The sequence below is a fragment of the Sparus aurata genome, chromosome 21 (genome assembly GCF_900880675.1).
Source record: "Sparus aurata chromosome 21, fSpaAur1.1, whole genome shotgun sequence".
Taxonomy (NCBI): Eukaryota; Metazoa; Chordata; class Actinopteri; order Spariformes; family Sparidae; genus Sparus; species Sparus aurata.
The window spans coordinates 30479697-30551785 of record NC_044207.1 but is presented as its reverse complement, the minus strand read 5'-3'; the positions used below and the strand labels follow the sequence as shown (position 1 = coordinate 30551785).

The 72089-nt window shown below is 42.0% G+C and overlaps 3 protein-coding genes across 4 annotated transcripts in view; 2 read left to right on the top strand and 1 right to left on the bottom strand.

The window, feature by feature from the left end:
* Positions 1-1705, top strand: part of mplkip (M-phase specific PLK1 interacting protein) — a 1927-nt gene extending 222 nt beyond the window's left edge. Inside the window, exons 1-2 of the mRNA XM_030403161.1 lie at positions 1-224; positions 1377-1705. The exon at positions 1-224 is cut by the window's left edge and continues 222 nt beyond it. Of these exons, the coding sequence (XP_030259021.1) occupies positions 1-224; positions 1377-1490 (338 nt within the window). The 3' untranslated portion in view covers positions 1491-1705. The remainder of the gene's footprint in view (positions 225-1376) is intronic.
* A 10221-nt stretch (positions 1706-11926) lies between these two features.
* On the bottom strand, positions 11927-18625 carry inhbab (inhibin subunit beta Ab). Of its 2 annotated transcripts, XM_030403140.1 has the most exons (3): positions 18205-18625; positions 17581-18026; positions 11927-14926 (listed from the first exon to the last, which is right to left on the bottom strand). In XM_030403140.1, the coding sequence occupies exons 2-3, from the start codon at positions 17996-17998 to the stop codon at positions 14142-14144; spliced, it is 1203 nt and encodes a 400-aa protein (XP_030259000.1). In that variant the 5' UTR covers positions 17999-18026; positions 18205-18625; the 3' UTR covers positions 11927-14141. The 2 variants fall into 2 exon arrangements, with proteins under 2 accessions (XP_030259000.1, XP_030258999.1); XM_030403139.1 differs by having other exon boundaries at positions 17581-18625.
* Positions 18626-27443: 8818 nt separating this feature from the next.
* amph (amphiphysin) lies at positions 27444-66184 on the top strand. The gene is made up of 22 exons (XM_030402450.1): positions 27444-27617; positions 29987-30067; positions 35442-35496; positions 35799-35893; positions 36876-36971; positions 37055-37162; positions 37268-37353; positions 41287-41362; positions 44199-44281; positions 51397-51535; positions 54389-54508; positions 54594-54677; positions 55147-55173; positions 56070-56093; positions 56677-56991; positions 59151-59180; positions 59458-59499; positions 59876-60199; positions 61350-61397; positions 64502-64690; positions 64834-64935; positions 65058-66184. Exons 1-22 carry the CDS (start codon positions 27549-27551, stop codon positions 65160-65162), a joined length of 2298 nt encoding a protein of 765 aa, XP_030258310.1. The 5' UTR covers positions 27444-27548; the 3' UTR covers positions 65163-66184.
* The last annotated feature ends 5905 nt before the right edge of the window (positions 66185-72089 follow it).

Below are 72089 nucleotides of genomic sequence, written 5' to 3'. Positions count from 1 at the left end.
GCTCCCCCTACGGCGGCTCCGTGCACCATGGAGGGTCTCCCCGTGGCGGTCCCGCGTACTCTTCGGGTTCTCCCGTCTTTTCCCCGAATTCTAACCGAGGATACAGGGATGGTTCTCCCGCCAGGATTGGCAGCGGGTCCCGGGGCTTCGGAGGGCAAATGTGGCGGCGGAGCGGCGGCTTCCGGCGGCCTCAGTCCTTCAGTCCTTCCCCTCAGAACCTCCAGGTAAGATTCTCCTGAGCCTGGTGGACCGAGCCACGTGTGTATGAACAATACAGCGACCCTCCGCGCGCTTCTTCATTTGATTTACACAACTGTTGAATTTACCTTGAAAACTTTTGTTGACATCAGAGAGTCTCAAAGCAGGAAGACTATTACTGCAGTATTACTGCAGGAGGAAGAGTATTACTGCAGTATTACTGCAAGAGGAAGAGTATTACTGCAGTATTACTGCAGGAGGAAGAGTATTACTGCAGTATTACTGCAGGAGGAAGAGTATTACTGCAGTATTACTGCAAGAGGAAGAGTATTACTGCAGGAGGAAGAGTATTACTGCAGTAATACTCTTCCTCCTGCAGTAATACTGCAGTAATACTCTTCCTCTTGCAGTAATACTGCAGTAATACTCTTGCAGTAATACTGCAGTAATACTCTTCCTCTTGCAGTAATACTGCAGTAATACTCTTGCAGTAATACTGCAGTAATACTCTTCCTCTTGCAGTAATACTGCAGTAATACTCTTGCAGTAATACTGCAGTAATACTCTTCCTCTTGCAGTAATACTGCAGTAATACTCTTCCTCCTGCAGGAGGAGGATAACCCGGTTATTACAATCGAATTTTCCTATTGGCTGAGATGGAGGCAGATGACGTTGTGGAGGCAGCTTTCGTCACGGTCCACCACGGTTAGCTCCGCCCCCTCCTATAAAAACTAGCACCTGCCGATCTGGAATCTGTGGCGAGTAGGTTGGATTGAGAGAATTGCGAATAGAGAGGCATAGTGATTATTGAGTAGGTAGTTAGCATAGCATAGATTGTTTTTGGGAGATTTTAGTTATTACGTGTGTTAGTTTATAGTATTTAGTACTTATTTAGCAATTTTAGATTAGTTAGCTTGTTTAGTTTTTTGTATTCTAGTAGTTACCGTGGTCCAGAGCCGTATCAGCCGTATCAGAGTCTCCGGTGTGAGTGTGGTGACGGGGAGGGGGGAGGGGGGGAATCGGAGAGTACTCCTGGAGCCCCGCCCATAATCAAGGCATTTTTTGAATTTCCAGCTGAGAGCACGTCATCCAAAACTGAGGGGTTTAGTTGCTCTTTAACGTATATACGTTTTGACAAGTGTGTGTGTGTGTGTGTGTGTGTGTGTGTGTGTGTTCAGTGTGGCTCTTCAGACTCTTCGGTGGAGAAGTATTTCAGCCCCTCGATGCTGCAGGATCCCTGGGCCGCTCTGCAGCCGGTCGCAGCCTCGGACAGGCGGACGGCTTCATCCTGACGTCCTGACAGGAAACAGCAGCATGAACAACATCAGCAGTGAACAACCCTTCTGAGCGCGCTCAGTCACCAGCAGGCCCTGTTTCTTGGCAGCTCCACAATTTAAACAATATCAGGGATCAAACTGTGACAATAAAGTTTTCTAGGATGTTTTCTAACAGCTTTTAAATCAATTGGTGTTTTTTATTTAGATTCTTCTTCATGTGTTTCCTTCAGATTCTTCTTCATGTGTTTTCTTCAGTAAAATAATAAAAAAAATGAATCTTTAGTGTTGCGTGTTAATTTATGATAGCTGGATAGCTTTATTAATCCCAGAGAGGAACATTCAAGTACAAATACAATCAAAATATAAGGACAAATATAGAAACGATAAGAAACATAAAAGTACTACGTAGATAAAATGCTGAGGCATCGAGGAGTACAGTAAGTGGAACATAAGACACAGTTTTATTTACAGTTATAATAACGTAATGTGCAAATATCTGTTTAGGAAAGATGACAGACAGTGATCATAGTCATAATTGTGCAGCAGTTGTCAGTTGAGATTCCTAGACTGGCAGGAAAGTGAAGCCCCTCCCTCGTCACCACTGCTCTGGTGGTGAGTAAGGCTCTCTCTGACCGACCTGAGAGCAGGGCAACTGCTCTTCTAGTTTAGCCTTTGGTACCGTCAGTATCCGTTTAAGATGATTTTATGACCTTTCAGTTGGACAGCTGATGTTGTTTTGCTTCTGTAGCATCACGTAGGCTGACGTGGCATGTTAAATGTTAATTCTGGATCTCATGGGATGCCTGTGATTGTGATTGATTGCAGGTTTGCAGTCACGCTTCCTTTCAGACAGCTTCTCCTCAGAGGATTTGCCTGATAAAGGAGCTGAAACATCACCAATAAATGGTCCTTTGCAAGTGACACACTGCAGGATTCCGCTTGAAACTCAGGGACACATATACAAACATTCCCAGCAACCACTATTTTAACCACAGATTAATTTTTCAATGTAATTAGTTTCTTTTGTATTAAAGATATAAACTGGTTTCCAGAGGATTTCCACACCACATAAGTCTCTCACACCTATTCATATTTAAATTAAATAATGTGGTCCACTTTACACAATTGTTGCAAGTGCGTGTGTGCACATGCGTGTGCATGTGAGAAAGTAATGGACTTGGACCACGTAACAAAGTGAAGTCACGAGTAGCCGCAATATCACCAGACTCCCTTAACAAATCCTGTGATTTGAAGTGTTGTTGGGTGAAAGGGGCCTTTAGAAACTTGTAGAAATGCTGTTCACGCGTCATCTTCATTATTTGGGCCAACTTGTTAATTCGGCAAATGTTGTACATGCAGAGTGTGGGTTAGTGTGGGTCAGAGTTTGTGTTGTATCTCTTTGTTTCAGTGATGTAGGTCTAAGAGGTAAACTCATCTCCAGACGCGTCAGGTGTGAAGTAAGGGGCTGGAAGCGGTCCACCTCTGATCGGATCAGTCTGGTCCGGTTCGGTTAATAACCGCAGTCTCTGTCAGAGATCATCTGATCCCCTGATCTTAGCGGCGGTTAGTTTTTTTAGGGACCCACAAAACTCAGATTAGAAGTCAAACCCAGTCTGTACAGTTGACTCTCCTTACACGGCTGGACCAAGACAAACACACAAACAGTTCAGGAGATTTGATGGAGTTTGGACCAAATGTTGAACTGTTGTCAGTTTGTGTTCAGAGTTTCATAAAGCGTGTAGAAATGATTTGAAAAGTTATTGTTTGATGTTTGATTTGTAATGACGCAGTTTGTCCTGAGGGAGATGCTGCTGCTGTTTAATGGCACAATGACTGTGATATATGATATGACAGTATGATATATACTGATATACTTAACTTATATAATATATAGACAGGACAATGTATAATATACAGACATGGATCATTTTACATCAATTCTCATCTTAATCAGCTGCCGTTTATAAATAATCTTGGGTGACATGTTCCGCTCAAACCACACAAATACATTAAAAACATTAATAGTCAAAAACAGAGAAAAGAAATACATCATTATTGATCTGTCAAGGTTTTACATCTGTACAGATGTTAGAAAGAATCCTCACATGACCAGTTGTTTCTGTGTAGCTAAATACTTCAACAGGCCGAATTTAATTATTCACTAATTATAATGTTAATATAGACAACAACCAAAATAAATTGTGTGCAGTTTATATTAATATATTTAGTCTCCTCGACATGTCATCATCAGCCATACAGCACATCTTCTGATACCAGAATAAACCAGATCACGATCTCCCCGAGTCAGCAAAGATAAAATGTTTTTAATGATGTCATATTGTGGATTCAACATCGAAACCTCTCAGCTGTTGTTTCAGCTAACAGCATGACTTACGTTAAACATGTATACATTACTTCAGATCAAGTCGGACTAAAATCTTACTGGCGTGTATTAAGATTTCTGCTGATTGATTCTGTGCAGGACTGGCTGATCTGGAACGGGCTCGAAGTCATCTTGTTGTGACAGCATCTTCTGCATTGATTAATGGCACTGGCTGGAGAATTACCTCCACCAGCTGTTTATCTCTATCGACCAATCCCCTCACATTATCTCTACCGTCACATATACGTATTAACTTACATATTAATTACATTAAACATATATGATTAACTTACATATACATATGAAACATATTCTTATTAAAATGAACCTCCACAGCTTTAAATATGACAGACAGTAACACACACACACACACACACACAGTTTGAGCACTAAAGGCACATTCTGCTGAATTTAAAAACATTAACTGAGTACATTCTGCTGTTGAAGTCAGACTGTTTCTCTCTTCCTCCTGACCAACATGAGTCATTTGTCACTCTGCTCTGTGGGCGTTTGAACAAACTGACTCGCTGATGAAGCCAAAAGAAAGTGAGAAAAGATTCTGACCATTTGAATGAAACCAGAGTCAGTCAATGAAAGAGAATAGACCTCCCAACTAGTCCTCAGACCTCTTCAACTGGTGCTCAGACCTCTGTACCTAGTCTTCAGACCTCTAACTAGTCGCCAGCCTCTTTAACCAGTCGTCAGACCTCTGTAACTAGTTGCCAGCTTCCATAACTAGTCTTCAGACCTCTGTAATCTGAGCCATGGGTGTAGGAGCATTAAAAATGGTGGTACAAAGTAAATGAAGTTCTTCCAGATGTGGTTTTCTGTATTTTGGTGCATTGGAACAGGTGGTTTGAGTCTTTTGTCTTGATATACTAGCATCAGAAAAATAATGAGCACATTTTGTAATTTCATCTGACATTTTACATTTTAGGCAAACAATTCAGGCAGGGATCAGGCAGAGGCGAGGAGATGAAAACACAGGCTGGAGTCAAAACCAGAAAACATTAGTAGATGCTTGGAACAAAAGGCTCAGACGCTATGCACGGGGGGCAAGTAGACAAACTGGCAACAAGCAGAGGAAACACTGGGCTATATATACACACACACACACACAACAGGTGAAAGTAATCAGGGCGGGGACAGACAATCAGGGAGGAGGACGACACCACACGAGCAGGGAAGGGGGCTCTGAGACGAAAGGAGAGGTAAATACACCAAAATACAACAGGGACATATCCATTAATTGAAATAGAAAGATAAGTTGCTGCTCACATGTAATATTTCACCTGTTGTAATTATAATACCTTTTTAAACATTTCTCATAATTTGAGAGCTTTGGTTCAGCCAGCGTCTTGTTATCGGAAGGTCGCTGGTTCGATTCCCCATGTCTGCACATTGAAGTGTCCTTGGACAAGATACTGAACCCCAAACTGCTCCTGATGTGCTGGTCGGCACCTTGCATGGCAGCCGCCACCATCAGTGTATGAATGTATGAATTAATGTCAGTCACTTGGGACTAAAGAGTATGATAAATGCACCAAATGTAAATGTACATTTTGATATAATTGAATTATTTGAAATATCTTGATAGATGTTGAGGAGTATCTCTCCACACAGTCAATCTGATTTTTAGATCTGAATAAAAATGAAAATGCCTCATTGATTCTGTTTCTTATGGTGTCACATCAACGCAGTTTTTATAGACACAGCTGAGTGTCTTGACGACTTAACTCTGGTCTAATTTAGCAGCAGCAGATATGAGTGGAGCTGTGGGGGTGAATGTCTTTGAATAGCAGCAGTGAGTCTGTGCTCAGTGATGGAGTAGCAGTTTGTAGTGGAGGTGGTGTCGAGGTTATCAGGCCTTCCCTCAGCTAACAGCACTGACGTGTCCCGCAGCCTGCCTACACACAAAAAAATAGTTCCTTCAGTTTGACTCACATGACGATCCTCCACCTCTCATCACGTTTCTCTGGATGTCCGTCTGCACGTTCACACCATCACTGCCTCCGTCAGACCACAGAAGAACACCTCACCAGTAAAAATAAACCTGGTCTTCACAGTGATGTCACAGGAAATGTAAGCCGTCTGATCGGTTCTTTGTATGAAATACTTTAAAGGACAGATCTTAGGCAGGAGACTAAAAAGCACTTTAAAACACCAAATGTCAAGAGGCAAAGAGAGAATAAAATAAGACTAAAATTGAAAATGAGATGATAACAGGGGCATTGGTGATGGGTTAGGGTTAGTTTATTTTTTATATTGAAGCAGATCTGAAAATTAGATTTACATAGAGGAAATATGTTATCTGTCTTTTAATCAACATCAAGTTGTGCTCTGACCAATGTGTCATCTTGCATTATTATATGGAATATAACCAGTGTAGTGACACATATCTCTCCCAGTTAAATCAGTGCCGAGACCCCTCTCTCTCCTACAACTGAACCAGTGCAGTGACTAGGGGTGTCACGATTCTCCAAATCCTCGATTCGATTACATTTTTCGATTCTAAGGTCATGGTTTTATTCAATTCTCGATTTTTACATATATTTTTTTTAAAGCACAGGCTGCTATGCCAACCTAGACTAGACTTTTATGCAAGATAATATGTACCACACTACATTGTCAAATGTAAAACATTTATTAACAACATAATGTAATGATAACTTACATATTCAGTCAACTGGAAACTTAAACAAAATAACCTGCCATCTACTTTCTGCAGAGCTTGCAAACTGTGGCTTTTTTGTTGACAAAACTTTTTTTCCTTTCACACCGACGACTTCAGTGAAAGAGGAGCGTGTTCAAGTTCTGTCTGCTCTCCTGCATCTGCAGCTGCCATTGTTGTAAGAGTGTGTAGCCCCTTTCAGTAATAGGGCGGTGCGTGAGGTGTAAGGTGTGAGTAGGCGAGCCAGAGTGAGGGAGTGCATCTATGTGCGGACAGTGAATGAACGAGAGAGGAAGGAGAAGCGAAAGGAGCAGCAGGAGTAGCTACAGCAACAAAGTGTACAATACAGTCTGCAGTCTGGCTGTGAATAAAGGCGACGGCTCCCCCAGATACAGCAAAGCTCTCTGCTATTATTTCCCGACCAGCTTAACACGTGAAGGGGTTCACCCCGCAGGTAAACACAAACTTCGGCCCTGGAGGAAATCATCTCGCCTGTGCTTTCCGACCATGGTCCGGGAGCAGAACAGGAACGGTGTAACACCATGCTATCATTTGACTGGCTGTGTTACGGCCGTGGCTGGGGCCTCTGAAGATTCCTAGTGTGTTCCTGTGTTTTGTTTTTCCCTTCCTTGTGTTTCCAGTGCCCCCTGTCTGTCTCTCTGCAGTTGTGTTTGTCTGTGTCCTGGCATGGGTGTGGCTCTCCCTCCTGGCTCAGCTGAGCTTCCTGCAACTGGTTCTTTACTCCGCCCAGTCTGCACACCTGCCTCTCATCAGCTCATCAACCTGCAGCAGTTCTATCCTGGCTTTCCAACCACTCACCGCCAGATTGTTGTCTCACTACTGTGGTAGATACCTTACGGCTCCTATAGTGCTTAGCCTCCTTGTGCATTTTTGTATGCTAAATTGCTGTGTTTCTTTGTGCTCAGGATCATCACCCACTCTTTAGCCTGCCCGCCAACCCGCCATTACCTGCCTGCCACGCTGCCTCACCCACCCCACTCTAACCAGCCTCATTTGCTTGCCTTCAGTCCTCACCTGACAATAAAACACATTTACTGCTCCAAACCTGCTGTGTCATGCACTTGGGTCTCCATTCAAGCTCCTCCTAACCGGCTGTAGCTAAAAGCTACTGGCTTAGCTAGTAGCTAAGTTAGAGGAGGTTGACTCGCAGCACTTCAACACGTGTGTGTTTTTTCCGCTTGGCAAGCCGACCGGACGTGACATGGGGGCGTGGCAGCATCGACGATTCCGTTTTTTGATTCAAAGTTCGAGATTGTGACTTAAGGAGAACTTTGGTCGATTTCAACATGCAGCTTTATCGCTCAAGCTACCCTTGGCTAGCCAGTACCGAAAACGTGAACACTTTTGGTCCACTCCTAACAGGGCTCCTTGAACGGAGAGTTAGCATTGACAGCTAACAGCATGGGGTCAGAACTTTACACTGTGTTTTAAGCGTCTTAACATGCTCCAAATCTCACCCCAAAAGGTATGCAACATCAGCAGACACCTTAGCACACAGCACTGTAGCGTTTATGACTCACAATGAATAAAAAAGTGGTTAAAACAGTGTGTTTGTGCAAGCAGCTACTTACCGTTTGTTGACATCTGTGTCGTAGACCAAACTAGTCGATCTGTCGAGCGCGCGCTTACACCCTCACTGGCAGCGACGGAAACTTGAATTTTGCAGACAGAAATGTATTCCAGCATTTTCGTTTTTCTGTTCATAACGTACATGTTCATGTTACAGAGCTAGCTTGTCTGCTCATGCTAATGGTTCTTACAGAGAGCAGAGCAGAGAGTCCGTGATGATCGAAGCAGCGCTAGTTACTGAAAATGTTACAAGTTTGTGCAATGCCCAATTGTGGCAATAGAATGAAGAAATATAAGAATATAAGCTTCCACTATTTGCCTCTCTACGACCCCGAAACATCACCGTTGTGGCTGGCCGTCCTTCAAACAGACGTGCAAACTCCGTTTGAACTCTGTGCGGGTGACACACTGTGCGCTACCCTGGGACACAGTAGGCTGTATGATGTCCCACTCCTTACAGCATAGGCTTTCCTCTTCTGTATCCATTTGGACACAACATCCACAAGAGCACCACCAGGTCGCCGATGTCCTTGGCCGTGAAGCCGCCTCTGCCTGTTCCGCTCTCTCCGCTCTCTCGTTCTCTAGTGCTAGTAACTCCTCATCTGTATACTCCGGTACGAACAAATATGGACTACCGTCGAATTCAAAAGGTTCGTCGTCGATATCTTCCACTTCAACATCAGACAAGCTCTCCATCGTGACTATTTCAGAAACAGCTTCGATCATCACGGACTCCCTGCTCTGCTCCCTGCAAGAACCATTAGCATGAGCAAACAAGCTAGCTCTCGGTGCAGAGCGAATAGACTCATAACAGGCTATTGTAAGGCTCATGGCTCATGGCAGGCTGTAACATGATGATGAAACAGGAAAATTCAAGTTTCCGTCGCTGCCAGTGAGGGTGTAAGCGCACGCTCGACGGATCGACTAGTTTGGTCTATGACATGGATGTCAACAAACGGTAAGTAGCTGCTTGCACAAACACACTGTTTTAACCACTTTTTTATTCATTGTGAGTCAAAAACGCTACAGTGCTGTGTTCTGCTGATGCTGCATACCTTTTGGGGTGAGATTTCGAGCATTTCGAGACGCTTAAAACACAGTGTAAAGTTCTGACCCCATGCTGTTAGCTGTCAATGCTAACTCTCCGTTCAAGGAGCTCTGTAAGAGGTGGACCAAAAGTGTTCGCGTTTTCGGTACTGGCTAGTCAAGGGTAGCTTGAGCGATAAAGCTGCATGTTGAAATCGACCAAAGTTCTCCTTTAATTTCGGTTGATTTCGATTTAAAATTCCCATCTCTCTCCTCCAGTTGAACCAGTGCAGTGACCTCTCTGTCCAGTGTTTCAGATGTGTTGTACAAACATGACTTCAGTGTTTGAATGTTTCCGGCTGGTGAATGAACTCTGATGTTTGCACAGTCTCTTCCTCTCTCACTGATTATCAGTCTCTCTCTGTTCTTTATTACCACACTAATCTGGTTTCAACTTGGACCTGTAATGAACTCTGTGTATAAATGGCCTTCATCTTTGGTCAGGTTCACCTCAGTTCACAGACAGTATTGTGACAAGGACTCACTGTGATTTATAGATTCAAAAAGTCATTGATGATGATGATGATGGTGATGCAAGTTTAAAGATACTGCAACATTCAAAAATGTTCCCTTCTGGTGCCCTCCAGCATTGGAATCATAACAGTATTGTAGCAGCGTTCAATGAACATTAGATGGACAGTTTTCAGTCCAGCTGTTCTGCCACTTGGACCGGTTTAAGTTCTAATGTTGCACTGGAAAATTCAGGTTTTCATTTGGCCAGGCAGAAACAACAACAAACCTTTTGTTAGCAGGTTGAAGTAAACTGGACACTGCCTGAGTCTGAGACTGCTGACAGTGAGGCACACTCAGTGTGTACGTATATGTTAGGGTTCAATCTCTGTTTGTGTGTGAGGATGAAGTCTGTTGGACATGTGAAGAGGTTGTGGTCTGGAGAGTATACCTCCATCACAGCAGACCGTCACAGTAAACCTCCATTTGAGCAACTTAACGGCTACAATAATGGACTGAAAAAGTGCAGGCCTGTTACTTGTTACTTGGGCTGAGATAACAGACTCGGATTTATCTCAGCTGCGTTCATGTCAGGTTTTATTTACTGCTTTTGTTTCCTGTGACTGCTGAAATTGAAACTGGATTCTGTCTTTGCTGAGGTTTAATATTTGTGTGTGATAATGTGTTTGCACAGCTTTCTCTGTTGAGACTGAAACTCAACCACGAAAGATCATCAAACTTCTCAGATGAACCTGATTGTGGTCTCCACAGACTGGGATTTATTCCAGCAACACTGGGTGAGAGGTAGATTACACCTGGGAAAGTTGCCAGCCAATCACAGGTCAAACACACAAACAGATGTCAGTTTTCTGTGGTTGGTTTAAATAAATCTGAGTTGAGTCTGATTTTAGTAAGTGCAACAGGTGTTTCTTTTTCTTCGGAGCTGCTCTGAGATCAGTTTTGAAAAATGTTTTTAATGTATTTCAGGTTGTTTTCATGAAGTCTTTCTGTTAACGTGATGTGCTCCAGTACCCAGAGTGCTTTGTGTTTGCCTCAGCAGCCGTCTTTGTGTTTCTTAAATCAACGTGTCCACTCAGCAATGAGTTTGTAGGTCAGTGAACAAACAAAGCGTCACCGTGCCAACTGACAGTGTCTGTCCTGCTTCTCTGTGAAAGTTTAACTTTACCATCATCCGACATTTAGAGGAGGAGGTAGAGGAGCCTTTCAGTCTGCCAGCCATTGCTCCAGTTTTTACCTGCAAACAAAGAGCTGAGTGTTGGGTTTCTACATCACTCTGACTGCCTCTATGGATGTGTGAGAGCAGAGTGGAGCTCCGACCTGATCCTGATCTCTGAAAACAAGAAAATGACCTGAGCAGGAGGCAGAGAGGCTTACCTCAAGTACATCATCAGTATTGGTCAATTTATAAGTCCATTATGTCTATGTAGTGCCAGGTCAAAACAAAAGTTTACTCATGGCACTTTTCATTTACAGCAGTTATGGGCTATAGTTGTTAATTTACAGTAACCCAACATTCCCCAGTGAGCTAGCAGTTGGTGACAGTGGCAAGAAAAAAAAATACCTTTTAACAGGCAGAATCCTTTAGCTGAACTGGACTCATGAGACAATATTTGTGTGTGTACTGAATTAAAATGCGATGGAATCATTAACCTAATAGAAGAGAAACTGTTGCCTTATAGTCCAGTAATAGGAATTCAAGACGTTATTACATAATGTTTTGATAAAAAAAGGATTCTGTGGGGAAAATGTTAAAGGTTCAATTTCAATGCCAGAACAAGATTGATCATTTGATTACAACAGTGAGTGGGTTCATGTAGACACTGAGAATCCAATAATGAGTTAAATACAGTACCAAGACTATCATTATCAGTGCCCACGTGAAAATTTAAATCACCCAAGATAATTATTTTATCTGATACTTGATAAAAAACTGCAGAATTCAGAATAAAGACCAGGAGTGCGGTACACTCTTACAAACAAGATTGGCTGTATTGTTTTCCAGGTGGGGAGAGAAAGACTAAGAGTAAGGCTTTCAAACGAGGTATAATCGTGATTAGGTTTAGGATAGATTAAGCCAAAAATGGCTGCAGCTCCACCTCCTCGGCCAGTGTCTCGAGGGATGTGGTTATTAATATGACTGGAGGGAGTGGATTCATTAAGGCTGACATATTCTTCATTACACAGCCAGGTTTCAGTGAGACAGAATAAGTCAGTGTCATGATCTTATATTAAATCATTCACTAAAAGAGCTTTGGATGACAGAGATTTAATGTTTAACAGTCTGGAAACACTGAATGCATGTAGCACTGCTGTGTGGCGTTACCTCTTGCTTCATTTCAGCGCCCATGTTAACATGTCCCTCCCTCCCTCTTGTCTCACTCTTTCAGTGGGGTAAAGAAAAATCACGTCATCATATTTATTGATCATTATCAAAGTCAAACTCCATGTAAACAGACAGTGCAGGCAGGAGCCACGCTGCAGCCGCCACTCAGCCTAGTTGAACACAAACACGTGAGTGCCACCATGCAGCACACAGCCATGCAGTGTGTCAAAGCAGTTACACATTTAATGTTCCTATTTTTTGAACAGTTGTAGAGTAAACTTTTATCAAGTTTTGTGTGAAACACCTCTTTTTCAAATTGATTTTAATGGTCGGAGGACCGACAGTCTCAGTGGGGGTTAAGATGGGTAACTGCTCCACAAGAAGTGCAGAGGAGCATGTAGGACTGCAGCTCTGCCTCCTGGTCTCAACTTTGGGTTGTCATGGTTTTGGACGACTAACAAACTCTGTCAGGTTTCTAGATTAGACAGCTGCTTCATCAAAAGTGGGATGTACTGTATGCTATCTCTCTTAATCAGGTCAGGTTTTCCCCAAAAAGTCTGCCAATTACATATGGAGTCCACAGAGTTTGCTGGACACCACCTCGACAGCCAGTGGTTGAATGATGACATGAGGCTAAACATGTCATCGCTTATCAGATTTTGCAGGGGGCCAGAGAGAACGAACTTAATTAACAAAGACATGTTTTACAATCTTAATATATTTACGACTACTCTTAGCCCGCAGTTTTCCATTTTTACACAGTGTCACCCGCTCTGGCCCCCGGAATGCATTTGACTATGGCTGCTGGTGTGTCTAACTTCACCTTCACCTTTCTGAGTATCTCAGCTAGTGTGTTGATGAGTGAAGAACACTAGAAACATGAACAGATGTTGGTGGTGGTGATGGCTTCTTCTTTTTGTATTATGCCTCCTTTAGACAGTCACCCACCCACTGTCCTCCTTGGACGGCTAGTGAAGTTAACGAGCTACACTAGGTCAGTGGCCCACTGGCTATTGAGGCCTTGCTAACTACAGCAGCTACAGATTTGTTTCCATCTAGGGTTAACCCTAACTCTATTTCCACTGTGCAGAGCTGCGTCTCCAATTCACTAACCCTCGCCTCCAACACAACTAACAAACTACATGTATTACATTTACCAGTAGATGGTATTGAAAGTTTGAATGGAACAAATGTTTGTTTAAATGTATAACAAGTAATTAGTCTGTGTAGTGAAGAATGCAACAAAACAATCAAGTTAAACTACAGCAGCATAACAGCTGACCAGAAATACACAGCCAACTGAAAGGAAGCAATGCATCAGTATTAACTGATGACTTCAACAGCGTTAACTCATGTTCATCTCTTACAGGCTGCAGAGTTCAACACATCAAGGTGAGTTACAGTTTCAGCACCTAAATCTAAAGGGTTCATCCTCTGAGGAGCAGGAAAGACATCATCTAGTTTAATCCAATCAGATGTTGAAATCAGTTCGTTTTTACAAATTAATGAATGTTGACAATGTTGACAGTTTATTCAATGATGAAGCTAAAAAAGCAAATAAATTATACAAAGTTGGCAACAATGTTTCATAGTTTTTACAATGAAGAAACAACCAAAAACTGCTGAAACAGTTTCAGTGTTTTTGTTTGACCAGTTAAATAATTCTTACTGATAATACTCACAGCTTGTTTTAACTTAATTAAACCAAACTTTCATCATCAGTGTCATCTGTCTTTGGCTTTCTTCTGAAGTGAACCCTCTGCCAGGAATGTTATCCAAATATCAGCACTCGAAATTGATAATTAATAATAGTAATAATAATAATAATAATAATAATAATAATGTTGGTTGCCCATTTTTCACAGTTGCATCTCAACATCCAAGATTATTCCTCAGTAAACAGTCAAACATTAAAAATTTTCCTCTCACATATTTCCTATATGGATAGAAAACAACAGACGAACAGATAAGTGTAGACCGATGAAGTATTGCATAGTATTCTCAGGTCGTTCCAATGTGGAAAAAAGTCTCTCCCAAGAAGAAACACAATGCCTCGGCACTAAACATAAATACTTTATCTTTACTTGGAAAGTGTTGATCTGATGTTTTCTTGCAGGAGAGCAGGAAGTAACTGTGTAGTCTTTACGAGCAGCCGCACTCTTCGACGATCATGTTCTGGACGTCTTTCTTAATGATCTTCTGCTCTTCGTTGTAGTAGAGCATTGACATGGCGCGCAGCCTTGTCGGCACGCAGCACGACTTAATGTTTTGAAAGGGGCTGTAACCCCTCATACGATAGTGATTGATGACTGTTGAATGGAAGGAGAGCGACGAGCCGCTGACGCTCGCCATGTGGTTTGAACAGTCGCCCTCGCAGTAGTTGGCATGGTAACCGGATGGAGCAATAATCCAGTCATTCCAGCCGATGTCTCTGAAGTCCACATAAAACTGTCGTTTGCAACAAACGTGTATTTTCCCATCACACTCCAGACCTCGTTTGACTCGCTGCAGAGTCTCCTCTTCTCGAGCTCGCAGCACCACCATGAGGAACGGTCGGTGAGACTGATCTCGCTCTCCTGCTCGCTCGGCATTGGCAGGCACCAGGACAGGTGAGGCTCCGGCCTCAGTGCACAGCAGGCAGGAAACCTGCATGCTGACTGAGCTTCCGCCGCTGTCCAACAGGGTCTGAATGCTGCGTGATACGCCGAGGGTGTGCCAACCACTGCGCCGGGTGTCCACCATCTTCTCTGAAACACACTCCTCCTCCTCCTCATTGTCATTGAGCCGCAGTAGCCGCAGCATCACTTTGCCTTTCGCTCTGTTTCCCTTTGACACCTTCAGGAAGATCCAGACGTTTGCCTGTTCAACCACTGACGAGCCAGCACCCTCCTTCGAAAGGTCAAAGGTCACCATGTTCAGAGTGTCTCCTGCAGCAGCAGAGCTTAAAGTTAGCATGACAGCATGTATGCAGGAATTAGCCACACCCATCACTGTGAGAAGCTGTTTATTGAAGCGAAACATTTACTGTCTGATGTTAACAACATTTATGTAAATCACAGGCAGCTTACAGAAGTACTCTACTGTTTTCTATCAGGTTCTAATGGCTCTTCTTACTGACTGTGGGTATTTGTTGGGATGGAAGTCAAACCCACTTAAAAATCAACAGGAACCTTTTGACCTCAGGAGAAGATAAAGAATGTAAAGTTGTTCACTCATCTGAAATGAGCAGTCTGACATGACGAAGAACAGGTTGATAACAACATGTTTGATAAATGTTGGTGTTTCTTTGAAGAAAAACATCCCACAAAGTTTTTTCTTAATTTGATCATGCTGTTGAAGCGAACAATTATGAGCATGAAGACACTGTGACCCTGCTGTCTGAACTGGCCCTCTTCTCTTTTGTCTTCATGTCATTTGAATGAATGAACAAAGAAAATGTCATTATTAATGAAAGCATGAATGGAGCCGCTGCCTCTAAATATACTCGATGTGAGCAGAGACACTAAAAAAAGAAAGGCCTGGTTTCAAGGAATGCTGTTAACAAGTCCACAAACACACACACGCACACACGCACAGACACACACACACACACACACACACACACAGACACACACACACACACACACACACACACACGCACAGACACACACACACACACGCACAGACACACACACACACACACACACACACACACACAGACACACACACACACACACACACACACACACAGACACACACACACACACACACACACACACACACACAGACACACACACACACACACACACACACACACACACACAAACTCTTTGTCTGTGCTGCAGAATAATTACTGAGGCCCAGATTTGTCTGAATGAGGAGATTATTTACGGCCTGAGCCCACTCGGTATGCCCCCCCCCCCCAATTCTCGTTACTGTCCTCTAATTTTGAGCCTTTAAGGGACCTTTTTAATTAAAGATTCCTCTCAAACAGAAGACTATTTATAGCACAAAGCCATTCTGTACATTTATGTAAGCAAACAAGCAATTGGACAGTGTGATTGGTCATGAGCTGGTTCATGTTCACAGAACATTTAAACAGTTTGTCAAACTGTTTGCTGATTGATTATTGTTAAACTTCAGTGAAGCATTTGATTCATGATGTGGACTGTAACATCAAACTCTCTTACAAATCCCATTAAAAAGAATGCAATACATCATTAAACCTAACATGACCTAGAATAAAACAAAACTTAAAATAAAACTTATATGTCATAATCTGGAATTCACCACCTGTTCTATGAATTTCATATATTACAATAAGTTCAAAGGCATGCTATACAGGAGCTGTCACTGACTGTTTTGAACACACAGGTGCAGAAGGCATTCATTCATCCTGAACTCAGCACAAAACTAAGAAAACAAAAAATCCAGACATTCATAACAGATGGACACCAACACGACTATATTTGTACCAGTCGATACATCTTTCTTTTTATAAAAAAAAAATGTTTTAACTTCCTTCTCTGAGTCCAGTTCAAATTTCAGATGGTCTCAGAACTGGAAACTTTCTTATACTTTTCAGTGATTGTCCTGAAAAGATGTTATTTTCACACTATGTGAGGTTGAGCTTGTGCACCTACTTCAGAAGAAGTGCACAGTGCACAGGGCTTTTAAAAAAGGCTGTAAATTACACCGGACAAGCTGTATGGAGCCATTGTGTACTAAGAAACTTCACTCAGCTTTCCGTCTACATGGGGGTGAGTAGATAATGACCAAATGTTTTGCTTTCTAAGTAAACTGTTCCTTTACACTGTTAATTCTCTGAATGTACCACAGCATCACAGATGAGTTGCAAATGCTCAGCTTTGAATTCATCAGCAGAACAACATTTTTTAAAAGTTTCCCTACTGAGGATGAAAAACTGAAGCTGCTGCAGATTTGACACATTTAGAATCAGCACTTGGAGTGAAACTCACAGTGCTCAGGTTTGGTCAGGTGCCTTTGTGATAGAAGATTTCGAGGCAATGGAGAAAAACAGAGAAAAGTAGACTTCAATCAGACTCAGTAGAATCAATGGAATCAGTCTGTGTGGCTGCAGATAGATTCTTACTGTGGACATCTGGAAACAAACTTTGACCTTTCAGGATTTTTGGGAATGAGCTGATGACAGACAGACAGACAGACAGACAGAGAGGCAGACAGACAGACAGACAGACAGACAGACAGACAGACAGAGAGGCAGACAGACAGAGAGGCAGACAGACAGACAGAGAGGCAGACAGACAGACAGACAGACAGACAGACAGACAGAGAGGCAGACAGACAGACAGACAGACAGACAGGCAGACAGACAGACAGGCAGACAGACAGGCAGACAGGCAGACAGACAGACAGACATCTCTTGTGCAGCTGATCTTCAGTAAACCTCAGTAGAATTTCAATCCAATGACTTCATGAGAGGTAATCCTTCAGATATACGAACAGTGTTGAGGCAAGAACTCACCCGTGTTGCCCTGTAACTGTAACTTTTGAGCTTTTTCTGTCTTTCTCTGGCCTGGTGAGCTTGAACTGAAACCTTCTGATTGGCCTGTAGACTCACCTGGCTCTGCAAAAGTGATGATTTCAGACGGTGGTTCAGGTGGGGGCACGGTCCTGGGGCCCTGACTCTCCTCCTGGATCTCCACGCTGCCGTCTTCGGTCACGTGGCCCACGTGTAGTTTCTTGATTGCATTGAGCAGCGCAGCGCGTGGTACCGGCTGCGTCAGGTTGGGCCGAGCGCTGAGGTGCAGCATGTTGAGGATGTGGCGTTTAACTGCCTCCACCATCTCGCTTTGTCCTCCCAACGCAGACGAGTTCCTCCTTATCTGAGACAGAGAACAGGAAGGACAGTCCGAAGATGGAGCACCCGCTTGGAGCTGAGCAGCCACATCAACCTCCGGAGCCGGAGTGACTGTTGGAGATGCGTCAACGGGAAGACTGATAGCCGTGAAGAAGAAGACGGCAAACAGAGCATTCATGGTTCAACGTGGACAGTAGAGTCGGTATCTAAACATTCAGAAACGCAGCAGATGAGAAGTGGAAGCAGTTTATAAAAGTTCAAGGTCTTTGAGATCAGATCCTCACAGAACCAGCTGAGTCCAGCAGTCAAGTCAGTAGACTCAGTAGAGTCTCAGTGAAGAGAAACAACAAATATAGAATTCACACTGAAATTAAAAATCCTCACAGAGTCAACAGAGTTCACAGGTGTGTCTTCTGGTCCTTAGTCTGGTCCTGATGGTTTGGTGGTCTGTGGTCCTGATAGTTCTGGACCTCTGTGGTCCTGATAGTTCTGGACCTCTGTGGTCCTGGTAGTTCTGGCCCTCCTTGGTCCTGATAGTTCTGGTCCTCCTTGGCCCTGATGGTTCTGGTCCTCTGTGGTCCTGATGGTTTGGTGGTCTGAGCTGAATGAACGCTGTGTGCAGGGTCACTCTACTCTCTCCCTCTCTGCTCTGTTACTGTAATTATACCTCTCTGCCTGTTTAATCCCTCCCTCCTTCCACAGAGGTATTTCCCTTTGAGTACCACACACACACACACACACACACACACACACACACACACAATCACACACACACTGTGAGTAGTCTCTCAGAATATCTCAGGACTGTTTGTGGTGTTTCCTCCTGAATGAACGTCACGACAGAAGAGGAGGAGGAAGGAGGGAAGAGGAGGAAGAGAGAGAGTGTCCCTGATTCATTCATACCACACACACACACACACACACACACACACTCACACAGACCAGAGATACACACACTGATGACTCAGCGCAGCATCATCATCACCTCACGTGGAGGAGAAACTCCGTCGGTGTGAAAATAATTTTTAGACTTTGTTGTTAAAATCAGAGTCCTGCAAATGGCAGATGGAGCCACTCAGAGCAGACTGACACACACACACACACACACACACACACACACACACACACACACACAAACTGTGACATCAGTACGCCCTCTGCTGATGGGACTCAGGTGTTACAGCATCCTCCTCATCTGAGCGTGTCTTCTGACTCACCTTTTGTCTTTTCGAGATGTAGACACAAACTGCTGTACTTATTTATTCAAAAAAACTAAATTAATTAATTTGTGAATGTATGGAAATGCCTTCTCAAGCCTTTGTTAGTTTAATAATACTGTCTTATTATATAATTGTCTCAGTATGAAGTTGTGACATCATCAGCTTTTAGACTGGTTCCCTGTAAACCTCTTTTTGACTTTGTTATTCTAAAATCTCTCAGACTGGTGATCCAGTGGACATTCATGCCTCAATTACGGGCTGAAAGAATTGACAAACCCACATTGTGTCCTGAGTTGTTGTACTTATTACTCTGAAGAAAATGAGAATAAGCAACGTAGTTGTCCTTGCAACAACAGCAGCAAAATAATACCACTTAGAAATGCTGACAGGGGTTCTGTTTCCGCTTTAAGTTCAAAAGGTTCAGTTGTCACTGAAATGATGTTAAACATTCAGGACTGATTTAACTGTTAACTAGGGCTGTCAAACGATTAATCGCATTTTGTCCATAGTTAACTAGCGATTAATCGCAATTTTTTTGGCACATTATTTTCTGTTCTAAATGTACCTTAATGTATTTTTTTTCATGTTCTTAACACTTTTGAGTGGTGCACATTGCCACGAATGCCGGGCCAATAGAATCGGGCCATTATCCGGTTGAGTGTTTTGTCGTCCCCCATGTGCCCAGCCAGCGGGTTATAATGAGCCACCTGGAAAACAGTTTCCCGGTGGCTTTTTTGTACCAGCAACTGGGTAGTTTCTTTTCCTGTCTAAGTGTCGGGACTCACTCTATACAATCTGTCCCTAATCAATGTAAAGTGTGGATATGCCTGCGCGGCGTCAGGGTGCACCAAATGACCATCAATTTTTATCACTTGGTCGAAGGGAAAGCGTAGAGTATCATCACAAGACTGCTCGAGTGGAAAATCTTCCATGGAGTGTAATAACCCTCCCCAGCTGAATAGTCGGACAATCTCGCGTCACCGCTGAACACCGCACACATATCCTATGTCCCTACCGGTCGTGAATGCACCCCTACATATTGTCCCAATTTATTAAACCCAGGCCAATCTGTCCCCAAAATTAGAGGGTGCACCAGGCGGGAGCTAACCACAGCCTAACCAGCCTTAACGCTATGCTTTTTTCTCCTGTTGTGTACAACTGATGGTTTGTGTCCATTTGCAGAGGTGATCCATCTTTGTAAAAGGTAGCTCTTATCATATCACTTGAAGTATGATGTTGACAGCACAAAGTCTCCTTCAAACAAAGTGAATTCAGGAATTTCCAGGACTGCATCAGAACCGTGAGTTCTGCTTGCACCGACCATGCACATAGGACTTGGTTTCAGCCTCTTTTATTTAGTTCAAGCCAACCAAACACACACTCGCAGACCCAGGACCCGGACGCAGCTTGTGCTCTCCTGCTCCCGTCTGCCTGCTTGCTCATCACCTGCCAGCCATCGCCACGTGGAGGGACGCCACTCTATTTCACTGGGCACACTCTGGAGAGCTCAGCTCCACTCACCAACCACCACTGGTGGCTTTGCATTTACTGTTGGGAACCCAACCATCAACTGGCCTCCTGTCCCCATTGGTTAAACGCCCAGCCTCACCAGTCTCAGACGGAGTTCTGGTGAGTAGTTCTGTTGTTCCAGCTATTCCCCGTATGAGAGTTAATTTTGACGCTACTTTGTGCTTAAATGGTGGTGACATGGTTGTCAAGGCCTTAGTCTAACTTTATAGACACAGAACTGGTTAGGCAGAACCAGATTGGTACCATTCCCATTGATACACCCCTAGTGGTCAATGCACTTAATGGTGAAGTCTTAGCTCACATTTCCCATGAAACTGTTCCCATTCCCCTGTTGCTGGCTGGTAACCATAATGAGCTAATTGGTTTCCACATTATGCCCTCTACTGATGCACCTGTGGTACTCGGTCTTCTGTGGCTCCTCAGCCATATCCCAGTGATTGATTGGGTAGCTGGCAGAATAATTAATTGGAGCAGTCACTGTCATTCCTTGTGTCTCAGATCAGCACAGATTAGATCACAGCACCAGTGTCCCCAGTCCTCACTACCCAGAACCTCCAGACTTGTCCTCTGTGCCTCCCGCCTACCATGACCTGGCTGAGGTGTTTAGTAAGGAGAAGGCCCTATCCTTACCACCTCATCGGCCTTATGACTGCCAAATAGACGTGTTGCCTGGAGCCCCTTTTCCAGCCAGCAGGCTTTACAATCTGTCGGCACCAGAACGCGAATCAATGGAACAGTACATAGGTGACTCCCTCAAGTCAGGTATTATCCGTCCTTCCACTTCTCCCCTTGGAGCTGGGTTTTTCTTTGTGGATAAGACCCTGAGGCCGTGTATTGACTACCGTGGGCTGAACAACATTACTGTGAAGAATAAATACCCTCTGCCTTTAATCAACTCTGCTTTTGAGCCCCTACATGGCGCCACAGTCTTTTCCAATCTGGATCTCTGCAATGCTTACCATCTGGTCCACATAAAGGAGGGGGACAAGTGGAAAACCGCCTTCAACACACCTCTCGGCCATTTCGAATACCTCGTCATGCCTTTTGGTCTGACAAATGCTCCTGCAGTTTTCCAGGCTATGGTAAACAACGTCCTCAGAGATCTACTCAACCGGTCTGTGTTTGTTTACCTCGACGACATCCTCATCTTTTCCAAAATATTGATGAACACATTATCCACGTCCGCCAGGTTCTCCAAAGGTTAATGGAGAACAAGTTGTACGTGAAAGCTGAGAAGTGCGAATTTCACGCCTCATCTGTAACCTTTCTGGGCTACATAGTGGAGAGTGGGTAGGTAAAGGCAGACCCTGCGAAGGTTCGAGCAGTGACGCAGTGGCCTACAGTCTCAACCAGGAAACAACTACAACGCTTTTTGGGTTTTGCTCATTTTTACTGCCGTTTTGTCCGCAACTATAGCCAGGTTGTGGCTCCCATGACCAAGTTAACATCTCCCTCTATACCATTTGTGTGGTCCCCAGCTGCTGAGAAGGCCTTCTTGGTCCTGAAGGGACGCTTCTCCTCTGCTCCAGTGCTCATCCAACCAGACCCCTCCAGCCAATTTATCCTCGAGATGGATGCTTCGGACGTAGGAGTGGGAGCAGTGCTCTCACAGCGCTCGGCAGGTGATAAAAGATTACATCCATGTGCTTTTTTCTCCAGAAAACTATCACCTGCCGAGAGAAACTGTTGACAACCGGGAGCTACTCGCTGTGAAGCTGGCATTGGAGGAATGGAGACACTGGCTGGAGGGAGCAGATGCTCTCTCTCGACAGTTTGGTCCCATGGAGGAGGTACCAGCCGCACCTGACACTATCCTACCCAGTTCCTGTTTGGTGGCATCACTGACCTGGGAGATTGAGACAACGGTAAGACAAGCACTCACCACTAACCCTCACCCCGGTGGTGGTCTCTTCTACGCAGACGCTTCTGGTGGCCAACCATGCTGGCGGATACCTAAGAATATGTCCAGGCATGCACCGTCTGCGTCAGAAGTAAGGCTTCTCACTGTCCTCCGACTGGTCTCCTCTGCCCTCTCCCAGTGCCCGGCCGGCCTTGGTCCCACATCGCCCTGGACTTTGTCACTGGCCTACCTCTCTTGGAGGGTAATGAACAAGAAGATGGCGGATCGCCGCCGCACTCCAGCACCTGACTACAGGCCCGGCCAACAGGTTTGGTTAAACTCTAAGGATATTCCTCTCAATGTTTCTCATAGAAAACTCGCCCCACACTTCATTGGTCCTTACGAAGTTGAGGCAGTGATCAACCCCTGTGCTGTACATCTCAAGCTCCCTCCAGCCCTCAGGATACACCCCACTTTCCACGTTTCCCAACTGAAACCAATGATTTCCAGCAGTCTGTGCCCCCCGCCAGGGGTATGGTCCTGAGGAGAGGAGGGGGGTACTGTCATGATGGCATCATGGCAGCACTTCTTTTTCCTCTTGTGTCATTGTCTGTTTTCCCCTGTGTGTGTGATCCTGCATGTCTGTCCCCTGCTCTGTGTCTGTCTCTCTGAGTCCGTGGGCGTGGCTATCTTGATGCAGGTTGCAGTCAGGTGGGAATCATCAGCACTGATCACCTCCCCTCCCCCCAGTATAAGAAGACCGGCTTGAGATTCACTCATCGCCAGATTGTTCAGTCAGCTAGAGCGGTATTTTGTTGAGATCCTGGCTCCTTTAAGTCTGTTGGTTTTTCTAGTGACCTTAGCTTGTGAAGCTAACCCTCTCCTTTGTTCTTTTGTCACAGTTAGCCTTTTGTGCTCTACCCTCTCCACCTGCCAGCCCTGTTCAGAAGGATTTGTTTCTCCACACCGAGGACGCCATCGCCACGTGAAGGGACGCCACTCTATTTCACTGGGCACGCTCTGGAGAGCTCACCACCACTCACTTCACCTTGACTCTTTGTTGACGTGTCTTGCTCTTGGGTCCAGTTTCCACCGTGCATCGTTCACAACAGATGGAGTTCCTCTCACCCTACTCTCCATCCCTTAACCCCATTGAGGAATTTTCTCAGCATGGAAAGTATATGATCGCCAGCCACATACACAGATGACCCTTCTGGCTGCCATGGATGCAGCGTGTGATGGCACTCTAAAAGAATCTGTCTACACTGCATCGCAAGAGAAGATATTAGTTGTGATGTGGATGAGAATTTGTAGCCCAACAGACAGGAAGGTCAGGAGGTGTGGGAAGACTGCACTGTGATTCCTACAGCACTGCATGTACAGTTTTCCCTAAGGAGATCGTCCTATGTTCACATTTCTACTTTTGTTTTTTGTATTTTTCTTCATGCTATGCAGTGCTGTCTTTTCCTTTCTATATCGCAATGACATGGTCTGTCAACACATTACAAACAGTAAAAGCACTAATGTGAATCCTGTCCAGTTTCTTGCAATCAATCCCCCACATACACTAAGGTGTAACTTACAATTTACAATAATTGTCATCAGAACTTTAGTCATAGTTCACATCAGAACACCCCTCCAGAGTACACTGTTATATTCACAACATGACTAAGCAATTTGACTGTCTTGTCTGCAAACAATGACACAAGGACTTGTCATTCTAAAGGCACTGACATTGTAGTTTCATTTTCGGGTCAAGCTCAGTTTCTCCATACATGGGGTATTTTTATGATAGCATGAAAATAGCTATTTTTAAAACACTAAGAAGGCTCAACAACATGAAACTTTGCTCGTAGTATCACCAGGGCACGGACCTAATTTTGATGGGGGACACAGGGGACATGTCCCCTGCACTTTTTCAAAAGGCTGTTTTGTTACGCTATATTTAACAAAGACACGTCAAGCACTAGGACCAAGCGGAAAACGGCCGCTCAAGCTGAAGCCTGTTTCCCTGAGTTTAGACCCGCCCACAAGCTCCTCGATTGGCTCTGCCATGTCTTGTGTGATTGGCTGTCCCCGCTGTAACTCCATCTTGCTTGCACACCGGTCTGCTAGTTGCCCAGGGGTCCTTATTAATCTGCCACTGTGAATTGGGCGTTTGTCCTGCCTGGGTCACGTCAGCTAGAGGGATTGTAATATCAGAGGTTTCATTTACATTAACGTTTGAATCGGTGTCCATGTGCGTATGTGTGTATGTGATTGCTGTGTGTGTATGTGTGTTCGGTAATTAGGTGCAGCCAGGATGTAAATTACCAGTTAATAATAGCCGGGGCGTATATTTGTTTTAATTACTTAACAGACCAGGCGTTTAATTCAACAGTTGTGCGTCTTCTGCAAGTGTAGTTGTTGCGGCGGAGGAAACTCATCTCTGCTGTTACTCACGGTGCTGACATTTGTTTCGCCATGGCCCTGATCATTTTGTGGTACACTCTCTTGTGGCGTGCCCGTTTGCTGATAACTCATCCCTGCATGTTTATCTCAGGCTCCTCGCTAGCCTTCTCCCATCCTGCACCAGGCAGCCTGGCCCTGTTGCTGTCCTCCCGGACAGACGCTGAAGCTCACTTTGATTTTTTCGCCAATCTCTCACTCTCATGGGTTCGACAGAGAAACATCTATCGGCTGCTTCTCCCGAGTTTTCCTCTACGTATTTTACGAAGAAATTTTAAATTTCAAGTCGTACTTTTTATTGTTTTGCTGCACCGGAGCCATGGCGACTGACAGAAAGCAGCACAATACATGAAAAAGGCGAAGAAGAAAAACTTGCAGCATCTTCTTCCTTGATTTTAAAAAATAAATAAATTAGACTCGGCATTTATTTGGAACCGAAAATATACAAAAAAATATGCAAATATACACCTTCACCCGGCGTTTAAAGGGGACCCTGCGGTTAATTGAAACCCGGCTATTATTTGATAATTTACGGTACTCAAAGAAATGCGTTACAGCCATCCTGCAACACCTTCACTGGCTCCCAATAAAGCAGCATATCCACTTCAAGACCCTCCACATCAATTACAAAGCTCTCAAAAATCTTGTAAAGTGTCTTTGAGTTTTATTGAAAGTGCTGATAAATAAAATATTATTGTTATTATTATTATTATTATTATTATTATTGTAGAGCCTCAACAATGCAAATATTTTAAAAATGCTTATATTCAATGCCAGAGATACTTATTTTCATGTACTTTTATGTTGAAAGGCCGCAACTGTTTAAGAAAACACCAACAATGAAAGATTTAGGGAAAAATACAATAAAACCACGGATTACAAATGTGATTTTATACATCAAAACTCATGAGAATTGTGAAACTAAATTTTTTCCTCTATAAAATGAGGTCTGTTTACCATATATTCCAAAAATAAGTGTAAAATTGGTGGCACTGTCACCGTGAGTGAAGTTGACTAACAAGGTAAAACACAGAATTGGGTGATAATGTTTTGCTATATGCTTCACAACCAGTCAAACCAAAAAAGGGAACAGTAAACTTAAAAGTAGCAATAGAAACCTAGAAGAACTACTAGAAAACACAGTGAACTGAAAGAGTTGGAGTTTTATTAAAAATACTTGTGTCCCCCCCACCTCTGAAATCAAAATTGTGTCCTTGCACCAGGGTCTCTACACATGAACACGAGCATTGAGAAACGTTGGGCCTCATTCACCAATATCTTCTTAAGAATATTCTTAGATTCTTTCTTAAGTTGTTCTTAAGAGGTTCCTTAAGAAAACCCTACGTCAAATTCACCAACTCGTTCGTAAGCCTCAGAATTGTTCGCAGCTGTGCTCTTACATTGATGAAAGCCATAGCAGCAATATATATGTCATTGTTTTGCGGGCCTTGGATGGAGAAATGCCACGTATAAATAGGGTGGGGGCGTTACTAATTGATGGCATGTTTCCAATTTACTTGATTTATGTTAAATCATTGGCACATTTAATTTATTTTACAATTTAAATTCTTTGTAAATTACCAAAAATATGAAATGAATAAATAAATAAATAAATATGACAGAATTATCACTGTAATATTGCATTTTATTGAACTACACAAGAGAAGAAAACACAACCATGCCAACATTTCAGCACTGAAATGTGCGTAAGAGTACTCCTGAGTGTTCGTAGGATTTGTTCTTGCCTAAGAAAAAATCCTAGATAAGAAAAAATTCATGAATGCCACAATCTTCGTAAAATCTTCGTAAGTGGGACTTAAGAACAAATTTATTCGTAAGAACGGTTCATGAATGAGGCCCAATGTTCTCAATGCTCGTGTTCATGTGTAGAGACCCTGGTGATACTACCAGCAAAGTTTCATGCTGTCGAGCCTTCTTACTGTTTTAAACAGAGAGATTTTGATTTTGCTATCGTAAAAGTGCCCGTAGCACTGAGAAAATGAGTTTGACCCGAAACAAAAAGACACACCTTTGATTAATAATGATAATAATAATAATAATAATAATAATGATAATAATAATAATAATAATGACAACAACAGTAACTGATAGTACGCCTGTATCTTTCTACCTGAATGTGTTTCCCTCAGCTTGTGCAGTGATTGGCTGCTGATTTGTGGCTCTTTATATTTCATGAATCTTATTGGTCGATCAGGTGAATGGCTGCTGTTGACATCAAGTCTTTCATGATTTTTCTAATTTAATCAGAAACTTTAATGGATCTGATTTCTGATGGGTTTTTTTTATGTCAGCACCTATCACTTTTGACATCACTTCCTGTTGTTTACTGGACACACAGTCAAGAAGTGAACCCAAAAATAGCAGGTGTAATCTTCTTCACCTGCACACACACACACACACACACACACACACCTTCAGATGAACTGCAGAGACACGAGGACATTTGATGATGTCATTAGTGTTATGTATCATGTTATTTACATCTAACTGTGTATTCAGAAGCATCTAAAACGGGATCATTACAACCATAGAACCCAATGAGCTGACGGAGCGTTGTTAAACCCCGCCCCCTCCACGCACACACACAAACACACACACACCTCCCCCTCCTGTCAGCTCGTCTCGCGTTGATAATCCGCCTCTCTCTCTCTTTCTGTCTTGCGGACGTCATGGCGGAAATCAAAACGGGAATTTTCGCTAAAAACGTTCAGAAACGACTGAACCGCGCGCAAGAGAAGGTAAGAGCTGATGATGGTGTTGGTGGTGGTGGTGGTGCAGGTGGGGATGGAGAGATGGAGGACAGATGGAGGAGGACTGGGAGCTGGTTGGAGGCTGCAGGCCTGTCTCAGATTATTTAAATCTTCTACAGTGTTTCCTTTCATTTATATTATTATTTAGATTCTAATTATCAACTGGAGGGACAGTGACGTCATGATGTTTCCAAAATATGCACATAAAATAGTAATATCATCAGAATCTGACCGAGAGCGTTTTGATTGGCTGAAGCGGATTAACGTCCACTGTAACACTTCTCGATTACGTCACATGTGCGGTGAATTATGTCACGCGTGAATTTCACGTTTTGAAAAAATGACATGAGGAGGTGTTTTCCGTCTCCAAGGTCGGGAGAAGGGGGGCGGGGATGCCCTGGCTGTGGCGTGATGACGTCACTTCTGACGCCAGCTCAGCCATCTGCACGGCTGCCTTTACATATGTGTTTGCTATATATGTATACAAGTACACAAATACTAACTGTATACTGAATACTAACTGTGTTGAATTACATACAGACTGTATTGTGTCTATAAGTATTTTTATGTTTATTTGCATAAACATTATTTTATAGAATAGAATAGATGTTTATTGTCATTGTTTCAGAAACAACGAAACACAGTCAGCAGCTTTCGTTTGACAAAATCAACATCAATATAAACACGTATTAAAAAAGATTATTCCTGAATTTTAAAGTCAATTACATGTTTAAAAACAATTAATGAAAACAAAGTTAAGTGAACAATATAATTGAATTCAACGTAAAAAAAATATTTTTCCCCTCTTTAAAATCAAGTACTCTATTACTCTATAAAGTAATAACCTAATCTATTACTGTGTATATAAATGGTGAGGACTGCCCATGGTGCTGAAACGTCACCAGCTGGGTTCAAATAAGCTTTGACACTCAAACTGTTCACATGAAGACAAAAACTGACTCAACCTGTCACACAATGCATTCTGGGTGAAAAAGGCCTACATCCCTGCTGCTGTCTGCTGGAGGAAAACAATTCTGAAAACAAAATTCTTTAGTAGTTTGAATCAACCTGAAGCTGCGTCACTGTACGGGAGCATGCAAAAGCAGCAACATGGAGGCCTGTGAGCGGCAATGACGCACTTTCATCCCATGATGACGTGAGGAACCAAACTCCGTCCTCTGTGACCCACTCTTCGGCTGATTGGCTGTCAGCAGCAGAAACCCTGTGATGTCATAACAACTATGAGCAGGATGGTCATTTAAAGTTCCTCTGGCTGTCTGGAAATGTTATTTTTAATCATATTATTGATTTGGAAACCATTTCATATTGATGTCACATCAAAGAGCAGGGAGAAAGAAGAGACAACAACCTGTTGCCATAGCAACAAAGCTCTCACCTCAGGCTTCAGCTTTCAATGTTTGCTTCAGTCAAAGGTTTTAGTCATCTCCATGCTAACCAGTTGGTATTGTCCAATATGCATGTTTAGTTACATGAGATCATCTCGATCAGTATAGATATCCTTCTGACAGCTGGGTGTAACCCAATCCCAGCGTGCTCTGAATCATTTCATGTGTACATATTTCTGCAGAAACGAGGTCACATAACGTCAGTGTTGGTGTCCTGTCTGCGACTCAGTTTACTTGTGATCACCTGGTCCAAAAAGATTGGACTTCATGTCACAAACATTTTCTGTCATTTAGACAAAGTTCAAAGAGGAATTACATTTTCTTCTAACTTGTTTCCAGTTTTGTTCAGTTCACCTGCATCAGGCTTTTCTCAAATTCAGCTTCTTTGTTAGTCTGCGGTCAAGATGGTGTCTGTCTTTTAATGTTTATGGATGCATTTAAATTACAGCTGACTTGCTCCTTATATGGGCAGTCAGCCAACCAATGAAATCATAGTAAGCTGACATTTGAAAACAGAAGAGTATTTGTTCTGTGCTGACATCTGTCACACTGTGCGCTAATAAAGCTCCTTCGTGCTGCGTTCAGGGACACATTCAGCCGAAATGTGAGACAGCTGATTAAACATTAAACATGGGGCGGAGTCACTGTGAGCTGGGCTGCTCAGTTTTAATTCATGTTTTAAAGGTTTCTACAAATCACCTGTCTCTGATATGAACTCGGCTTTAGATCTTCATGTAAAGAAACAAACAGCATGTCAGTGGATGTTTACTTCCTGCCACCAAGGAGCTGCTGTCAGGCCTCACCCACACATTTGGATAGATTGATAAGATAAAGTCATCAGTGTTTTCAGATGATGAGGTACAAAATAATCAGAATAACTGTAAAATGTAACTAAACTGTTCTTAAAAAGTGTTAAAGAATTTTGATCTGTATAATTTCATACATTCTCAGGTGCTGCAGAAACTGGGCAAAGCAGATGAGACCAAAGATGAGCAGTTTGAACAAGTCGTCATCAACTTCAGGAGACAGGAGGTAAGAGACAACACGTTTCACTTCTTGGAAACAAATGCTGTGACAGAAAGAAGAAAGAGAGACAAAATAAAAGCTCTGATAGAACCAGAGGAAGTTTATAATGAAAAGAATGAAGTTTTTTTTTAATGTTGGTTGGTTCATGGAAATCAATTCTTTGCAATTGTTATGTTTCTCCTACTTATCCTATATGTTTTCCATACAGAATGTAAAGTATGGGACTGTTAAAAAAAAGCTACAACATATGCCATAACAAATGTCATTAATTTGGATCGAGAATCTTTTGTGCAGTGTCACCGTGGACTTCAACATGATTCATTAAAACACAAGCAGAAAGAAACATGTTGGGGTGAGAGAATTTTGGGGAAAACATGGTCAAAGTGGATTTTCTATTATTTAGCGAGAAGTGAAGGTGACGTTATTCAGTTGCATGCTAACTCATTTTAACTGTTGCCTGTCAACACTGTCAGCTGTTCTGGGAGGCCTCTATCATTGGCTGTTGTGGTCTGGCTTGGATGGCACAGATGTAATCATCCAGAATGTACTTAAATATCATATTATAAATATCAAACATGTATGATATTGTGATCTGAAGTTAAGGCTCAGACTACTTCTCATTTCAGCTGATCATAAACTAATGAAAACATATTTTTTGATATAATTTTTCTGCCATGACATGTGTACTGAGTTCATTGTATGTTAGCATACCCTTTAAATTAAATTAAATTAAATTAAATTAAATTAATTACTTGAATATGAGTATGAATATCAATAATACTACCTTTAATACTAATACTAATACTAGCTTTAAATTGTTTATCTCAACTTATTTCTGTCTAATGCTACTGTATATAAAGGATGGGTCTTAAATTAATTGAAAAGTTATAGCGAAAATATATTTTCAAATATTTCAATTGAATTATTTGCATTTTCAATGAATTATAATTTAATGGAAATTAAATTAATTTATTTTTAACTCATTGATTTCATGAATTAAAAAATATATGAAAGTCAAAAAGTAGTAGTTCAGTGGACATTTCAGTTGGGAAGAGCTTTTATTTTTAGCACCCTACAGTTCAACTAGCCACCATTTTTGATTTTGGATCAGATAGTTGTCTGTACCTGTCAGACAGACACCACAATAACATCCGGTCCTCATACACCTGCTGTAACACCTGAATGTATCCTCTGAGGTTCTCATTTATCTCATCTTTAAGTCACCTGCTTCTGTTCATGTCAGCTCAGGAAATATGTATTTAGACGGAAGCTATGGAAGCAAATTTGTACCATAATTCAAATTAAAATGCATTTACAGAAATGCTTTTTCATTTTCAGAATGTAGCTGCATTTTTTGACTCATAAATAAAATTAGTAATAAATCATCCAGATTGCATTTTCATTTTCTTCCTCAAAACTGCTCATTTTGTTACACAAAGACAAAGAAAACTGCTTTTTCGTTTTGAAGCCCTCCCCCCGCAAAAAAAAGGTCCAAAATTCAATTTGAATTCGCAATCCCAAGCGGCGCAGGAGAGTGACGTCAGCGGCCTCTCTTCTTCTTCAGCCCCCAGTCTGACCGACCGTGCTACGCATCTACGTTAGGGGGCGGCGGTGTGCTTATTCGACACTGGAGCAAGAGAAGGGACAAGAGGAGAGTGTGAAGGCTGTGTTGGTAGCATAGACTGTGGTACATGTTTTCAGAAACAGCGGGGAAATCACCACCATGTCCAGTTCTGTACTGCGGTCAAGCCAGCCATGGTTCGCGTTTGCTTGGTTAAATCAGCCGCACATTTGTTTTCCAGTGCGAAATTCTCTAACATTTACGGTGATCGTAATGAAGCCGCTTGAAGAGCTGCTGGCAGTGACGGTGGGTCAGACTGCAGACTCACAGTCAGACCCATGAAACACACACGGTACTTTACAGTCAGTATTCCCGGTAATAAACTGAAGGTATCAGCGCTGGACCGTACGTCGACGTCGCCCCCATATTGGATGTGGCAGCTCAGCCCCGTGAACTAATACAAGTCAATGGAGTGAACTTTATAAAGCTTCTTCTACAAAGTGCTATGAGCTAATGTCTCTCTCTCTCCCACACCCACGCACCTGCAGCGGGTCACAAAATCACCGGCCGCTTTATAGCCTGGAGCCCCGCCTTTCCGAAACCCCGCTGTTCCGAACATAGACTTCAATTCATCGTAATGGCGGGGTTTCCCTTTTTTTCAAAGACCCCGCTATTCCGAAAAGTCTATTGGGGAAACCCTCCATTCCGAAAACCCCCCACTCCAAACGGACTCAATCAGAAAGGAAACGGAGGCTGCACATTTATCCTTTTTTCCTTTGTGGGTTCAAACGGATCATGTGGCTGATTAACCGCAAAACAAGCCTACTTCATATTAATGACATAACGCTCATTATGCTTCAGCTGGACAAATGGCTGTGTTGAACTGAAATTATTTTATCATGCTAAATATCCGAAATTGTATGAAAATTGCTCCAATGCGTTATACCGATCTTCGGACATATTCAGACACAGCCTGATATGGGTTCTGAGCAAAGGAATGTCTGTTTTCTCCCCCGGTCTGTTGTCAGCAGGAGCGGGGGCTGCAGGCTCGCGCCTGGGTGAAGTGGGCTCAGGCCAGAGTTCAGCCGAGAGAGAAAAAATGTGTATTTCTTTTGCTCTGTGGGAGATCTCCCACAACAGAGTGGATGAGAAACCAAGGGGGACAGATCTGCCCAGCAAACATCAGAACGCAGAGTGCAGCCTTTGTCTGTGACCTGGTTCAGCACCCTGGACAGCTGCCTGCGTAACTGGATGTGGGAATTTGATGCATTTGAAGCCGCGACATTTGGTTTAGAAACGTCATATATAATAACATTGTTTCGAGTCGTAAACAGTTCTGTAAGTGGAAGAAATAACAATCAATTAGGCTATTAGTGTTAGTCCTTCTTCATATACTGTTGTGTTACAGTCGCACAGCTGGAGACCGCTAACAAAGTTAGACACAAGAGAGACAATGAATGATAACCCACGAAATGATGTGTGGTCAATATGACCGCTTATGGCTGAAATAGGTCAAACAAATCACATTTTCTTTTCCTTTTGTGTAATTTATATAAAAAACTATTCTCAATTAAAATACAGACACTTGTAGAAAAATAGTTAGAAGTCTGTAATGTTTGCATTTTCTTTACGTCGCAGATTGATAACTTAATTGTGATAATGTTCAAAGTTATTATTATTATTATTATTATTATTATTATTATTTCACATAAACACACACACAGCAAGTATAATGGTACAGTGCTAGGTATTCTTTTCGTGGTTCTTGGTGCTTGGAGCAATATTGTTGTTGTGGCATTCATGCCAATAAAGCGAATTTGAAATTTTGAAGAGAGGGAGCGCGGACGGGGGATCCGTTGTGTGACAGCGGAGCGGAGGGTCAGCAGCTGGATTTTGCACGCACGGTCAGTAGTATTAGTAGGTGTTTGAGGTTTATTACGTTTGCGGACATTATTACATTCAGTGTAATTATGTAACAGCCTTTGCGTGCGCACAGTTTGCGTGTGTAGGCCCGTGGTCATGATAATCCGTCTATGGCTATAAGAGATGGATACACAGTCAATTTCATGTAGTTTTTATTGAATCAAAAATACATAGGTAGCCTATTGTCTTCTCTGCTTTTTTTTTTCAAAGACAAACTGAGCAGCAGTGCTCAATCCACTCATACATTGTTAACCTTCCACAAAGACAAGTTATGTTAAAACGAACTAGCAGAGGGGTCATTCCCCGGCAGATCCACCCATGGGCCACAGTTTATTTCAGAGTTGTGCGAGTGCTGCTGGAAGTGGGGATTCCAGCAGCACGGATAGTGCGTGTAAAAAGATTAGACAAACGTTTAAATGTGTTTGCTGCAAGCAAAAATATACTACATAATAAATGAAGGTAGTGACAAAGGCCTATTAGCAATAAAAAACAATGAGTTGTGTGAGTGCGGCCGGCAGTGTTTGATGTAGGAAGTAATGTAAACTTGAAAATCAATTTCGGAACAGCGGTGTTTTGAGGGGAGGGTCGGAACAGCGGTGTTTGGGAGTGGGGGTGTTTCGGAATGGTGGTTTGTCGGAATGTCAGGCTGTCCCCCCTGGGGGGTTGTTTTGTTGTTTGTGTTGGTTGTTGTTGTTGTTGTTTGTGGTTTTGTTGTGTTGTTGTTCCTCGCGCCGCCCCGTTGCCAGATGATTTCGTGTACTACACGCGGTATTTGGCTCAGTCATAGTTTTGCCAAGACTAAAGCTTTTGTGCATTAACTTCTACCAGTGTTTCCCCCCTAACTCTGCTTTACTCTGCCTCCAACGACCTCCCGTGCCGCGACCGAGCCGAGACCCCGCTCCAGCTCCATCCGCCCGGCGCTCCTCCGAGTGCCGACAGGACTGCCAGCTCTCCGGCGCCCCGGAGCGTGGCTTCCCCGTGCACACCCCCTCCTACTCTGACTTTGTCCGTGTTACAGTAAACACTCCATGCATCCAGCTACAGCCTCCTGTCCGCTTCTGGGTCTCACCTGTGCTAAAGACACCTAACATTAACAGATCAAAACAGAGTAAACAGCAGCTATCCGATATCAGATCCACACTCCTGCCTGCCCCAGCCAGCCCCCACACACCGGCCTGTCGCCTGTGCAGCTGCACGGGAGGGGACAGGAGAGACCCCGGCGCTGCTGCAGAGGAGCCGTGGACTGCGATGACTCTGAGCAGCATGTGAATTACAATATAATCTATTTCTTGCCTTTCCCCCGATGATCTGAATAAGTCACTACATTTGTTGCTAGTCGCTTTTTCGAAATAATGTCGCTTAGAGGATCTGAAAAGTCGCCAAGTCTAGCGAGACAGTCACCATGTTGGCAACACTGAAGAAGAGAGGCCGCTGACGTCACTCTCCTGCGCCGCTTGGGATTGCGAATTCAAATTGAATTTTGGACCTTTTTTTGCGGTGGGAGGGCTTCAAAACGAAAAAGCAGTTTTCTTTGTCTTTGTGTAACAAAATGAGTAGTCTTGAAGAAGAAAATGAAAATGCAATCTGGATGATTTATTACTAATTTTATTTATGAGTCAAAAAATGCAGCTACATTCTGAAAATGAAAAAGCATTTCTGTAAATGCATTTTGATTTGAATTATGGTACAAATTTGCTTCCATAGGAAGCAACATCAGAGACATGATAGCTGGTCAGCTTCACTCAACGTTTTTTAGGTCATGACTGCTGCCTCACCTGTTAGAGAAAAACACACCTGTTCTGAATGGGAAACAGGAAGCCACCATGTTTCACTAAAGTAAAGGGATTTTGTGTGTGTGTGTGTGTGTGTGTGTGTGTGTGTGTGTGTGTGTGTCAGTCTGAAGGCTCTAGGTTGCAGAGAGAGATGAAGGCCTACATGTCTGCCATTAAAGGTGAGACAAATCATTCAAACTCAATTAAACATATATCATACATCACATTTATGAAAAATATATATCCTAAACATATATATGTATATATATCATACATCATGTATTAAACACTATTAGACCAATGTTTTTTAATCAAGATGTAGTTGAGCCACATTGGGTTCTTCTTCCCGCTGGTGCAAAATTATTCAGGTGAAAAGGTTTTTTTTGCTGGTTTCTGTTAAACACGTGACTAAAGTTTAAATTAAGACGTTGATCAGCTGACTGTTTCTTGTACATCACTGACTGTATTTTGGTTCCGGCAGGGATGCAACAGGCTTCCATCAACTTGACACAGTCTCTGCATGAAGTCTATGAACCAGACTGGCACGGAAAAGATGATGTCATGATCATCGGGAAGGTCAGAATCATGGAAACATCCATATGACAGAGTGACACATGAACAAACCACACAAACATAACAGAACAACTCTTGAACGCACCGAACTAACATGATGGAACGACTCCTATGCGCACCATACAAACATGACAGAACGACACCTGAATGCACCGCACCAGTGTGACGGAAAGACACCTGAATGCACCGCACAAACATGACAGAACAACACCTGAACACACCGCAACAACGTGACAGAAGGACTCCTTAACTCACTGTCCAAACATGACGGAACGACTCCTGAACACACTGTACAAACATTAAGGAATGACTACTGCACGCATCGTACTGAAAATGACAGAACAATTCCTGAATGCACCGTACAAACATGACGCAACAACTCCTAAATGCACCGTACAAACATGACGCAACAACTCCTAAATGCACCGTACAAACATTACAGAACGACACCTGAATGCATCACAGGCGTGCAGGTCTTCACAGCAACTTTTTAAGTTTTTCTGCGCTGATTTGTTTAGACATAAGTCATGTTTGCCAATATTTAGCTTTGTTTGCTAACATGTTGGTATGTATTCCAACATCTAGACATGTTTGCTAATGTGTAGCTATGATAGTTGTTAGACAATAAACAATTGATAAATAACTAACCTAACTGCTAATAAAGTTGCTTTTGAATCTGGTGACATCACAATCATAAGAAATGAAGAGAAAGATTGTTCAACTGAATTTGTAATTTATTTATTAAATAACTTATTAAACATTTATTGAATAAATGTTCCCCTCCATAAATCTCTGCCACCTGTTTTTGTAGGGGTTTTATGTCCTCATGATGTGGCAGCTGTTGTGGCAGCTTCAGGTGGGGTCTTCCAGGTGTCAGTCTAACTATTATTCTTAGACCCCACCTGAAGGGTTAGGGTGAGGGCTAGGGTCATGTATCCCTTTGACAGCATGAGTTGTTGTAATGTAGATATGTGTTTTCTTGCAGGACTGTGATGCATTGTGGGAAGACTTCCATAACAAGCTGGTGGACTCCACGCTTCTGAACCTGGACGAGTACCTGCAACAGTTTCCAGACCTTAAAGTAACAGCTTGTTTTCTAATGAGAGAATCTGTAATGATGTTGATGGTTCATCATTTGAAGACTAAAACTCTATGATGTTTCAGACACGTGTGTCCAAAAGAAGTCGGAAACTCATTGACTACGACAGTGCTCGTCATCATGTTGAAACACTGCAGATGTCAGGAATGAAGAATGACCGCAAGATGATGAAGGTGAGTCAACTGTCTGTGATTGAACATGATTGAAAGGTCCAGGTGTGATATGTCATGACGTTGTATGAAGTAGATTTTGTTCAACTGAATTGTATTTGTTTGCAGGCAGAAGACGAGTTGAAAAAGGCTCAGAGAGTTTTTGATGAGTTGAACGTTGGTCTGCAGAATGAATTGCCAACTCTCTGGGATGGGTGAGTCATCTCACATACACACCTGTCTGACAGCATCACATGAGGCCTTCAGAGTCAGTCAGTCAGTCAATCAATCAATCAATCAATCAATCAATCAATCCTTATTTGCAAAGCGCCAATTGAAACAAAAGTCATCTCATGATACTTTTACAAATTGGGCAGGTCTAGACTGTACTCCTTGATGAGACCCAACATTTTGCCCATGAGCAGCACTTAGTGACAGCGGAGAGGAAAAGCTGCCTTTTAACAGGCAGAAACCTCTCAGGGGTGACTCAGTGGTGGATGGCCATCTGCCTCAACTGGTGGGGTTGAGAGAGGGAGAAAGAGAGGGAGGGAGGGGGGTGAAAGAGGGGAGGGGGGTACAGCACACACAGCAGTAATAAGAGCTTTGCTAATCGAGATATAAATATTAATAATTCTAAAAGTATAACTATAACCTAACTATAAGCTTTATCAAAAAGGGTCTACTCAAACACAGAGAGGGTGTCTGCCTCCTGAACAGACTCTGGAGAATGGTTCCCCAGGAGAGAAGCTTGATGGCTGAAGGCTCTGCCTCCTAATTCTACTTTTGGAGAATACAAGTAACACTGCATCCTGACAGCGCAGCATGCAAGTGGTATAATAGGGTATTAGTAGGTCTAGAAAGATATGCCACTGTCTGATCATTAACCCTCTGGGGTCCAGGGTATAATTGGCGGTTTTTGAATACTTTTCATTTTATCTTTATATTTCACCTTAAAAACTGTTTACCTTGCCTTGTTTTTTTTCAGCGCAACCTCACTTGTGTACAGTTATTTTTCCATTTTGACATACTGTATTAACACATTGGACCTCAAATCACAAAAAACAGAAAACCTGATCAGGAAAAAGTTAGATTTTTTACTGTGAAAACCACAAACATGTTTAACAAACCATTTCTATAATTTAGAATGCAAATATAAATTGTTGTTTGCAAAATTTGTACAGAAGTTTTGGAAATGTACAAAGTTATATACAACTATTTACATTTAAAGGCAGGTAATGCCTTAGGTTCCGCGTCTCCCATGGCTCCTTCCAGCTCAAAGAAGAGCTGCATTGCCTGCTACACATTCAGCAGTCGCCTCATTGTTTTGACACACAAAACAAACACGACTACACTACACACTAAACACACTACACTACACACTACACAATACACTAACTGTAAACTCCCAACATGCTAAATATCACAAATCTCTCAAATCTCAAAACTCGCAATCGCTTACACTGTCTCTCTTTCGCCGCCATCACTACCACAACTTTCTCCTCTTCCTTAGCAACCAAATGCCGTGCAATGCCATATGATTTATTGATTGGTTGATGTGGTGCAGTCTTTCTACTACGTCACATCTTAATCAGTCACATGATTTGGACGCGCCGGCACATCCGTCGACTCCAGAGGGTTAAGGGCTTTGTAGGTGAAGAGGAAGATTTTTAATTCTGCAGCATTGCTAACAGGAGAAATTTCTCTGCATATTTTCAGACAGGATGTTCCTCATTTTTGTGATATCTGTAGGTGGAACAAGGCAGCCCTTGAAATGTATTTTATGTGTAAGGTAATGGACAAATCCTGATCAAAGATAACTCCTTACTGTGGTGCTGGAGTAAATTGCAGTCCATCCTGGTTTTTATGTCCCTAATACATGGCTGAAGCGAAGAGTTGGGACTTGGCTGAGCGACCTTTGTTTTCTCTCATCGATGGCGGTACCAGCCAGCCAGCTGATGTAGTCGAGTGAAGTGCTTGTGCTGGACCAGTATTTGGAGGTACTTGGATGCAGTTCTGTTGACAGCCTTGAAGGCCAGTACTATCATCTTGAATTGGATGCAGGCTGCAACAGGAAGCCAGCGGAGGTCACTGAGGAGGGGGTTCACATGGGAGAATTTGGATAGATTGAAAACGAGGCTCACTGCAGATTTCTGGATTCACTGCAACGGTTTAGTCACAGAGGCTGGGAACCTAGTCAAGAGGGAGTTACAGTAGTCCAGGTTATGGATGACCAGTGCTTAGACCAGGAGTTGCGTTGTGTCCTTTGTGAGGAATGACTGGATAATGCAGATGTTGTAGAGGACAAATCTGCAGGATGGGGCCACAATAATGAGACAATGATGTTTTGGGTGCCGTATAGTCTGTCATCGAGGATAACGCCCAGGTTCCTCGCAGTCGATGAAGGCGATACTGTGACATGCTCTGCACTGATCTATTGGTTAGCAGAGATTCAGACAGCCAGGGAGGAAGGGGAGATGATAGTGCCGGTCGGGAGGTGAGAGGACAGAGAGCGTCCAAAGAGGAGGAGAGGGAGGATAACAGAGTGGAGGAGGCTTCCTCTATGGACATTAGAGAGAGTTGTTTTGTGGATGGTAGTGAGGTCATAAAAAACTATTGTTATGTAGAAAGTTCCACAGCTGATTAACAACTGTTTTCTCAAGACTCTTAGAGAAAAAGTTAAGCTTAGCTATGAGTCTATATTTGGCTGAAACCTCTGGATCAATGTTTGGCTTAGAAGCAGTTTAATTACAGCTGCTTTGAAGGACTGTGGTACACAACCTGTTGATAGGGACAGATTGATCATGTCGAGTATAAAAGTACTAAGTAAAGTTAGATCTCCTTTTATTGAAGTTAGCTGGTAAAGGTCAATGGTAGAAAATAATTCTAAATATATTTGATTTTATAGCTATTTCTGTGTTGGAGGCTAAACTGATACCATCTGAGGTGTGACGGCAATGAATTCTCACTTGAATAAATAGACTTAAACCATTAAAGGAGCCCATAAAGTCATTACTGCTGAGTTTTATAGGCATAGAAGCAATCAATAGAGGTATAACTCTCTGTCAGCCTGGCTACAGTGCTGAAAAGAAACCTGAGGTTGTTCTTATATTCCTCTATCAATGCTGAATAATAAGCATCTTTTTGATTGTCTTTGAGTGTAAAACATACAGAGGGTTCTGATGTTGGGGCTACAGACTCACTTTTTCCACTAGTCACACTGGTAATCCTTGCTGAAAATGATAGGAGCACAACATACATGTCTTGACAATGAACAATTAACAGAATAACAACAAAAACAACAACAACAATAATAATAATAATCATGATAATAATAATAATGTAATAAAAATATCCTGTTTTATTTTCAAGAAAAAAAGCACAATTAAATTGTTTGAGAAAATAATTTTCCTTGACTTTTTAAAGTGATCCTGCAACAAACTAGGTATAAAAACCACCACACTATACCAAAAAACTCAATCTGTGTTTAAATTATCTTAAAACATCAGTGTTTCCCCCTTTCTAAAATATGCCGGGGTTGCAGAGAATCCCACTCAGGGTTGAATGTACATTGACAGGTCCACCTTATGTAGGCATTGTCCTGTGTAGAGAATGTATGTCACACACAGCGCAGCATTTTTCACCCACTATGATCATCATCATCTGGTCATGGGTCCCCCCTTGTCGTGTCCAGGCTTTATCTCACTCTCTTCATCCCCTCTGGGTTGGAATCTGATAGAGTAACAAACATGTTGCTTAGCAACGATAACTGCATATGTATGACAAAGTGGATCAGACGATTGAACAGGGAAACAAAATTACAGGAGGCATATTTGCATGTTCCATTGGTGCTCACATTTTTTAAATTTAGTTTTATGGTCCCCAAAAAAGATTTCCTAGTGCAACAAATTCCTGCGGATGTGAATTTAGACAATTGGCCTAATTCCTTCTTCCCACTTAACGTTAGTTGTTCATGGTGGTTTTTGAGCTGACTAACTTTCCAGGACTACTTTTGTCTGATGTAAAATATGTGGAGACCCTAAATGTTTAAGAAGCAGATTGATTTATTAAGCATGTTTTCATGACTGTGAGAATAAGAATGACACAGAATCACAAATAATAACCAAATCTTCTCTCTTTCTGCTTTGCAGCCGGGTCGGCTTCTATATCAGCACCTTTAAGATTGTGACGAATCTGGAGGCCAAATTTCATCGTGAAATCTCTCTGGTGAGGAGACAAAGGCAAATGATAAACTATCCTAACCCCAACACATTTTAAATTAAATTATCAGAAGGAACATTCAAACATACGGGCAGAAAGACACTCAGACAGAGAGACAGACAGGCAGACAGGCAGGCAGACAGGCAGGCAGGCAGGCAGGCAGGCAGGCAGACAGGCAGGCAGACAGGCAGGCAGCAGACAGACAGGCAGACAGACAGACAGGCAGGCAGGCAGGCAGGCAGACAGGCAGGCAGGCAGGCAGGCAGACAGGCAGGCAGACAGACAGACAGGCAGGCAGACAGGCAGGCAGACAGGCAGACAGGCAGGCAGGCAGACAGGCAGGCAGGCAGGCAGGCAGACAGGCAGGCAGACAGGCAGACAGGCAGGCAGGCAGACAGGCAGACAGGCAGGCAGGCAGACAGGCAGGCAGACAGGCAGGCAGACAGGCAGGCAGACAGACTGATGGACAGGGTGACATGAGGTTAGTTCTAACCAGGGTAAGTTGCCAAGGTAGCCAATCCTGCACACACACTGTTTTCAGCCTGAATTATGTGTTTAACTTCATCCTCTGTTTGTCTTACAGTTTCCTCTTCTGCTGTTAGTAGACTTGTCCATGTTTGTGATTGGTCAGATGCTGTAAACTCCTCCCCTTAATGTGAACAGGGCGCTGAAGCCACGCCCCCTCTGGTTCCTCTCATTGGTCCTTCTCTGATAAAAGCTTTGGTTGGTAGTGAATGAACAAATAATTTATTGCTCCTGTGTGATTTATGTCATGAATCACACATATGATTTTTGACAAGTCAATATAGTGTCAGCATGTTGTAGGTAAAGTGAAATCTAAATCAAATCAAATCAAATCAAATCAAAATCAAATCAATTTTATTTATATAGCCCAAAATCACAATCACATTGCCTCAGTGGGCTTTACAATCTGTACAGTGAATAACATCCTCTGTCCTTAGACCCTCGATTCCAGTGAGGAAAAACTTCACATGTTGATGGAAAAAAACCTTTTAACAGGGTAAAAAAAAAACAATGGAAGAAACCTCAGGAAGAGCCACAGAGGAGGATCCCTCTTCCAGGACGGACAGACATGCAATAGATGTTGCGTGTACAGAAAAGAGCAACAATTCACAGTTTACAGGTACATCAACAGAAAGTCTGATACAAGTTATGCAATGGTAGTGGAACCAGGAGACGACCGAGCAGGACGAGGCATCACCAAGTGGAGCCCGAGCCACACGACCTCCTGTCCACCATGTTGACCTGGAAGAGGGCAGGACACACAAGATCATTAGTAACAGACAGAGAGAGGCATCAAGATTTACAGAAATAAAGATATGAGGAGATAGTGAAACAGAGGAGAGCAATGATCCAGCAGAGCCCGGGCTGTGACCATCCAGATCAGTCAGTATTTCAAGGCAGCAGGAGCCCGGAAACGGTGGATGGTCCCAGGGGGCCGTGGTCCATCAGAAGGGAGCCTGAAAGAAAGAGGGGAGGAGGAGAAAGAGAAGGAGGAGAGAGAAGAGGAGGAGGAGGAGAAAGCTATAGAGATTGACACAGCTTGCAGCTTGTGGGAACAGAAAACAAAAACAAAGGTTAGAGAAATGCAGTATTGATCAGAATAAACAGATTGTTTCTCGTCGGCAGCACAGTGTAACTCTATTACTATAGGAACTCATTGAGACTGACACCGACCCACTGAGAAGCTTACAGTTGAAATCAGGGCTAATTAAAGGCTAAATCAAAGAAGTGAGTTTTGAGTTTAGATTTAAAGGCGTCAACAGAGCCAGATTGTCTGATGTCAGCTGGGAGGTTATTCCAGAGGAAAGGAGCCCGATAGGAAAAAGCCCTGCAGCCAGCTGACTTCTTCTTAATCCTGGGAACCAGCAGGAGCCCTGAATTTTGAGAGCGTAATGCCCGAGTTGGAATATATGGTTTAATGAGATCTGACATGTACGACGGGGCAAGGCCGTGTACAGTTTTGTATGTCATCAGCAGCACCTTAAAGTCTGATCTTAGATGCACTGGGAGCCAGTGCAGAGATGCTAAGATTGGTGTAATATGATCAAATTTTCTTGTTCGTGTTCAGACTCTGGCTGCAGCATTCTGAACCATTTGAAGACTTTTAGTGCTCTCACGTGGAAGATCTGAAAATAAGGCACTGCAGTAATCCAGCCTAGACGAAACAAAGGCATGAATCAGGATCTCTATGTAATCTAATGTAGTTTTGTGTTAAAGCACTCAGTGAACTACATCGTCTCACCCAACACACGTCACAAACACCAACATGGCTAAGAGGTTGTAAAAAATATGAACATCACACAAAATCTGCTCATGTTGAAATGTAGTTCTGTGAAAGGATAGGTGGTTCTGGTTCAGTTCTGTGAGCTGCTAATATACAGGCGCAGCTCTTCAATATTTAAGTTAGGAGACAACGTCATTAATGACACTGTTGCTGTGTTGTGTTTAAAATAACGTATTTTCACAGTCAGATATTTCATTAGTTTGACGAAAAACTGCCAAACATTGTATGTGTGATCCATGACACAATTCAAACAGGATCAATACATGATTTGTCTTTCTTCAATCACTACCATATACACAAAAGTTTTTTTGAATTAAGGTCCTGTGGGGACCACTGACAGGGACATGACTTTGGCACTCTGCTTTCTCATGGCTGAATGTGAAAAGTTTGGGCCGACTTCACACTGATAACCAGTTTGGCACTAAGGGTGATTGCGACTGTTTGGGTTAGTGGAGCCAGTGCAGCTACATTTTGCGTGGGGAGAGGTGTGTCAAGTATGAAGTTGAACTGAGTCATTGTTGTCGGACTTTGCAGGTTTGTCGGCAGCTGTATGAAGTGATGACCCAACTGGCTGAGCAGCACTCTGACAAAATGTTCACCATCCAAGGAGCACCAAGGTCAGTTTTGACAGCGTTTTCACGTGAACATTTTCTGCTGTACCTATTGTGTCGATGAGGATTCTTATTGTTATTAACATGGGATGATGCAACCCAGTTGGGTAGTAAGAAAAATGAATGTCACGAATATCCCGATCAGGGCCGGTTCTACCCTGCTATAGTAGGGTTGGCTGGTGTGAATAATAATTGGGTAACTTTTACATTGTAGCCCAGAGGTAAAATAAGCTGAATAATGGCCCAAAGGTTGCCGGTTCCAATCCTAGACCTGATGGCACAAAAATCAGGGTTAATGACAGCTGTCAACTGCAGGGTTGTCAGAGTCCAGATCAGATGTAATTGTTGTTGCCCTGCAACCCGCTGCACTGTCGGCAGATGATGTCGGAGCTGCTGTTTGAGTGCTACGGCGTCCCATATGTCTCCTACGACATAGGCAGCTTGTACACTTGCAAAGTGCCATTGTGTCCATAGGCCTCTCCTGTTCATGGCTGTGTTTGTTTTTACATAGGTTAAATACAGATGATTCATTTATTAATTATTTAATTAGTGTTCAGAACAGGGAAACTGGTTAGTGTTACCTATAATTTGAGTCAATCGAGGGCAGATTTAGTTAAAATAGGTTGATATATTTTTATATTTGATCTAAAATGTAAAAAATCCTACAATTCTAGATTTTTATTGAACATTTTTAATTGAAGTTCAGATTCTCAAGTAGAAATGAACACCTAATCAAGTGAGATTTCTCACCAAACCAAGTATTTACATAACTAGAAGGTAGTCTTATAAATACACTGTAAAATGTTACCAGAATTTAACAATATTTTACTGTAATATTTCACAATAATTTACTGTATTATCACTTTACAAGCTTTAACTGTAATAATCACAATATAATATTGTAATTTTGATTCTGTAATTAAATTCTGTAATTCTGTGAAATCAAGTAAATTACTGTGAAAAAAAAACTGATACCAGGATTTAACAACATTTTACTGTATTATTTCACAGTAAAATACTGTAGTCAAACCATCCTCTGTGGTAACACAACAAATTACTGTAAAACTTGAATCGCGCTTGAACCGCGCTGCATTGTGGGACCAAGAAGAGACGACAGGTGGATACCGGTGGATAGGATACCGTTCTCATTATACATCCATGGTGGATAATGTTACGACCCGACACATACCGATAGAAGAGCTCAAAGGTAAGGTTAACATCATTACATATTAGACAGCTTGTCACAACTTATATTAGTTGTGTGAGTTAATGTTAGTAAATGAACGATCTTTGGATCAAGGTAACGTCACTTTATGCTCCACTTTTTTGGCTGTTAAGTCATTTTCAAAGCCGTTTTTCTCTGCGAAGCTTTGCCTCACAGAAAAGTAACTTATATCTTTGGAAAGCTGAAATCACATGTCGTTAGGAGGCATAGTGTGTGAGTTATTTGACCGAGAACACGCGGTGTTTTCGCTGCGAATTAGCTAAAGTTAAAGTAAGCTAACGTTAGCCTCCAGCTGCAGCAACTAGTCATTACAAAGCCGTTTTTCTCCGCGAAGCTTTGCCTCACAGAGAAGTAACTTATATCTTTGGAAAGTTGAATTCTTGTGTTTTCATCTATTCGCCTCCACATGTCGTTAGGAGGCATAGTTGAGAGTTATTTGACCGAGAATACGCGGTGTTATCGCCGCGAATTAGCGAAAGTTAAAGTAAGTTAACGTTAGCCTCCAGCTGCAGCAATTAGGTCATTACAAAGCCGTTTGTAATGCCAGAGAGGTAACTTATATCTTTGGAAAGCTCAAATCACGTGCTTTCATTTGGTGGTCATATCGATGGGAGGGATATGCATGAGTATTTGATTGACTACTAATCTTTTCCAGCTTAAAGTATATGATCTGTCACTGATTGCTCTCCGTTGTTTTTCAGAGGCAGTTTAAACAAGGACAGTGATCCCTGGAGCAGGCTGTTGAGGTAAAAATAGCACATAAAACTGTGTAAATAATCTGAGAAAATCAAGTGGTTTTCTTTTTGATATTGTACTTTGATCCACCACTGAATGTCTCATCATACTAGCAAATGACATTTGGATCAAATTAAGCTTGTATTCAGTAATTTAATCGCATTCATTTACATGTTGACACATAACATTTGCTCTGATTAACCTCTAAATCATTGGAACCAGTGACACGTCTCTTATGCACCATGTTGAATACGCTACCATGCTATGTTATTTCTTATTTTACAGCCGTGTGCCACAGCCGCTGATGTGCAGAGGACAGTGACGTTCCCAAGCACCCCCTGCTTGATTGTCCAAGGTACTGTTGATATCTGGATTTTATATTGATATTTCGAGCTGTATGTAGTTATTTTAAAAATGAACAAAAAAGTCACTACATGATCATTTCACATAACTTGTTTATTGGTCTCTTGACATGTTTTTTCCCCCAATATAGTTTTTTTTTCTGAATCTGAGCTTAAAGGAGAACTTCGGTCGATTTCAACATGCAGCTTCATTGCTCAAGCTACCCTTGACTTGCCAGTACCGAAGACGCGAACAGATTTGGTCCAGCCATTACAGAGCTCTGTGAACGGAGATTTATCATTGAACGCTAACAGCATGGGGTCAGAACTTTACACTGTGTTTTAAGCATCTTAACATGCTCCACATCTCACACCAAAAGTTATGCAACATCAGCAGACACCTTAGCACACAGCACTGTAGCGTATATGACTCAAACTGAATAAAAAAGTAGTTAAAACAGTGTGTTTGTGCAAGCAGCTACTTACCTGTTTGTTGACATTGGCGTCTTCCGGTAGCTAGACCAAACTAGTCAATCCGTCGAGCGTGCATTTACTCCCTCACTGGCGGAGACGAAAACGTATTCCAGCATTTTCGTGTTTATGTTCATAATGTACATGTCCATGTTACAGCCTGTCATGAGCCATGAGCCTTACAATAGCCTGTTAAGCCTGTTAAGTGCACTCTCGGTGGATATACTAGTTTGGTCTAGCTACCGGAACACACGGATGTCAACAAACAGGTAAGTAGCTGCTTGCACAAACACACTGTTTTAACTACTTTTTTATTCATTTTGAGTCATACACGCTACAGTGCTGTGTGCTAAGGTGTCTGCTGATGTTGCATAACTTTTGGTGTGAGATGTGGAGCATGTTAAGACGCTTAAAACACAGTGTAAAGTTCTGACCCCATGCTGTTAGCGTTCAATGCTACATCTCCGTTCACGGAGCTCTGCAAGGGTTGGACCAAATGTTTTCGCGTCTTCGGTACTGGCAAGTCCAGGGTAGCTTGAGCAATGAAGCTGCATGTTGAAATCGACCGAAGTTCTCCTTTAAGCAGTAGTGCACCAGTAGTGGTGTACAGTAAATGATTTTAGATATTTCAGATTGCTTTTTCCAGCATTCCAGGGTAGTGCCTTGACTAAAATTCGGTTTGGAATTGTATCACTTAGGAAGCCCCGATAGCTCAGCCATCAATCAAAATTGTCCGATCTTCAGTATACAGTAAATATGAGATTAGCGAATTCTATTTGTTTTATAGTTGCCGATTACAAAAATAATTGACACGTGAGTCATTTCTTAGCAGAGCATGCTGCAAACCACTGTTTCCACCCAGCTGACTTTAGCAAACGGACTGTCAACATAACATACATACACACTAACTTGCACATTTACGCTCACATCAATGGAAAGCTGCTTTTTTTCACAGATCTCTATATAGATTGATTGTATTTGTTAAATGTGTGTATCCAGACATGTCCAGTGTCATATTTTCAGCAGGGTGTAAATTTAAGTTCACAGTCTGGACTGTTTGCTAACATCAGCTGAGCTACTTGTTAACTGCTTATGTAAATTTGCACCGGGCAGCATTTCGAGTTTTTTAAAGGCTGAAGCTATACAGAAACTGTCAGTAAAAAGATTGGATCAACTGATATGGCTCATTGATGATGGAGATCAGTGATAGATGATTTAAAAAAAACATGATCAGGGCATCCCTAGTTAAAAAAAAAAATCTTAGAGACTTAAAAATTGCACGAGCAAGGTAGGGCTCAATGTTCTCTGGCGTCAGGTGTGCAAGAGACAGTCAATTAGACCACTAACAATGGTCAGTGAGCGGGTCACAGTTTTCAAAAGCATTCAATGTTGCTGAACATTTAAATGAATGAAATATAAGCATTGCTCTCTTGTGCAGCATTCCACTTCTTTAAAATAGTGCAAGATGGGTATGTCTGTTCATTTCAGGCGACATGATGAAGCCTAGTGCTTGGATGCTGTCCACTGAAGGACAGGTGGTGATGGGACCACATGAGCATTCTCTAGTTTGTCCTTTGTATTTGGTCAATCTGAATCAAATTCAGCAGCCCAGCACTCCTCAACTTTCTCCTTTTGATAGCATGGCAAAGAGAGCACACAACCTGTGAGCTGTGGACATGTTTGGTAAACTTCATCAACTTTAATGCATTATTGTCTCAGGAATTTCAATTACTATTTTCATTACAAGTGTTTGTTTTTCAATGTTTGCATGTGTATCTCAATTTCTACACGACTGATTTGCTTGCTTGTATAAATCTTGCTTGGCTTTCAATAATAATTTCTTTGGTGTAGGTCGGATTTAGTTAAAGAGGAAGGGGCACCACTGCATGTGCCTTGGATAAACAATGCAATATTAAATCTGCAAAACTGAAAGTTGTCTTTGGTTTATTGTTTACAGCTGCTTCTTGGGCATTAACCCTGAGATGGGCTCAAATTCAAAGAAGAAGCATGGAGGCATCAATCGACACGTGAGCACGCTCCAAAGGAAACTTGTTGACTTTGAGTGGTCAATGTAAATATGAAATTGTTACGTAGTTGACGTAAGTATGTTCATATTGTATATGTTCACAAGTTGTAAATTGTTTATACTGTATTGTTTACACTGTATATGTTTAAAAGTTGTAAATTGACGTGTGGGTTGGGTATGGTAACCAATTTCCTGCTATCGATTAGTCACAATTTGATATTGATTCGATTTAATATTGATTGATTGATTCATAGATTCAGTTAGTGATACTAAAGTATGATTTTGAGCTGTAACCTGATTACATAACTACCCCAGCCATGTAACACATCATTACTGGTATCAATATTGACATTAGACAGGGAATGAATATATCAGCACTTAATAGCTGAATCTGCTCTTTAAAAATGAAAATTCATGTTTATGTTCAGAGACGGCTCTAGTAAATTGTTGAATTTGATAGTTTTATAATTATAAAAAAATTCAAATGAGTATTGTCTTTGTTTTCTTTGTTCTTGTTTTGACTTGTAATTTAGCAAATCCAAAGCAGGTTTGTTTGGTAAAATCACAGGTAACAAGTCAAATTTGCAATATGTTACAGTATTATTTAAGTTGTAAATTTACAGTAAATTACTGGCTACTGGTTGCATTACTTTTACAGTAAAAATTGAAAAAATATAGGCAATTACTGTAATTTGCAAAAAGCAAGATACTGTAATTCCACAGCTACATACTGCTATATCACAGTAATTCCGTGGGCATGGCAGCTGTGAAGTTACAGTATACAGCTGTAGATGCATTGTATTTTACTGTGAAATATTTACAGTACATTATTGTGAAAGTAATGCAACTAGTAGCCAGTAATTTACTGTAAATTTACAGTGAGAAATTTTACAGTGTAAACTTTATAGAAAAGTCTCCATAATTCAGGCTAAGGGACTGCTCCACTGAGGGAACTGTAGTTACACCTGTTCACCTGTACACCTCTGACTTCAAGTACAACTCGGAGTGATGCCACATGCAGAAGTTCTCTGATGACACTGGGATTGAACACAACATGACTCCACAGTGCCTGTAGCACACTGGACAATGGCTGGAGGCAAACTAAACAAAACCAAACATTTTTTTAGCCGATGCCTCCTATATATAATGCACATAGTCCTTTCCATATTGTATCTTTAGTACACTTGTTTAATGTCTGTACCTCTACTTATTGTATGTCTGTCTACCTGCTTCTATCACAAGTGAGATTCCATGATTTGGGATGAATAAAAGTCTACTCTATTCTATTCTACTAAAAGCTGGCTGGGAGAAGTTTGTAGTAACAGCTGATTAAGATTACTGTTTGCATTATCTCTCTCCCTCATTCTATCGCTCTCCTTGACTGTTCCTTCACCTCCCGGTGAACTTGTCTCTCCTCTGTTTGCTACAATGGAGGGAAATGGAAATGGAATCGGGGCAGAAAGATCCCTAAACCCTAAACCAAACCCAACCGAAACAGCAGCAGGCTAAGACACCAAACCAAGTGACATGTTCTGCTGTTCCGTCTGATTGATCGCCTCCGAGCCATTTCAGAACTGTGGGGATAGTGTTGCAGACTCGCACCTTCACACACATCTTAAATTAGGGTTAGGGTTATACTCATTTTATCACTTCCCAGCACAATGCCCTCTTACCTGTGTGATTTACAGTTATGTATGCTGATGTTTCATGTACAAAACTTGCAACTTAAAGTAAGCCTCAGGTGTCACTATGTGACATGACTGTTCCCCTAACCCTAAACCTAACCTCTTATCTCCTAAATAGAAAAACAAGTGATTTTTGAGAAACTTCAGTGGGAAATAAAAGAGAAAGAGAGGATAGGAGACATAAAATATTACATAACATTTATTTGATAGTGACAAAGGTGGTTCCAGATCCTATCAAATAGGTGCTGGTCCCAATCTGGGAGCGTAAGATTTTGTCCTATACAAGGCTCAGTGCCTGTCAGCTAGAGATTCAGAGTCTCACCGTTTTTTTTCTTATTGGATTATTGAATATTACTGAATTGACTATCTTTTCCCTTCTTCAAGGGTGGTGCCCGAGGTGATCTAATGTAAACTGGATCTTATTATTTATCATAATTAAAATGTATCCCTGATAATCAAGAATTATTATCAGTAGCCAAATTGAATGCTGCATGAGCACTACATAATGGTGTCTCGTGTGATGCAGTGCACAACATATGAAGTCCACTTAGTGTTACAGTTGAAGCACCTTTGATAAAGCTGTTGTATTATTTGACTCTTGTCAAGCAGTTTAAAGATGTTCTTGTCTCTTCTCTCAGTGATTCAGGACCACTGCGACTCGCCAGAACCCCGTCACCACCAGAAGACGAGAGTCCACCTGAGAGTCCAGATGCGAGCTCCAATCATATGCTCCGCCCCGTCTCACCTGGACCACCACGGCCCAAATCCCCTACACAGGTACATCAAATCCTAATCAGACCAGGCGAGGACACTGGAGCTTGAACAAGTAAACATAGTGATCAATAGATAGTTTTTTGTGATCATATATATATATATATATATATATATATTATAGTGATCAGTAGATAGTATTATTTATTCATAGACCATAGTGATCAGTAGGTAGTATTATTGATCATATATAGATCATAGTAAATATGAATTGTTTCTATGTATTTGATTATGTCTTTGTTCTGTCAACTGTTAGAACTTCACAGTAACTCTCTGTGACTGTTTTTTTGCTGCGCACTTTTGTCTGTTAATTGGTGAGTGAACATGTATCAGTTTCTGTCATTTGTCGGTGTCAGTGTATGTGTTAGTCAGTATATAACACCAGTGTTGTTATATACCAAAGTAGAACACCACTTTGACTCCGCGGATTGCTCTGGCTATCAAATCTGACTTTCAGTGTTAGCCTTCCCTCATGTGTACATGTATGGTGTAAGTGTATGTGATGTATGTGTGTACATCGTATGTGTCATGTTTCTAGAACACTGGTTCCCACTCTTTTGTGTAGCAGCAGGTCATGAGCTAACTGTGGCAGGTCACTGTGTGTGGAAACTCCTGTGGATTTACACTGTAAAAATAATCAAATGACATTAAAAGTGACCCTGTCATCCACCATTAGAAAATAGAATCAGTAAAATATTTAATTAGAACCAAGTTGTTCTTGTAGTTCTGTGTTTTGGAGATTCCAGACCTCCAGTGAAACAAACTCTGCTTCCTGGAAGCATTTGGCATCACTGACCTGTAACATGTCTCTGTCCATTTTAGTGTTCATGTGCTCATGGTAACTCACCATGTCACATTCATTTGTTGGTACTGATCGTCTGTAGTGCCTGTATGTGATTAATCGGTTGCTGTTGGTGGGACGAGACTTTTTTAGTGGATTTCTGGGGTTTTTATTGAAATAAGTCACTGTTATGTCTTAGTAAATAACTAGAATGCCATAATAGCCAAAAATAAGAAAACATATTGTTCATTGAATTAGCTTTTAGAGATTTAAAGAATGCGGTCTCTGGAGGAAGTCTCCAGAATTTAATTGATTAATTTTTTGATTTCTTGAGTCAAGGCCAGTATGATCAAGTATTGATCAAATGTAACAACTGAAAGCTACTAGTTTTATTAGATAAAAGCATTGTGGGTAACCAGCATGTTTCCAGAGAAACCACATTGATCAGCTTATCTGTGGATGTTACTGAACTGATGGAAGAAACACGTTAGTGGCTAAGTGTGCTCACCACCGCCCAATGCTGTCGTTTAGTGTATGGATGTGGTCACAGGAGGCAGACGTGTCAATCTGTCTGTCTTTCTTTCTGTGGTCCGCATATCCCCAGAAGTGTTCATCAGATCTACTTCAGACCTCATGCTCAGTTTTCTTCTGTAAACTCTGAGAAACACACATCTCCACAGATTTAAATCAAAGACTAGCCCTTTTTAGATAGAAAAGGTGGCACATTTGCTCCAAGGTAAGGACGGCAATGTGCCGGCCTGTCTTTCTAAAACGGAGGTGTAATATTCCTCCTTTTCCTAAAGCAGCCTCTGAGTTAGGCGTAAACATGTGACGTGACGTGAAGCACTAAGTTGGGCTGTGAACAGTGACAACAAATTTGTCTTCAAAATAAGAGCTTTACATTGCACCCCATTGGAGTTTAGAACTGGGTTCTTAGCGGGGTGCTTTTAATTAGAAACTAGCGACCGTTCCTAGCTTGCCGCTACAACAACAAGCTAACACAACCAAACAGCTACAGAGACCGAGGAGACGCTAGCATCTCCTGGATCTCAGCGGCTGTCCAGTTGTTCATCTTTATGTCCGCGGATGAAGTGATGGACTGACTGCTGTGATCAGCTGTTTCCTGGTTTTAAAACTCCCCGGCTGTGGGTCGCACAACAGTGCAGGTCATTGACACCTCCGCCCACCTCACGCTGAGGCCGGCACATTGCTGCCTCGTTTTTAGATTGCAGGCGAGGTGGATATAAGTGTTCCCTCCAAAGCGGCTAATCGGCGGACCAGAGCAGACCCGCAATTTGCTGCCCTCTGTCTAAAACCACAGACCGAGCCGCCAAAAGGACGGGCAAATTGGCGGCTTGCTGCCCTGTCTAAAAACGGCTACAGATGCATGTCAAGTAGTTTTTTTGTTGATGTTGATTCTGTTAAGCAGAAGAGATAAACAGAGAAGCCTTGTGATTCAGCATTTTGCATCACCAATAAATTGTATTATGACTTTTAATACAAGGGAATGAGTTGGGAGACTGGGAAATAGCCTCTATTTTTACCCGCAGTTTGACAGTTGCTGTAAAACAATAACCAGTTTTCTTGGAAATAAAACCACAAGCTCTTCAATGAAGTCACTGAATGTGGTGGAATTAACTATTTAATTAATCTCAGTAACATGTTTTTTTCTGTTTCTAGAGCAAGGATTGCAGTAGATTTGGTCACAGCTCATGAATAGAGCAGTCATTGCGGCTGACAAAAGCTATATTATACGACTGTGACATTGTCAAATCCAATAGAAATAAAATGGTAGTTGTGAATATTATTACGACTTTTCTGCCACAGTTTGGTTGCAGCTCTTCAAACCAACTACTTTGTCCATACAGTGGTAACCAGACAGGTGCTACTAGTTTGAAATAATAATAGTTGATTATAAGAATTTACTGTAGGCTCAAAATTGTTTGTGTATCATCCACATGTGGCTTCCTCCAACCTTCTTGATTTAGAACAGGAAGCAGTAAAAATAACTAGACATAGTAAAAATGCATTAAATCTGTTGAGATGATTTGATAACTAATCATCATCTCATGTGGCAGCTTAAAAAGGGACCACCGGTGCCTCCACCACCCAAGGTCACACCTACCAAGGAGGTGGCAGAGGAGCAGATCATCGACCTGTTTGGAGGAGAATTTTTACCTGCACCTTCACCATCTCAGGTCTGTGGAGTCATCATAGGTTTACCATATTAACTAATGTGCATTTGAGTGTGTTGCATTCACCTTTTTTTTGCGTCATCCACAGCCCAATGAACGACCAGGAGAATCTCTTCTTGACTTGGACTTTGACGCTTTTCAGCCAGATGAAAGCGTTTCACCGATACCACAGGTTCTCTCACATTTAACCCACAGCAGTGTAGCCTTGTACACCTAAACCTGCTTGAATTCACAACACACTCATGGCCCCACATGTGCATTAAAATGCTGGTGTTATTGAGATTATTGAAAAACAGTTTGAAAAGTACATTTTATCACATCAGCTGTTGTACTTGGCTGATATAGATCACAGTATATTTTATTTGACAGACGGAGTGTAGACAGGAGCTGTTCATGTTAGTTTTCTAAGACTGTTATGAGACTGATGAGACTTTAATATTTATTGTCTTTGTTGTAGCACAATACAAAAATAAGTCAAACGTAATTGTTATTATGTATCAATATTTTTAACAACTGTGGTGTCTTGTTACAGTCAAAAGGCATTTGATCATTGTCAGTGTGCCCATGTTAATCCCATCATATTAATCTGTTATCTGTACAAAATGTATTTACATGAACAACATGTCTTCTGGCCCTTTCAGACCGCTGTTCCCTGGGATATGTGGTCGGTGAGTTAAGTCCTCTGTGTAATTTAATGTTTTGTAATGGTCCAGTGAGTCAGATTAAATGGAACATGATATTGACCATAATGATTTCATTAGTTTAATCAGCAGATACGTTGTTCAGGCTTTGAACCAAGTTTTTCTAGTGGGCCAACTGTGTAATTAATCGTCCTGTAAGACTATCCCACAAGCTAACATTGTGAAATAAGTGCACCGCTAGATGCAACTAAATCCTACACACTGGTTGCTAAGGATATAATGTCATACTGTTAATTCATTAACAGCATTTAACAGGCCAAACACTCACTTGAGTCACTCACTAAACAAACCGTGACTTTATAATACTGTAGACTAGATGCTGATATGTCATGTTTATCACTGAAGCATTGGTTGTAACCAGGGGTCTCTGTAGTCACCTGTTCTTCATTGGAGTCAGACTGGCCAGAGTTTCTCTACAGGCGCACTGCCGGCGTTGCTGTGTTGCCTTTTAAATGTGGAGGTTGGGAGATTGCTGTGCCAGCTTGCATAAAAAAACATATATAGAATTTGTTCTATCAGCACATTATGCAGATAATTAAAGAATGTATGAAAAGCAAGTAATAACTGTATTCTGATCACTCAATTTAGATTACACACTACTTAATTACAGACAAATGTAATGTAATATCAGTAAGTCATTACTGTGTAACATGTTACTTCCAACTACTGGTAATGAAATACGTTCACTTCTAAATTTATGCTCAGATTCTTATTAATGTTAAGATGTCACTCATTTGGTGGGGAGAGGAAGAATTAAAAGGTGAAGTTGTTCCAGTAAATGTAACAAAAGGACACTTTCTGTGGTTGTCTATGTAGATATGAAAGGTTTTTTTTTAAATCACTTTCTGTTTTTTGCTTTTAAGGCAAATGCCCAAGCAGCTCAGCCGGTAAGTCCCATCTCTTCTGTTTGTCATCATTACGAACACTTGATCAATCACTGATGAATCAATGACACCACATGGTCACTATGTACATTAACATATTGACTTATATTTGCATGATCACTCTCTACATTAATGTCATCACATGTTAGAATGTTGATAAACCTGAAAAATAGCAGAAACATCATCATTTGATAATGAAAAGTTAGTGTATTGATATAACAATGTGCATTGGAAACCAATTAGTGACTCATGACAAAAAAGATGCACTGTGACTTTAATGTCAGATGATAAATAATTTACCCAGAATCCACAGGGAATCTTAAGATCATATTCAATTTAGTGAGCTTTATTGGCATGAAAAGACTTAACAGTGCCAAAATAAACCCAACAGTAATAGTTATAACCACATTAGTTATATTTAACTTAACATATAACAGTTGAAATAATAATAATGACCTGTTAGATCAGTCTGTGTTTTCGCCAAATTGCCCTTCATTCTTTGACTTGAATATGCAAGTCCCTCCAGTCTGACTGTGGCTTTACAGTTGGAGGGGTCAAACGTTAACCCATTCCCTGCTCTCCCAAGCAGGCTGCAGATGCCAGCTTTGTTGCAGACTGGTCCGCTGACTTTGGTTCAGTGCCAGCAAATGGAGATGCTCTCCCAGGAGGCGAGGCCCCTGCTGCCTCAGGAGCCGAGTCCCCTGCTGCCTCAGGAGCCGAGTCCCCTGCTGCCTCAGGAGCCGAGTCCCCTGCTGCCTCAGGAGCAGAGGCCCCTGCTGTAGGGCCAGAGGGGGCACTGGGTGGGGCTCAGGGCTGGCCCCAGGCCGACAGCTCACAGTTGGGTGGAGACACAACTACACCTCCTCACGACAGTGAGGCAACCACTGCAGCTGGAGATGAGGTTAGCAGCTGGGACTTTAAAACTAACTCCAATTTTCCTCTTTCTGCCATCAGAGATGAAGATAAGACAGAGCAGGTTTCAGATTCAGGGCAGGAACATCGCAGGAAGTCCACGCCAGGTCTTATATTCACCAATGAGTATGGTGAAGAGATTGAGGACAGCACAGAGGATAGAGGAGACAAGTGGTCAAGGTCTCCAGATGGGTCTGGGTCTGAATATGAGACAGCTGAGGAGTGGGGTGATGGAGGTCAGGGGGGAGGCTGGGCAAGTGCAGATGATGAACTTTCATATGAAAATCATCCTCCAGTGAACACCTCAGATGGGTGGGGAGGTGGATATGATGTTGTAGAACGAGTTCTACCAGAGTGTGATGAAGCAGACAGACAGTGTCCAGCTGAAAATGAGCTGCTAGGCAAACAAAGTGATCTCATTTCAGTTGACAGAAGTCATTCAGAATCTGCAGAGAAAGATGGCATAAGAGTCTGTGAATCTGAAACGCAAGGAGGAGGTGCATTTGATTTAGATCCTTTTGCTGAAACAGACAGAGGGGGTGCGTTTGATTCAGATCCTTTTGCTGAAACACATGGAGGAGATGTGTTTGATTCAGATCCTTTTGCTGAAACAAATGGAGGAGGTGCGCTTGATTCAGTTCTCTCAGCTGAAAAAGATGGAGGAGGTGCGATTGATTCAGATTACTTTGCTGAAACGCAGGGAGGAGGTGCGATTGATTCAGATTACTTTGCTGAAACGCAGGGAGGAGGTGCGTTTGATGTAGATCCTTTTGCTGAAACGCAGGGAGGAGGTGCGTTTGATGTAGATCCTTTTGCTGAAACGCAGGGAGGAGGTGCGTTTGATGTAGATCCTTTTGCTGAAACGCAGGGAGGAGGTGCGTTTGATTCAGCTGTCTCAGCTGAAGGACAGGGAGGAGGTGCGTTTGATTCAGATCCTTTTGCTGAAACGCAGGGAGGAGGTGCGTTTGATGTAGATCCTTTTGCTGAAACGCAGGGAGGAGGTGCGTTTGATGTAGACGACAGGGAGGAGGTGCGTTTGATTCAGCTGTCTCAGCTGAAGGACAGGGAGGAGGTGCGTTTGCTTCAGATCCTTTTGCTGAAATGCAGGGAGGAGGTGCGTTTGATTCAGCTGTCTCAGCTGAAGGACAGGGAGGAGGTGCGTTTGCTTCAGATCCTTTTGCTGAAATGCAGGGAGGAGGTGCGTTTGATTCAGCTGTCTCAGCTGAAGGACAGGGAGGAGGTGCGTTTGCTTCAGATCCTTTTGCTGAAATGCAGGGAGGAGGTGCGTTTGATTCAGCTGTCTCAGCTGAAGGACAGGGAGGAGGTGCGTTTGCTTCAGATCCTTTTGCTGAAACACAGGGAGGAGGTGCGTTTCATTCAGATCATTTTGCTGAAAAACAGGAACAAGGTGGGTTTGATTCAGATCCTTTTGCTGAAACGCAGGAAGGGCATGTGTTGGATTCAGTTCTTTCAGCTAAATCACAGTTTGGAAACAAGGGGGATGGTTTTGAATTTGATTCGTTTGCTGAGACCTCAGAAGGCGGGGTTGTGGCCAATGGGGATGGAAGAAGTGGGTGGGATACAGACCCTTTTACCAACAGTTTCCCAGCAGACTCTTCCGGGATGGAGGGTCTTTCCTCCAACACCACATCCTGGCAGGAAGTTAGTGACAGCAGTGGCTTCAGCTCTTCTATCACTCAAAAGTCTGCATCTACCTCAGCAGCAGGAGGAATTAAAGATGTAAACGTTCCCAGAATTCACAAAGAACCAGAAAATTCAGACATGTCCGAAGATGAAGCTGCAAACCGGAGATTTGGAAAGTTGTACCAAGAGCTAGATACAGAAAAAGAAGAGGTACTTGACTTCCTCCCCTCTTCAGTGTGGTAGATTTTAGCATAGAGTAGACTAGAAATAAACGAAAACCCCATCCTGCCTTCTATCCTCCCACAGATTGAGAAACAACGTGAAAGTATGTACCCTAAAACCTGGATCCCCGCCTGAGCTCCTCCCACCTCTCCTATTGCTTGCTTTATGTGCTTGTTCATTCCATAATTTCATTTTGATGTCAAAACAATCTCTACAACTCATATAAGTATCTTATCAGAAGGCTTTTTAACCCTGATTCTTTGTCTTTGCAATTTGATTCAGGCCACTGATGCATTTAATGGATTTTCACAGGTAATTAGTTGAACTTAACTTACATTTGCAGCCATTGTCCAGATGAAATTTCCACTTCCAAAAATACAGATTATTTAGATCTTATTTAGTCCACAGAAACTAAAGATTTAATCTTGTCAAAATGTTTTATATTGTTTGCTGCAGCCTTCCAGTTGTCCTGTACCATAATAATCTCTAAATATTCTTTTTTTTACTGTGAATGGTAAATATTCATGTCTTTCTGGGTCCTGACTGATGGTTGTGACTCTTCCTAATTTTTAACACCTGCACTGTGAAGGATGCCACTCCCCCGTCATTTTTTGCTGATTTTGATAAGATGGTAAGTTCAGTACATCATGTGCAATATTTTGTTGAAGGTGACATGTCTGCCATTCAGAATGCTGTGTTCATTCCTCTGTTTTTTTTATTCGTTACTTAGTTATTCCTTATGTGTTTGTCAACAGTTGTATTTAAACATTTGAGTGAACTTTATATCTTCTTGCTGTTTGGTCAACAGTTTTTTTTCCTTAATAATGTTGATGCTTCATTAAAACTTTTGCTTTGCCTTTATGACAACAGTAACTATCAAATACTTGGAGAGTTGTATGAATAAATGGTGGGTTCTTGCTTAGAATCACATCCCTTGTGTAAAATGTGATGCCAAAGTGGCAAATGTAAACAGTTTTAGGGTTGACCACCATCTTTCTTTGCAAAAGAACGAAGTTAAGGCCGAATCAGCTGAGGTTCCTAAAGCCTCAGAGACAGAAACTGCTGAGGAACAAGAGAAGCCTCCAGCTCCCTCTGTTGGTGAGGAATCTGCATCTCCACCTGCTGGAGGAGAGGCAGACAAACATCCAGCTTCCCCTGTTGAAGGAGTGGTGGAGCAAACTGAAGCTTTTCCTGCTGACGAGGAACCTGAAGCCCCTCCTGTTGGCGAGGAACTTGAAGCTTCTCCTGCTGGCCAAGAAGATGCAACTCCTCCTGTTGGCGAGGAAGATGCAGCGGAATCTTCTGGCAGCACAAAGGAGGAGCAGTCTGCTGTGAGTGGACATCAGCCTAACTCCGTAACAACACTGTAGCTATCATCACCACCATCAACATCACTGTCATCGTTTTCATTATCGTCATCATCATTTTCATCATCGTTGTCATCATCATCAGCAACATCATCATCATCATCGCTGTAGTTGCCATTATCATCATAATGTGTAAATCATCAACATTAACTTAATTGACTCCATTGTTGGAATTATTATCATATTGGTGGAAGGAGGTGTGAGGTGAAATGTGAAGGATTTGTAATTTTCAAGGAATAATTAGGTTTTGTCCTCAAAGACGACTGTTGGTTGTCTGAGCTATGACAAGGCAGAGCTTGGTGTTATATGTACCACTTTTGTGTTTTTTTGTTGGCTTTTTGTTTTATTTGAAACATCAATTTATTACTTCAGCAGCATTTTTGTCAATAGTGATTAGAGAATAGAAAATGAAAATTCTGCTGGTAATGTATTTGAAGGGGTTAGGGTTAAACAAAGTATTTAGGAATCTGTTTGCCAATTGTAATTGACATTGTAAATACTCTTTTGACAAGTTAATTTCATGAACAAAGTCTTCATTAAGAATACTAAATAAAATTAGAACTTAGTTCATTATAAATATTCACTAATTAATTCCGATTATGAGTGTAAGTGAGATTATATTGCAATTTGCAGTCAGATTACAGATCTAATACTATTTGTTCAACACTTGAAATAAAGGGATCAATAAGAAGCAGGTTTCACAGGTAAACTGATGCAAAGCATCACGGTCTGAGTCACTTAATCCTAACTGTTGTGACCTGCATGATTCTTCTGTGACTAATGTTATGATTTGTAGTTCGTTACTTTGAGTGTTAATGTTTGTTATTTATATAACAGTATAGTTATCCTGTAAGTAGCCCACATGTTTATTGAATGTTGTTAATTATTTGTTAATGTTAAGATAAAGACACCAATCTTGAATTTAAACCCCCACAACACCTGACTCTTGTCAAATGTTAAGATTGACTGTTTATTTCTCATCCAAATTCATCTTTGTTCATAAGACACCAAGTGTACATTGATGTTTTATCTATAATAATCATAAAGATGACTGTAAACTAAAAGCTACTGTGGTATATTCCTGTTTAATGAATTAATTTCTTTCTACACACAGATTTCTCCTGCTGAGGAAACCACATCTCCAGGGGAAGCAGCTCCATCGGTAACTATCATATCACCAATTATCAATAATCTATAGTTTATGACCATTGAGGCAAAAGTAAGTAACTCAGTAAGAGTCTAACGATATAATGTAGCTTATGGTACTGCATTAATTCTCGTATGGAAAATTGTTAAAATGTCCTTGCATTTCATGAACATTAAAACAGTTACATGAAGGAAACACATCTGAACACGTAAGCATCATTTTAAGAGACATCTAAAAGTGGTGCATTTTGATTAAATTCCATTCTGCCAACTTGATAGTCACCTTAAGCTGCGTTGCTAGGTCATGTCACACATAGTACTGACAACAGATCATGTATGGTACACATGAAGCAGTTTTTGGTCTTTGAAACTCACAAAAACATGTGACATTTAATACACTTAACAAATGTTTTCCCTGTGCATCCTTCTCTCCTGCACTGTGATGCATATACTGCCTCCACCATCTTTGGCAAATGGAGTGCTCTGTATTTTTTTACATTGCCATTGGGCTGTGGCTCAACACTCATCCTCTTCTTTGTTGGAATGTGCTCTTCATCATCAGTGCTCATGTCATCATCATTGGCTGCCTGGTCAACCTGTTGACCTTGACCACCCTGTACCTGAGCATTATCTTCTTCAGCCAGCAACAGTTTGAAGTCAAACTGCTGCAGCCTGTCCTTCTCTGGTCGCCCCTCTGGTGGCCTGACCTGTACCCGATCCAGCTGTTTGTGGCAGACATATCAAAGAAATGCATGACCGTACAGATTGTCCAATTTCTTTTGCGGCTTGTTTAAAAGCTGATCATGCGGTGCCACAAATCAACCCCACCCATGTTTTTTGTTGTACTCAGTCACAACAGCAGGTCTGGGTACATTAACATGTCACTTTTCCTTCGATGACCATCTCATGCAGCTATCCTAGGACGCCTTCCCTTGGACACTAGACGCCATCAGAACTGCCTTATTGTCCTGCCACTTGTCATGGATACCTCTGAAGGTTTTCTGACAACCAATTTGGATGTAACTCTTCCTTGCTTTTGTAGTTTGTTGTCATCTGACATGTTTAACTTGCCCAGAGCAGGGCTTCTGTTTTTCATAATCGTCCTTGTTTCCAGGAGACCATTTGCTTTTAACATATCCAGTACTTTGACAGAGGTGAAATACCTGTCAGAGTACAGGTGCGTTCCTCTTGGAAGAGATTTTGCCATCCAAACGACTGCATTCCCTCTAATGCCCAGCCTCTGGTCAGTTAATGTATTCCAGCCCTTGTAGACTTCAAAATCCAGCACAATACCACCAGGACTGGCAAGCACAAATGCTTTCAGTCCTGTGGGATTTGGTTTCCCTGGCACAAACTGTTGTACAGGACACTGGCCTGTGAAGGGAATCATCTGCTCATCTACACAAGCCTTCCCTTGTCTCGGCAGATTGAGGCAGCCCTTTTGCACTCTGTTTAAGATCAGTCTCACCTTCCACAGGGCATCAGAGACATCAAGATTTTGGTAACTTGGACAATAACCAGGACAACAAAGGATTGCGTACCGTGTGGTACCCTTTATATAAGATATACTCAGATCAATACTGTAACATTACAGAGTTCAGGAACAGTACGGTCTTCTCACAGGAGAAGCTGATTTGTACACATCTTAGAAGGAGGAAGTGAAAAACTATGTATCTCCATGTAAGAACTCTAACTAGTGGTATGAAAATGTATAGACTTGTCGTAGCATTACAACAAAGATCATTTAGGACTTTGATGGACTGCCTAATCTTGAAATCTGTCTGGACTCATTGAATAGACTATATCTGAGACCCTCGTCTTCGCCGCCCAGTACATCCACATGCTGTAGGTATCTGAGACATGCCATTTACATCGATACACCAAAGAAGGTTTTCAGGTCTTTGGAGTGGTTTTAAGGCTTTCTCCAGAGATGAGCACATACCGCTGGTTTGTGTCCTTCGACATGTTTTAAAAACCTGGTCATCAGTGTACTGTTTAAAGTAATCAGAGGGCCTCCAGTGTTGGTGGTTGTGGCCAGCATTGTCCTGCAAAGTAAGCTCCTCCTTCTGAGCAAAATCCTTGCAGCCTCACTCAGCCCTCTGTAACCTGAAGTGTAGAAGTTGTTGCAAAATGCGAGGTAATAATCCCACTACAGAGGATATTGCATAAAAGTTTTGTTTAGAAAGGGTTTAAATGACTGTGCATTAATAAAATCGGACTAAATTGAAATTAAGACTTTTATATTGAAGAAACAATTTGATAATTAGCCACAGAAACTTTGTATCTGCAAAAAAAGTATCACTTACCTCTCTTGTTGCCATAAAAAGTGGAAGCTGAGATGGCAGCCATTTTGAAAAGAAAGTGTGTTAACCTGAGTGGTGTCTTGAAAGAACAATAATGCACACAGACTGTCGATACCGTTTGTGCTCTTTATTCACCTTTGCAGCTAGGTACACACATTAACCAGTCGGGCGGAACAGGCCCTCGGACACAACAGTTCCTACTAACAAAGGTTCCGGTGCACAGCACCTCTAACGCAGCTGTGATTACACTTTCACTCTGCAACATAAAGTGCATGTGCCCTGTTAGTGATACCCCAACAACTATGGTATCACTAGAAAGCCCAGGATGTCCACTAGACAGTACAGTAGGACTCCGAGAGATTGCATGAATGGTGCATGAAATACAGGTCTCAGAGTCATGTCCCCCCCAGAGGATGTAAATTAATTCCCGGGTCTTAGGAGGCTATGCATTTAAATCAGCATCATGACTTTGTAATTTTAATGTACGAACCGCCTTAAATACTTACCTCTTGCAGTCGAGCTCAGTACAGACTGAAGAGAGACCGGAAATTACACAGTACATCCACTGATGATCAGTAGAGAGCGCCATAACACAACGAATAAATGCAGCACTCCCAATGCCTACAACAGCGAACGTGCAAACAGCAGAACAAATTAGGGTTTGTGGTGAAATTAGCACATACCTCATGAAAACACAGACAGTAATCTTTTAGTTTTTGTTTCTGATATGTCTTGTCTTCTGTCTGTTACACGTTTTTGTGAGAGAAAATAAAACATTATAAATCTGAGAGCCAACTGCCATGTGCCCACTTTGCAGGAAAAGATGCCAATCCCCTCGGTGGTGATTGAGCCTGCCTCTAGTAACGAAGGGGATGATGACCGTGACGCTGACATAATTTCTCCCACCACCGTCAGTGAGAATGATGTTATAGCTGAGAACCAGAGCATGAAACACATGAGTCCGTCTGGTGGTGTGTCGGGACTCCCTGATGACTTTCTTTACAAGGTGGGACTTATTCCAGGTATTAAATGTGAACCTTTAAAGCAGCGAGAGAAAGAAATGCACACTTTCTCCATGCACTTTTTTAAGAAGTCGTCAACATTGTAATTCTCTTGCCAGAAAAAGTGTTTGTGTTTTTCTGCCTGCAGGTGGAGACGATGCATGACTTTGAAGCTGCAAATTCAGATGAACTTGAATTAAGGAGAGGTGATGTGGTGTTGGTGGTTCCCACAGCTTCAGTAGAGGATCAGGTGAGAACAGCTGGTGACATTTATGTTGTATATTATATGAGTATATATGAGTTGTTAGTGTCAGTAATTACAAGTCATTAAAATTGTAGTTGAGGCTGGTATTGATGTCTTTTTTCTTGCAGGATGCCGGCTGGCTCACAGGGGTCAAAGAAAATGACTGGTTAGCATGTGGGGTTGGTGCTCATAAAGGACTCTTCCCAGAAAACTTTACCCAACGTCTGGAGTAAGAAGCCTCTTCAGCTGGTGGAAAAAAATGAGTAGAAGCTTTAGACGTCAGTGTCCAAGCTGTGCAGTCAACTTGTAGCCACCCAGTGAAAAACACCTTATAACCTGCTGCAGTCTGCCTGCAGGACAACAAAAGGCTTTCTCTGGTAGTTGAAACTCTACTGAAACTGAAAGTGATGGTAATAAAATATTAATATTCCCAGCATAACTGAAAATTAATAAGCATGATGTGATAGTGTGGTATACCCTCTTCAGGAATTTAATTTTTTTTTTGTCCCTGAAAGAAAAATAATTATTTATAATTTATTGGGAATGTTGCAATCTCTACATGTCTACTCCTACAAAAAGCTGAAAAAATGTCTCAGAAGAGAAAAAAATATATAAAAACTATACCTTCCTTGCAACACATTTGTTGTACTGATTTTGTTGCTCTGCTGTGGAATATACCAGAATTTGTAGTGCTGTGATCTTTTTAAATGTGCTCTGTGTCACATGAAACTCTTGGGTTTGTTGATTTTATTCAGACACATCATTACGGTTACCCTAGATTCACTGTGTATTTCTGTAAAATCATGGTTGAGTGTGTGTGTGTGGTTATAATTGCTTTTGCAGACGGTGATGATTTTACTCATGGATGTGTGTTGTGTGTTTGCCAAATGAATACTGATATGTAGTAAGTAAGCGCTGGTAATTAAACCAGTGCACATCCAGCATGAAAAAGTATTTCCCCAGATGAAAAAAATAAAGAATCTGCCCACTATGAAATATCATTGTATAGCTGTATGTCATATGTTTTATGAAAAGTATATTTGCAAGAAACGGAGCCGATCAGGAGATAGTCTGATATTACCAGCTAGTTATTCACCAGAGTACATCACATGGGAATTTATTGGCAGATATAATATGCAATGTATGTTGTATGTACATTTCAGGTCTCATTTCAGTCAAACAATTAATGTAGACTTTTGTGATGTACATACCATAAACACTATGTCAAGAACAATAAATAAGGGTTCATAAATTACACATTGTCAAAGGTTTCTTTGGCAAATTAGAGTTTGTATATAATGACGGATCTGGTTTTGGGCGCTAAGTGTAATTTGTCTGGCTGTTTTGGTAATTTAATTTCACCCAAAAATTCCAAAATTTCAACATTTTTTATAGGTATAGATAGACTCTAAATGGGTTAGGGTTAGAAATGCGCTCCTAAACACTTTCTGGAAGAAGGATTTTGCCTCTGACACTTGCTGAAATTTCATCAAATTTGACCAAAATTTTACTTGTTATGATCCATGATTCATTGTTACCGCTGGACTCAGGGGACATGAAAATGTGTGTGTGTGTGTGTGTGTGTGTGTGTGTGTGTGTGTGTGTGTGTGTGGGGGGGGGGGTTAGCCCAACTTTCAGCTCAAATAAACCATGGGAAAGGCAATGAATCACCACTTCGAAAGTGGCACTTACCCCTTATTCCCCCTAACCCAAAATAATATAGAGTACAATAAAGGCTAGGATGAAAGATTAGTCAAAACAGATTAGAACAACAAAGTATATGTAAAATAATTAATAAAAAGCAAATAAAAGAACAACAAAAGAAAAGAATGTTTTCTAATCAAAATCAAGGCTGTGGAGGTTTTATGTAGGATGATTATGAGGAAGGAAGTCCAGGAGCCAGGACAAAGGAGATCTAAAGAATAACAAGTAGTTCACACAAAATTCATAGTCTAGTCTGTGGGCCAGTATTGGTTTAGTAATTTCATAATCCTTCATCCCTGAGATCAAGCAGCAGAGATTATGTGACACTGAGCAAATGCTACTGACAGATTTTTGGGTAAACTAAATAGAATAGTCTTACATGTCACTGTTTCTTAAAACAGGGCATTTTTCTTGGCTGGGTTAGGGTTAGCTGAGAGTATACCCACTTCTCCTGGGAACACTAAATCACTGATCTGGACTATATAACCGACATGCACAACGAGTCGCAAAGAGGTGTTACTGTCATTTTTGTTCAATCTAAAGTACTCAAACACGTTACTTTTATCAGAAGATGACACAGTATTGTAACAAGTTATTTTTTAATGGAAGTAATTTTGTAATGTAATGAGTTACTTTTAAAAGGAACATTACCCAACACTGCATATCAATGACACAGTAGTTCAGCTAGTAGATGCTAGTTTGGATGCTAACATATGCCATCTTCAAAAACCTTTCAATGGACCATTTAAAGAATATTATTTTCTTTATGGAAGGTCCATACTTTTTGATATCTGTAAAAGTGAAGAGCCGGTAATTCTGTAACAAAACACTATGTAGGCATGTTACTTGTAACATTCAGTCCATACTGTCAGTAGGAAAACATCAGGGGCACAGACACTGACTCTCTTTGCTGACAGAGGCCTCACATCCAATATTATTGGAATCGAGATTCATCATTTCTAATTCTTTTTAAATTCATTTCAGTTCTACTCAATATTTTGGCCTATTTAAGGGAATTTTTTTCATTGTTGACACGTGCTTGCTCATGGGGAAGATGTTGAGTGTCAGTAAACAGATTAGATTAGATTAAAGAGCATGGTCTAGACCCACTCCAATTGGACAGTGTCATGAGATAACTTTTGTTGTTAATTAGCATTATACAAAGGACTGATTGATTAATTGATTTTCTTGAAACGCATATTAATTTTGTGCAAGTTTAGGATCGATTTCCTGTAATTGACGTGCAATATTTGGTAAGACCTTCAGGATTTGATCACAATATTGGAATCTAGATACAGGTTTGGTGAGATTAGGATGGACATCCCAAGATTCACTCAGTATTTGGAATTCCATTTAACAGTTGGATCATGTTTTTGGTCTCTAGATACTGTTTCTGGAAGACAGTCAGGGGCCAGATTGTGCTTTTGGACTCTAGATACTGTTTTTGGAAGAGAGTTAGGGGTTGGATCATGTCTTTGGACTTCAGATACAGTATATGAAATCACATCATAGCTTGAATCATGTTCTTGGAATTGAGATGCTGTTTTTGGAAGGGTTGAGGTTAGGATTGATTTAGTGGATTTTGGATTTACCATCTGGAATAATTTCATGGTTTGGATCATGATCATCATGGCCTTTTCACACATGGGCAAGAGTTTTGGTAAGGCCTCAGAGAGACCTTCCCACGTCACGCCATGCTATAAATGGGACACTGATCCTTGCTATAGAAATGCAATAACGAGGCCTCAATGGAATGAATTTGACTGTGCAGTTATATTGGGCATCTCCAGAATAGGCCAGATACTCATTTTGAGGCAATTCAATAGTTTTCTTGAGTAATGATGGATTCAACTGCAGTTTGAGGAATATTACACAACTGGAATTGCTGAGACTGGTTTTAAATAAACCACATAGGGAAATTTATCTCCCTTTTGAAAGGTTATGGAAGACTATATAGCACATAAATCTGTAACAGAACACTACTGGAGGCACAGGGTGGCCTGTTCCTGATAGCTTTTGCTTATGCTGCTAGTAGTGCTTGTCTGTGCACTGAAAGCACTGGACTGAAGCCCCACTGCAATCACTGTTGATTAATAACACAATCGTAAATGGGGCACTACCTCCTTTGTTTAGTTCTTGGAATGATCCGGAGGAAATAATTCCAAACATCTAACTGTACAAGTTTGGCTTGAATAGTTTATTCAATTTCAACTCAATTTATTCAGTTTCGAAATCTGTATTCAGTCTCATATTGTGAAGCAGTGACTTCTTTGCACAGATCCATCGGTTCTCCACATTAAAATAAGGTTCCAGACAACGACAAACGATTATATATTTTTACTGACTAAATAATTCAGGGTAAAATAAATGAAATGACAATTTTAGATGAACAACAACAGATAACAGAAAAGGTAAAGACTGGAATAAGCAAAGTAATTGTAATTTCTGGGCTCTCTTCCTCGAAGGTGTCAGCTTGTAGTATGTTGATAAAAGAATTCTGCGGAGGCAAGGCTGGGTGGAATGATAGAGCAATCTTTATTGAAACAGACCTCAATGCCAGCATCCGATTCAGAAGCGGCCGCATTCTGATTTTCTCAAATCTATGGCAAAAGCAATGCCAAAATGCTTGCCCTCTGCTCTATCGGAAATCCTATTCGAGTCCTTCGACCTTTGGAGATCCACCAAATGCCACCCTCCCTTCTCTTCCTATGCAAGGGTTTTTAGAGTCCCTTTTCCAGTACACACCCACTTCTTCTAATTGGTCACTTTGGTAAATTAGCCAATAGACTAAGAGAGGAGTTGACCTGTCTCCCCCATAACTCATCTAACATGGCTGCTGTCAACTTTATGTCTTGTCCCCCAAATTGACACCAAAATCTCCCTTGGACTCCTGAAGGACAGGAGTGAAGGGTTTCAGGGCTTTTACGGAAGGAGGAGCTGCCTGTGACGCCGCCTGTGACGCACACCGGCACACCGTGAGATCGATAGCTGTGTTTACTGTGTCTCTCTCCTTCTCCGTCTATCTTAGCTGTTTATTCTTCTTCGATTTCTTAGTCTTCATAGTCATACAAGTTTTGTACCGTAGCTAACACTAGACTTTGTGTACCTGTACGTATTTTGTTGAATTGAGCTTCTTTTACTGGGTAGTTTGTTGCTGCCCGGTTAGCTTCCTCAAACTAGCTTAGCTCATTCCTTCTCTGCCTCTCACCGCAGTCAACACAGCCTCGATAAACAAGTGTTACGATGGCCTGTGATGACTGTTCTGCAGTTACTTATAGGGTGTCTCTATTAGAGAGACGTGTCCGTGAGCTAGAGCAGCTTCTTTTAGCTAGAAACACGGGCACTGCAGATAGTGTTAGCCCCGGGCCTTATAGCAGGCCTGCTAGCCTTAGCACCAGCTCAGTCTCGTCGGTAGCTGCTGTGGAGTTTGTTCCTGCTCGGCCGAGGCGTAGGAGAGGGCGCAGGAGCAGGTCACCAGTTGCGTGGGGTGGTCAGCAGTCACAGCTCCACCCCAGTTTTCTGTCCTTGCTAGCCCAGTTGCTAACATGGCTGGCTCGCGTACCTCCCCAGCCCCGGCCGACGGGGCTAAACTCCACACGCTAGTGATAGGGGACTCCATTACCCGCCACGTTGAGCTAGCGTCGTCAGCCACTGTTTACTCTTTACCTGGGGCCAGAGCTTCCGACATAGAGGCTAATCTTAGGGTGCTGGCATCACGCAGGGCTAAACAGGGAACTCAGGCACACAGCACCATAAGCTACAGCAACATTGTAATTCATGCCGGCGCCAACAATATTCGTCAGAAGCAGTCTGAGATTACAAAAGATAACCTAGCCAGGACTTTTCAGGCTGCAAGAAAGATGTGTCGGCATTGATTAATTGTCTCTGGTCCCTTACCCCAGCGGGGTAATGATGAGACGTACAGTAGGCTTACAGCTATGAACCGCTGGCTGGTGCGTCACTGTAGGGAGCAGGGATACAGTTTGGTGGATAACTGGCCCTCTTTCTGGGGTCGCCCCCACCTGCTGAGAGCAGACAGCCTTCATCCTACTGGAGTCGGCGCTGCTGTTTTGTCTATCAATATCGACAGGTGTTTGAAGCAGGTTTGACACAAGGGATGTAACACTCAGCAGGTCGCAGGTCTCTAGAGAGCCTGCTCGTGTTATCATTAGTGCTGGTATGGAGTCCACTAGCCTAGTTAACATGGTTGGTCAGGGACATAGCACAGAGTACCAGACTGATAGCTTAGTTCATAATATTGAGACTGTCACCTTCCCTCGCCACTTTTCCATTGAATCATCCTCTAAATGTGTAAATCATAATAATCTAATCTTGATCTCCACCTCTGACAGTGGGGAAATGTCTCAGCAAGCACCTTACACAGTTTTACATTATAAAATACCAAAGCTAATCACTACTGCATCCCGTCATCCCTTCCTACACAGGCAGCCAAAACCTACTACTACTAAAAGGTACCTTGTTCCAATTCCTAAATTATCTACCATAAGCTCCACCAAACGGCCGGTCACTGGAAACTGCTCCAATGAGCTTAAAACCCTCAAATTTGGTTTTATCAATATTAGATCACTGTCAACCAAAGCCTTACTGATTAATAATTTGATCACTGAGCATAAGCTGGACATGATTGGCTTAGGTGAAACATGGCTGAAACCAAATACCTTTCTGCCATTAAATGAAGCTTCTCCTCCTGACTATAACTACGCCCATGTTGCTCGGGCCTCTAAACAGGGGGGAGGTGTTGCTCTAATCTACAAATCTATTCTCAACCTAAGCTCCAACCAGGATATTAAATTTACTTCATTTGAGGCTCTGGTTTTAAAACCATCCTCATCAAATAGTAACAGCCTTGTCCAGGGAACAGGCTTTCACCTGGTTGTACTGTACAGACCTCCAGGGCCTTACTCCCAGTTCCTAGAAGAATTTGGTGAATTTATTGCAGATCTTGTGACTCATTCAGATAAAATCCTTCTAGGGAAAGCTTTTTTGAGACTTCTTGATATTTCCAACTTTATTCAGCTTGTCCATGAACCCACTCATTCCAGTGGAAACACTCTGGATTTGATAATTTCCCATGGACTTGATGTGTCAGCCCTGAACGTCACTTCTGTCTCCTCTGCTATGTCGGACCACTTTCTCATTACATTTGAAGCGTCATTAGCCTGTCCCTATGTCAATGACTCAAATGTTTTTACTTCTCGTCGTATCAGCCCGGCAATCACAGCAACGCTCAGTGATAAAGTGCCCGGGGTCCTGGCTCCCTTTGCGACTGTGACAAAACCTGTGGAAAGCCTCACGAATCAAGTGAACTCCATACTTGTTTCCCTCCTCGATTCTGTGGCACCGGTCTCAACCAGGACAAGACGACCAAATAAATCTACTCCCTGGTTTACTGACGAAACCCGAGATCTCAAGCAGGCCTGCAGGAAAATGGAACG

What these genes read in the sequence shown, in the direction of transcription:
- inhbab (XM_030403139.1), bottom strand. Translation starts at nt 17,998, where the DNA reads ATGAATGCTCTGTTTGCCGTCTTCTTCTTCACGGCTATCAGTCTTCCC. An exon ending in CATCACTTTTGCAGAGCCAG is followed by an intron (nt 14,927 to 17,580) that starts GTGAGTCTACAG and finishes CTGCTGCTGCAG; the next exon opens with GAGACACTCTGAACATGGTG.
- amph (XM_030402450.1), top strand. Translation starts at nt 27,549, where the DNA reads ATGGCGGAAATCAAAACGGGAATTTTCGCTAAAAACGTTCAGAAACGA. An exon ending in AACAGTTTCCAGACCTTAAA is followed by an intron (nt 36,972 to 37,054) that starts GTAACAGCTTGT and finishes ATGATGTTTCAG; the next exon opens with ACACGTGTGTCCAAAAGAAG. An exon ending in CAGGGGAAGCAGCTCCATCG is followed by an intron (nt 61,398 to 64,501) that starts GTAACTATCATA and finishes CCCACTTTGCAG; the next exon opens with GAAAAGATGCCAATCCCCTC.